This window comes from Ostrea edulis, chromosome 10 (genome assembly GCF_947568905.1).
Source record: "Ostrea edulis chromosome 10, xbOstEdul1.1, whole genome shotgun sequence".
Lineage (NCBI taxonomy): Eukaryota > Metazoa > Mollusca > Bivalvia > Ostreida > Ostreidae > Ostrea > Ostrea edulis.
Window position 1 is genome coordinate 2,423,475 of NC_079173.1, and position 65,122 is coordinate 2,488,596.

Sequence of the window (65,122 nt, forward strand, 5' to 3'; positions counted from 1 at the left end):
AGGTTATCAGACAGGTTTCATTATCTGACAGGTTTCATTATCTGTGTGTCATACTGTAACTAAGGTTATCTGACAGGTTTCATTATCTGACAGGTTTCATTTTCTGTGTGTCATACTGTAACTAAGGTTATCTGACAGGTTTCATTATCTGTATGTCATACTGTAACTAAGGTTATCTGACAGGTTTCATTATCTGTGTGTCATACTTTAACTCAGGTTATCTGACAGGTTTCACTATCTGTATGTCATACTGTAACTAAGGTTATCTGACAGGTTTCATTATCTGTGTGTCATACTGTAACTAAGGTTATCTGACAGGTTTCATTATCTGTATGTCATACTGTAACTAAGGTTATCTGACAGGTTTCATTATCTGACAGTTTTCATTATCTGTGTGGCATACTGTAACTAAGGTTATCTGACAGGTTTCATTATCTGACAGTTTTCATTATCTGTGTGGCATACTGTAACTAAGGTTATCTGACAGGTTTCATTATCTGTATGTCAAACTGTAGCTAAGGTTATCTGACAGGTTTCATTATCTGTGTGTCATACTGTAACTAAGGTTATCTGACAGGTTTCATTATCTGACAGGTTTCATTATCTGTGTGTCATACTGTAACTAAGATTATCTGACAGGTTTCATTATCTGTGTGTCGTACTGAAACTAAGGTTATCTGACAGGTTTCATTATCTGTGTGTCATACTGTAACTAAGGTTATCTGACAGGTTTCATTATCTGACAGGTTTCATTATCTGTGTGTCATACTGTAACTAAGGTTATTTGACAGGTTTCATTATCTGTATCATACTGTAACTAAGGTTATCTGACAGGTTTCATTATCTGACAGGTTTCATTATCTGTGTGTCATACTGTAACTAAGGTTATTTGACAGGTTTCATTATCTGTGTGTCATACTGTAACTAAGGTTATCTGACAGGTTTCATTATATGTGTGTCATACTGTAACTAAGGTTATCTGACAGGTTTCATTATCTGTGCGTCATACTGTAACTAAGGTTATCTGACAGGTTTCATTATCTGTGTGTCATACTGTAACTAAGGTTATCTGACAGGTTTCATTATCTGACAGGTTTCATTATCTGTATGTCATACTGTAACTAAGGTTATCTGACAGGTTTCATTATCTGTGTGTCGTACTGAAACTAAGGTTATCTGACAGGTTTCATTATCTGTGTGTCATACTATAACTAAGGTTATCTGACAGGTTTCATTATCGGTATGTCATACTGTAACTAAGGTTATCTGACAGGTTTCATTATCTGTATGTCATACTGTAACTAACGTTATCTGACAGGTTTCATTATCTGACAGTTTTCATTATCTGTGTGGCATACTGTAACTAAGGTTATCTGACATGTTTCATTATCTGTATGTCAAACTGTAACTAAGGTTATCTGACAGGTTTCATTATCTGTGTGTCATACTGTAACTAAGGTTATCTGACAGGTTTCATTATCTGACAGGTTTCATTATCTGTGTGTCATACTGTAACTAAGGTTATCTGACAGGTTTCATTATCTGTGTGTCGTACTGAAACTAAGGTTATCTGACAGGTTTCATTATCTGTGTGTCATACTGTAACTAAGGTTATCTGACAGGTTTCATTATCTGTGTGTCATAGTGTAACTAAGGTTATCTGACAGGTTTCATTATCTGACAGGTTTCATTATCTGTGTGTCATACTGTAACTAAGGTTATTTGACAGGTTTCATTATCTGTATCATACTGCAACTAAGGTTATCTGACAGGTTTCATTATCTGTGTCATACTGTAACTAAGGTTATCTGACAGGTTTCATTATCTGTGTGTCATACTGTAACTAAGGTTATCTGACAGGTTTCATTATCTGACAGGTTTCATTATCTGTGTGTCATACTGTAACTAAGGTTATCTGACAGGTTTCATTATCTGACAGGTTTCATTTTCTGTGTGTCATACTGTAACTAAGGTTATCTGACAGGTTTCATTATCTGTATGTCATACTGTAACTAAGGTTATCTGACAGGTTTCATTATCTGTGTGTCATACTGTAACTAAGGTTATCTGACAGGTTTCATTATCTGTGTGTCATACTGTAACTAAGGTTATCTGACAGGTTTCATTACCTGTATGTCATACTGTAACTAAGGTTATCTGACAGGTTTCATTATCTGAGAGGTTTCATTATCTGTGTGGCATACTGTAACTAAGGTTTTCTGACATGTTTCATTATCTGTATGTCAAACTGTAACTAAGGTTATCTGACAGGTTTCATTATCTGTGTGTCATACTGTAACTAAGGTTATCTGACAGGTTTCATTATCTGACAGGTTTCATTATCTGTATGTCATACTGTAACTAAGGTTATCTGACAGGTTTCATTATCTGTGTGTCGTACTGAAACTAAGGTTATCTGACAGGTTTCATTATCTGTATCATACTGTAACTAAGGTTATCTGACAGGTTTCATTATCGGTATGTCATACTGTAACTAAGGTTATCTGACAGGTTTCATTATCTGTGTGTCATACTGTAACTAAGGTTATCTGACAGGTTTCATTATCTGTATGTCATACTGTAACTAAGGTTATCTGACAGGTTTCATTATCTGTGTGTCATAGTGTAACTAAGGTTATCTGACAGGTTTCATTATCTGACAGGTTTCATTATCTGTGTGTCATACTGTAACTAAGGTTATTTGACAGGTTTCATTATCTGTATCATACTGTAACTAAGGTTATCTGACAGGTTTCATTATCTGACAGGTTTCATTATATGTGTGTCATACTGTAACTAAGGTTATTTGACAGGTTTCATTATCTGTGTGTCATACTGTAACTAAGGTTATCTGACAGGTTTCATTATCTGTGTGTCATACTGTAACTAAGGTTATCTGACAGGTTTCATTATCTGTGCGTCATACTGTAACTAAGGTTATCTGACAGGTTTCATTATCTGTGTGTCATACTGTAACTAAGGTTATCTGACAGGTTTCATTATCTGACAGGTTTCATTATCTGTATGTCATACTGTAACTAAGGTTATCTGACAGGTTTCATTATCTGTGTGTCGTACTGAAACTAAGGTTATCTGACAGGTTTCATTATCTGTGTGTCATACTATAACTAAGGTTATCTGACAGGTTTCATTATCGGTATGTCATACTGTAACTAAGGTTATCTGACAGGTTTCATTATCTGTGTGTCATACTGTAACTAAGGTTATCTGACAGGTTTCATTATCTGTATGTCATACTGTAACTAAGGTTATCTGACAGGTTTCATTATCTGTGTGTCATAGTGTAACTAAGGTTATCTGACAGGTTTCATTATCTGACAGGTTTCATTATCTGTGTGTCATACTGTAACTAAGGTTATTTGACAGGTTTCATTATCTGTATCATACTGTAACTAAGGTTTTCTGACAGGTTTCATTATCTGTGTCATACTGTAACTAAGGTTATCTGACAGGTTTCATTATCTGTGTGTCATACTGTAACTAAGGTTATCTGACAGGTTTCATTATCTGTGAGTCATACTGTAACTAAGGTTATCCGACAGGTTTCATTATCTGACAGGTTTCATTATCTGTGTGTCATACTGTAACTAAGGTTATCTGACAGGTTTCATTATCTGTGTGTCATACTGTAAGGTTATCTGACAGGTTTTATTATCTGTGTGTCATACTGTAATTAAGGTTATCTGACAGGTTTCATTATCTGTGTGTCATACTGTAACTAAGGTTATCTGACAGGTTTCATTATCTGTGTGTCATACTGTAACTAAGGATATCTGACAGGTTTCATTATCTGTGTGCCATACTGTAACTAAGGTTATCTGACAGGTTTCATTATCTGTGTGTCATACTGTAACTAAGGTTATCAGACAGGTTTCATTATCTGACAGGTTTCATTATCTGTGTGTCATACTGTAACTAAGGTTATCTGACAGGTTTCATTATCTGACAGGTTTCATTTTCTGTGTGTCATACTGTAACTAAGGTTATCTGACATGTTTCATTATCTGTATGTCATACTGTAACTAAGGTTATCTGACAGGTTTCATTATCTGTGTGTCATACTGTAACTAAGGTTATCTGACAGGTTTCATTATCTGTATGTCATACTGTAACTAAGGTTATCTGACAGGTTTCATTATCTGTGTGTCATACTGTAACTAAGGTTATCTGACAGGTTTCATTATCTGTATGTCATACTGTAACTAAGGTTATCTGACAGGTTTCATTATCTGACAGTTTTCATTATCTGTGTGGCATACTGTAACTAAGGTTATCTGACATGTTTCATTATCTGTATGTCAAACTGTAATTAAGGTTATCTGACAGGTTTCATTATCTGTGTGTCATACTGTAACTAACGTTATCTGACAGGTTTCATTCTCTGACAGTTTTCATTATCTGTGTGGCATACTGTAACTAAGGTTATCTGACATGTTTCATTATCTGTATGTCAAACTGTAACTAAGGTTATCTGAGAGGTTTCATTATCTGTGTGTCATACTGTAACTAAGGTTATCTGACAGGTTTCATTATCTGACAGGTTTCATTATCTGTGTGTCATACTGTAACTAAGGTTATCTGACAGGTTTCATTATCTGTGTGTCGTACTGAAACTAAGGTTATCTGACAGGTTTCATTATCTGTGTGTCATACTGTAACTAAGGTTATCTGACAGGTTTCATTATCTGTGTGTCATAGTGTAACTAAGGTTATCTGACAGGTTTCATTATCTGACAGGTTTCATTATCTGTGTGTCATACTGTAACTAAGGTTATTTGACAGGTTTCATTATCTGTATCATACTGTAACTAAGGTTATCTGACAGGTTTCATTATCTGTGTCATACTGTAACTAAGGTTATCTGACAGGTTTCATTATCTGTGTGTCATACTGTAACTAAGGTTATCTGACAGGTTTCATTATCTGTGAGTCATACTGTAACTAAGGTTATCCGACAGGTTTCATTATCTGACAGGTTTCATTATCTGTGTGTCATACTGTAACTAAGGTTATCTGACAGGTTTCATTATCTGTGTGTCATACTGTAAGGTTATCTGACAGGTTTTATTATCTGTGTGTCATACTGTAATTAAGGTTATCTGACAGGTTTCATTATCTGTGTGTCATACTGTAACTAAGGTTATCTGACAGGTTTCATTATCTGTGTGTCATACTGTAACTAAGGATATCTGACAGGTTTCATTATCTGTGTGCCATACTGTAACTAAGGTTATCTGACAGGTTTCATTATCTGTGTGTCATACTGTAACTAAGGTTATCAGACAGGTTTCATTATCTGACAGGTTTCATTATCTGTGTGTCATACTGTAACTAAGGTTATCTGACAGGTTTCATTATCTGACAGGTTTCATTTTCTGTGTGTCATACTGTAACTAAGGTTATCTGACAGGTTTCATTATCTGTATGTCATACTGTAACTAAGGTTATCTGACAGGTTTCATTATCTGTGTGTCATACTGTAACTAAGGTTATCTGACAGGTTTCACTATCTGTATGTCATACTGTAACTAAGGTTATCTGACAGGTTTCATTATCTGTGTGTCATACTGTAACTAAGGTTATCTGACAGGTTTCATTATCTGTATGTCATACTGTAACTAAGGTTATCTGACAGGTTTCATTATCTGACAGTTTTCATTATCTGTGTGGCATACTGTAAGGAAGGTTATCTGACAGGTTTCATTATCTGACAGGTTTCATTATCTGTGTGGCATACTGTAACTAAGGTTATCTGACATGTTTCATTATCTGTATGTCAAACTGTAACTAAGGTTATCTGACAGGTTTCATTATCTGTGTGTCATACTGTAACTAAGGTTATCTGACAGGTTTCATTATCTGACAGGTTTCATTATCTGTGTGTCATACTGTAACTAAGATTATCTGACAGGTTTCATTATCTGTGTGTCGTACTGAAACTAAGGTTATCTGACAGGTTTCATTATCTGTGTGTCATACTGTAACTAAGGTTATCTGACAGGTTTCATTATCTGTGTCATACTGTAACTAAGGTTATCTGACAGGTTTCATTATCTGTGTGTCATACTGTAACTAAGGTTATCTGACAGGTTTCATTATCTGTGAGTCATACTGTAACTAAGGTTATCCGACAGGTTTCATTATCTGACAGGTTTCATTATCTGTGTGTCATACTGTAACTAAGGTTATCTGACAGGTTTCATTATCTGTGTGTCATACTGTAAGGTTATCTGACAGGTTTTATTATCTGTGTGTCATACTGTAATTAAGGTTATCTGACAGGTTTCATTATCTGTGTGTCATACTGTAACTAAGGTTATCTGACAGGTTTCATTATCTGTGTGTCATACTGTAACTAAGGATATCTGACAGGTTTCATTATCTGTGTGCCATACTGTAACTAAGGTTATCTGACAGGTTTCATTATCTGTGTGTCATACTGTAACTAAGGTTATCAGACAGGTTTCATTATCTGACAGGTTTCATTATCTGTGTGTCATACTGTAACTAAGGTTATCAGACAGGTTTCATTATCTGACAGGTTTCATTATCTGTGTGTCATACTGTAACTAAGGTTATCTGACAGGTTTCATTATCTGACAGGTTTCATTTTCTGTGTGTCATACTGTAACTAAGGTTATCTGACAGGTTTCATTATCTGTATGTCATACTGTAACTAAGGTTATCTGACAGGTTTCATTATCTGTGTGTCATACTGTAACTAAGGTTATCTGACAGGTTTCACTATCTGTATGTCATACTGTAACTAAGGTTATCTGACAGGTTTCATTATCTGTGTGTCATACTGTAACTAAGGTTATCTGACAGGTTTCATTATCTGTATGTCATACTGTAACTAAGGTTATCTGACAGGTTTCATTATCTGACAGTTTTCATTATCTGTGTGGCATACTGTAACTAAGGTTATCTGACATGTTTCATTATCTGTATGTCAAACTGTAACTAAGGTTATCTGACAGGTTTCATTATCTGTGTGTCATACTGTAACTAAGGTTATCTGACAGGTTTCATTATCTGACAGGTTTCATTATCTGTGTGTCATACTGTAACTAAGGTTATCTGACAGGTTTCATTATCTGTGTGTCATACTGTAAGGTTATCTGACAGGTTTTATTATCTGTGTGTCATACTGTAATTAAGGTTATCTGACAGGTTTCATTATCTGTGTGTCATACTGTAACTAAGGTTATCTGACAGGTTTCATTATCTGTGTGTCATACTGTAACTAAGGATATCTGACAAGTTTCATTATCTGTGTGCCATACTGTAACTAAGGTTATCTGACAGGTTTCATTATCTGTGTGTCATACTGTAACTAAGGTTATCAGACAGGTTTCATTATCTGACAGGTTTCATTATCTGTGTGTCATACTGTGACTAAGGTTATCTGACAGGTTTCATTATCTGACAGGTTTCATTTTCTGTGTGTCATACTGTAACTAAGGTTATCTGACAGGTTTCATTATCTGTATGTCATACTGTAACTAAGGTTATCTGACAGGTTTCATTATCTGTGTGTCATACTGTAACTAAGGTTATCTGACATGTTTCACTATCTGTATGTCATACTGTAACTAAGGTTATCTGACAGGTTTCATTATCTGTGTGTCATACTGTAACTAAGGTTATCTGACAGGTTTCATTATCTGTATGTCATACTGTAACTAAGGTTATCTGACAGGTTTCATTATCTGACAGTTTTCATTATCTGTGTGGCATACTGTAACTAAGGTTATCTGACATGTTTCATTATCTGTATGTCAAACTGTAACTAAGGTTATCTGACAGGTTTCATTATCTGTGTGTCATACTGTAACTAAGGTTATCTGACAGGTTTCATTATCTGACAGGTTTCATTATCTGTGTGTCATACTGTAACTAAGATTATCTGACAGGTTTCATTATCTGTGTGTCGTACTGAAACTAAGGTTATCTGACAGGTTTCATTATCTGTGTGTCATACTGTAACTAAGGTTATCTGACAGGTTTCATTATCTGACAGGTTTCATTATCTGTGTGTCATACTGTAACTAAGGTTATTTGACAGGTTTCATTATCTGTATCATACTGTAACTAAGGTTATCTGACAGGTTTCATTATCTGACAGGTTTCATTATCTGTGTGTCATACTGTAACTAAGGTTATTTGACAGGTTTCATTATCTGTGTGTCATACTGTAACTAAGGTTATCTGACAGGTTTCATTATCTGTGTGTCATACTGTAACTAAGGTTATCTGACAGGTTTCATTATCTGTGCGTCATACTGTAACTAAGGTTATTTGACAGGTTTCATTATCTGTGTGTCATACTGTAACTAAGGTTATCTGACAGGTTTCATTATCTGACAGGTTTCATTATCTGTATGTCATACTGTAACTAAGGTTATCTGACAGGTTTCATTATCTGTGTGTCGTACTGAAACTAAGGTTATCTGACAGGTTTCATTATCTGTGTGTCATACTATAACTAAGGTTATCTGACAGGTTTCATTATCGGTATGTCATACTGTAACTAAGGTTATCTGACAGGTTTCATTATCTGTGTGTCATACTGTAACTAAGGTTATCTGACAGGTTTCATTATCTGTATGTCATACTGTAACTAAGGTTATCTGACAGGTTTCATTATCTGTGTGTCATAGTGTAACTAAGGTTATCTGACAGGTTTCATTATCTGACAGGTTTCATTATCTGTGTGTCATACTGTAGCTAAGGTTATTTGACAGGTTTCATTATCTGTATCATACTGTAACTAAGGTTTTCTGACAGGTTTCATTATCTGTGTCATACTGTAACTAAGGTTATCTGACAGGTTTCATTATCTGTGTGTCATACTGTAACTAAGGTTATCTGACAGGTTTCATTATCTGTGAGTCATACTGTAACTAAGGTTATCCGACAGGTTTCATTATCTGACAGGTTTCATTATCTGTGTGTCATACTGTAACTAAGGTTATCTGACAGGTTTCATTATCTGTGTGTCATACTGTAAGGTTATCTGACAGGTTTTATTATCTGTGTGTCATACTGTAATTAAGGTTATCTGACAGGTTTCATTATCTGTGTGTCATACTGTAACTAAGGTTATCTGACAGGTTTCATTATCTGTGTGTCATACTGTAACTAAGGATATCTGACAGGTTTCATTATCTGTGTGCCATACTGTAACTAAGGTTATCTGACAGGTTTCATTATCTGTGTGTCATACTGTAACTAAGGTTATCAGACAGGTTTCATTATCTGACAGGTTTCATTATCTGTGTGTCATACTGTAACTAAGGTTATCTGACAGGTTTCATTATCTGACAGGTTTCATTTTCTGTGTGTCATACTGTAACTAAGGTTATCTGACAGGTTTCATTATCTGTATGTCATACTGTAACTAAGGTTATCTGACAGGTTTCATTATCTGTGTGTCATACTGTAACTAAGGTTATCTGACAGGTTTCACTATCTGTATGTCATACTGTAACTAAGGTTATCTGACAGGTTTCATTATCTGTGTGTCATACTGTAACTAAGGTTATCTGACAGGTTTCATTATCTGTATGTCATACTGTAACTAAGGTTATCTGACAGGTTTCATTATCTGACAGTTTTCATTATCTGTGTGGCATACTGTAACTAAGGTTATCTGACATGTTTCATTATCTGTATGTCAAACTGTAACTAAGGTTATCTGACAGGTTTCATTATCTGTGTGTCATACTGTAACTAAGGTTATCTGACAGGTTTCATTATCTGACAGGTTTCATTATCTGTGTGTCATACTGTAACTAAGATTATCTGACAGGTTTCATTATCTGTGTGTCGTACTGAAACTAAGGTTATCTGACAGGTTTCATTATCTGTGTGTCATACTGTAACTAAGGTTATCTGACAGGTTTCATTATCTGACAGGTTTCATTATCTGTGTGTCATACTGTAACTAAGGTTATTTGACAGGTTTCATTATCTGTATCATACTATAACTAAGGTTATCTGACAGGTTTCATTATCTGACAGGTTTCATTATCTGTGTGTCATACTGTAACTAAGGTTATTTGACAGGTTTCATTATCTGTGTGTCATACTGTAACTAAGGTTATCTGACAGGTTTCATTATCTGTGTGTCATACTGTAACTAAGGTTATCTGACAGGTTTCACTATCTGTATGTCATACTGTAACTAAGGTTATCTGACAGGTTTCATTATCTGTGTGTCATACTGTAACTAAGGTTATCTGACAGGTTTCATTATCTGTATGTCATACTGTAACTAACGTTATCTGACAGGTTTCATTATCTGACAGTTTTCATTATCTGTGTGGCATACTGTAACTAAGGTTATCTGACATGTTTCATTATCTGTATGTCAAACTGTAACTAAGGTTATCTGACAGGTTTCATTATCTGTGTGTCATACTGTAACTAAGGTTATCTGACAGGTTTCATTATCTGACAGGTTTCATTATCTGTGTGTCATACTGTAACTAAGGTTATCTGACAGGTTTCATTATCTGTGTGTCGTACTGAAACTAAGGTTATCTGACAGGTTTCATTATCTGTGTGTCATAGTGTAACTAAGGTTATCTGACAGGTTTCATTATCTGACAGGTTTCATTATCTGTGTGTCATACTGTAACTAAGGTTATTTGACAGGTTTCATTATCTGTATCATACTGTAACTAAGGTTATCTGACAGGTTTCATTATCTGTGTCATACTGTAACTAAGGTTATCTGACAGGTTTCATTATCTGTGTGTCATACTGTAACTAAGGTTATCTGACAGGTTTCATTATCTGACAGGTTTCATTATCTGTGTGTCATACTGTAACTAAGGTTATCTGACAGGTTTCATTATCTGACAGGTTTCATTTTCTGTGTGTCATACTGTAACTAAGGTTATCTGACAGGTTTCATTATCTGTATGTCATACTGTAACTAAGGTTATCTGACAGGTTTCATTATCTGTGTGTCATACTGTAACTAAGGTTATCTGACAGGTTTCATTATCTGTGTGTCATACTGTAACTAAGGTTATCTGACAGGTTTCATTATCTGTATGTCATACTGTAACTAAGGTTATCTGACAGGTTTCATTATCTGTGTGTCATACTGTAACTAAGGTTATCTGACAGGTTTCATTATCTGTATGTCATACTGTAACTAAGGTTATCTGACAGGTTTCATTATCTGACAGGTTTCATTATCTGTGTGTCATACTGTAACTAAGGTTATCTGACAGGTTTCATTATCTGACAGGTTTCATTTTCTGTGTGTCATACTGTAACTAAGGTTATCTGACAGGTTTCATTATCTGTATGTCATACTGTAACTAAGGTTATCTGACAGGTTTCATTATCTGTGTGTCATACTGTAACTAAGGTTATCTGACAGGTTTCATTATCTGTGTGTCATACTGTAGCTAAGGTTATCTGACAGGTTTCATTATCTGTATGTCATAATGTAACTAAGGTTATCTGACAGGTTTCATTATCTGACAGGTTTCATTATCTGTGTGGCATACTGTAACTAAGGTTTTCTGACATGTTTCATTATCTGTATGTCAAACTGTAACTAAGGTTATCTGACAGGTTTCATTATCTGTGTGTCATACTGTAACTAAGGTTATCTGACAGGTTTCATTATCTGACAGGTTTCATTATCTGTATGTCATACTGTAACTAAGGTTATCTGACAGGTTTCATTATCTGTGTGTCGTACTGAAACTAAGGTTATCTGACAGGTTTCATTATCTGTGTGTCATACTATAACTAAGGTTATCTGACAGGTTTCATTATCGGTATGTCATACTGTAACTAAGGTTATCTGACAGGTTTCATTATCTGTGTGTCATACTGTAACTAAGGTTATCTGACAGGTTTCATTATCTGTATGTGATACTGTAACTAAGGTTATCTCACAGGTTTCATTATCTGTGTGTCATACTGTAACTAAGGTTATCTGACAGGTTTCATTATCTGACAGGTTTCATTATCTGTGTGTCATACTGTAACTAAGGTTATTTGACAGGTTTCATTATCTGTATGATACTGTAACTAAGGTTATCTGACAGGTTTCATTATCTGTGTCATACTGTAACTAAGGTTATCTGACAGGTTTCATTATCTGTGTGTCATACTGTAACTAAGGTTATCTGACAGGTTTCATTATCTGTGTGTCATACTGAAACTAAGGTTATCTGACAGGTTTCATAATCTGTGTGTCATGCTGTAACTAAGGTTATCTGACAGGTTTCATTATCTGTATGTCATACTGTAACTAAGGTTATCTGACAGGTTTCATTATCTGTGTTTCATACTGTAACTAAGGTTATCTGACAGGTTTCATTATCTGTATGTCATACTGTAACTAAGGTTATCTGACAGGTTTCATTATCTGACAGGTTTCATTATCTGTGTGTCATACTGTAACTAAGGTTATTTGACAGGTTTCATTATCTGTATCATACTGTAACTAAGGTTATCTGACAGGTTTCATTATCTGACAGGTTTCATTATCTGTGTGTCATACTGTAACTAAGGTTATTTGACAGGTTTCATTATCTGTGTGTCATACTGTAACTAAGGTTATCTGACAGGTTTCATTATCTGTGTGTCATACTGTAACTAAGGTTATCTGACAGGTTTCATTATCTGTGTGTCATACTGTAACTAAGGTTATGTGACAGGTTTCATTATCTGTGTGTCATACTGTAACTAAGGTTATCTGACAGGTTTCATTATCTGAGAGGTTTCATTATCTGTGTGTCATATTGTAACTAAGGTTATCTGACAGGTTTCATTATCTGTATGTCATACTGTAACTAAGGTTATCTAACAGGTTTCATTATCTGTGTCATACTGTAACTAAGGTTATCTGACAGGTTTCATTATCTGTGTGTCATACTGTAACTAAGGTTATCTGACAGGTTTCATTATCTGTGTGTCATACTGTAACTAAGGTTATCTGACAGGTTTCATTATCTGACAGGTTTCATTATCTGTGTGTCATACTGTAACTAAGGTTATATGTGTGTCATACTATAACTAAGGTTATCTGACAGGTTTCATTATCTATATGTCATACTGTAACTAAGGTTATCTGACAGGTTTCATTATATGTATGTCATACTGTAACTAAGGTTATCTGACAGGTTTCATTATCTGTATGTCATATTGTAACTAAGGTTATCTGACAGGTTTCATTATCTGTGTGTCATACTGTAACTAAGGTTATCTGACAGGTTTCATTATCTGTATGTCATACTATAACTAAGGTTATCTGACAGGTTTCATTATCTGTGTGTCATACTGTAACTAAGGTTATCTGACAGGTTTCATTATATGTGTGTCATACTGTAACTAAGGTTATCGGACAGGTTTCATTATCTGTGTGTCATACTGTAACTAAGGTTATCTGACAGGTTTCATTATCTGTGTGTCATACTGTAACTAAGGTTATATGTGTGTCATACTGTAACTAAGGTTATCTGACAGGTTTCATTATCTGTATGTCATACTGTAACTAAGGTTATCTGACAGGTTTCATTATCTGTATGTCATACTGTAACTAAGGTTATCTGACAGGTTTCATTATATGTATGTCATACTGTAACTAAGGTTATCTGACAGGTTTCATTATCTGTATGTCATATTGTAACTAAGGTTATCTGACAGGTTTCATTATCTGTGTGTCATACTGTAACTAAGGTTATCTGACAGGTTTCATTATCTGTATGTCATACTGTAACTAAGGTTATCTGACAGGTTTCATTATCTGTGTGTCATACTGTAACTAAGGTTATCTGACAGGTTTCATTATCTGTGTGTCATACTGTAACTAAGGTTATCGGACAGGTTTCATTATCTGTGTGTCATACTGTAACTAAGGTTATCGGACAGGTTTCATTATCTGTGTGTCATACTGTTACTAAGGTTATCTGACAGGTTTCATTATCTGTGTGTCATACTGTAACTAAGGTTATCTGACAGGTTTCATTATCTGTATGTCATACTGTAACTAAGGTTATCTGACAGGTTTCATTATCTGTGTCATACTGTAACTAAGGTTATCTGACAGGTTTCATTATCTGAAAGGTTTCATTATCTGTATGTCATACTGTAACTAAGGTTATCTGACAGGTTTCATTATCTGTATGTCATACTGTAACTAAGGTTATCTGACAGGTTTCATTATCTGTGTGTCATACTGTAATTAAAGTTATCTGACAGGTTTCATTATCTGTATGTCATACTGTCATTATCTGTGTGTCATACTGTAACTAAGGTTATCTGACAGGTTTCATTATCTGTGTGTCATACTGTAACTAAGGTTATCTGACGGGTTTCATTATTTGTGTGTCATACTGTAACTAAGGTTATCTGACAGGTTTCATTATCTGTGTGTCATACTGTTACTAAGGTTATCTGACAGGTTTCATTATCTGTGTCATACTGTAACTAAGGTTATCTGACAGGTTTCATTATCTGAAAGGTTTCATTATCTGTATGTCATACTGTAACTAAGGTTATCTGACAGGTTTCATTATCTGTGTGTCATACTGTAACTAAGGTTATCTGACAGGTTTCATTATCTGTATGTCATACTGTCATTATCTGTGTGTCATACTGTAACTAAGGTTATCTGACAGGTTTCATTATCTGTGTGTCATACTGTAACTAAGGTTATCTGACAGGTTTCATTATCTGTGTGTCATACTGTAACTAAGGTTATCTGACAGGTTTCATTATCTGTGTGTCATACTGTTACTAAGGTTATCTGACAGGTTTCATTATCTGTGTGTCATACTGTAACTAAGGTTATCTGACAGGTTTCATTATCTGTATGTCATACTGTCATTATCTGTGTCATACTGTAACTAAGGTTATCTGACAGGTTTCATTATCTGTGTGTCATACTGTAACTAAGGTTATCTGACGGGTTTCATTATTTGTGTGTCATACTGTAACTAAGGTTATCTGACAGGTTTCATTATCTGTGTGTCATACTGTTACTAAGGTTATCTGACAGGTTTCATTATCTGTGTCATACTGTAACTAAGGTTATCTGACAGGTTTCATTATCTGAAAGGTTTCATTATCTGTATGTCATACTGTAACTAAGGTTATCTGACAGGTTTCATTATCTGTATGTCATACTGTAACTAAGGTTATCTGACAGGTTTCATTATCTGTGTGTCATACTGTAACTAAGGTTATCTGACAGGTTCCATTATCTGTATGTCATACTGTCATTATCTGTGTGTCATACTGTAACTAAGGTTATCTGACAGGTTTCATTATCTGTGTGTCATACTGTAACTAAGGTTATCTGACAGGTTTCATTATCTGTATGTCATACTGTAACTAAGGTTATCTGACAGGTTTCATTATCTGTGTGTCATACTGTAACTAAGGTTATCTGACAGGTTTCATTATCTGTGTGTCATACTGTTACTAAGGTTATCTGACAGGTTTCATTATCTGTGTGTCATACTGTAACTAAGGTTATCTGACAGGTTTCATTATCTGTATGTCATACTGTCATTATCTGTGTGTCATACTGTAACTAAGGTTATCTGACAGGTTTCATTATCTGTGTGTCATACTGTAACTAAGGTTATCTGACGGGTTTCATTATTTGTGTGTCATACTGTAACTAAGGTTATCTGACAGGTTTCATTATCTGTGTGTCATACTGTTACTAAGGTTATCTGACAGGTTTCATTATCTGTGTCATACTGTAACTAAGGTTATCTGACAGGTTTCATTATCTGAAAGGTTTCATTATCTGTATGTCATACTGTAACTAAGGTTATCTGACAGGTTTCATTATCTGTATGTCATACTGTAACTAAGGTTATCTGACAGGTTTCATTATCTGTGTGTCATACTGTAACTAAGGGTATCTGACAGGTTTCATTATCTGTATGTCATACTGTCATTATCTGTGTGTCATACTGTAACTAAGGTTATCTGACAGGTTTCATTATCTGTGTGTCATACTGTAACTAAGGTTATCTGACAGGTTTCATTATCTGTGTGTCATACTGTAACTAAGGTTATCTGACAGGTTTCATTATCTGTGTGTCATACTGTTACTAAGGTTATCTGACAGGTTTCATTATCTGTGTGTCATACTGTAACTAAGGTTATCTGACAGGTTTCATTATCTGTATGTCATACTGTTACTAAGGTTATCTGACAGGTTTCAATCCTATTATTTCTATATTCATCATGTATTGTGATTTTTTTTTATCTGAAACCAATAAAAAACAACCCGTACACACCTGTAAATCTACAGTAAATTGTCCCAATTCTGAGATTAAATGAAACCCACAAGACAGAGGTCAGCCTTAGCCATTCAGTCTTCACTCAGTTCTATGGTCTTTATAATGATCTTATTTGTGAATACAATCTGTCGTCAGGTCGAGTGCCGTCTGACGCGTTTTATACCAATTATAAGGCTGTTCTTTACATAATGATTCCGTGGGGATCCAGCTCAGAATAGGTCCTCAGTACCCCCTTGCTTGTCGTAAGAGGTGACTAAATGGGGCGGCCATTTGGACGAAACCGCCAAAACCGAGGCCGTGTCACAGCAGGTGTGGCACGATAAAGATCCCTCCCTGCTCAAAGGACTTTTGCAACGAGTATAGGCCTCAATTTCGCAGCCTTTCACCGGCACTGGTGACGTCTCCATATGAGTGAAATATTCTCAAGAGGGACGTTAAACAATATAAAATTAATCAATCAATTTGGCCTATTTTTATAATCAGTCAAGACAGAAGTTTATCCACTGCAGCATCAGCTTTTCATGTGGTGGATACGTGTAGAAAAATAAAAAACAGAGTAAATCAGGAAGAATTTAATAACGAGTTACAAGTGGCAAATTTGATATGGTTCATTCGTAAACATTAAAAAAAACCAGTAAACTGTAAAACCAACAAAAAAAAAAAAAAAATTAAAAAAGAAAGAAATAAAATTCAACAAAACCAATGACCATACGTTGTAACATCCTCAAATTTCAAATGCATTTATAACAACAATTCAATAAATACATTACAATTCAAAGTTATTCTTATATCTACAGTCTTAAAACTAATTTAGTTTTTTTTCCCATTACAGGTAAGATTTTTATAAACTTTGGTACATATTCAAAGAGGCTTTAGCCGCCAAAGTCATGTCTGTTCAATATTACAAAAATAACTGAAATAGCAATAAAATTCGTCCCTGAAAAACCTTTTGGTTGTAGTTTTTCATTCAGTTGATTTTTATTGTTAGTAGTGTTCTATACAGTTGATTGTTATTGTAGTATTTTATACAGTTGATGTTTATTGTATTATTTTATACAGTTGATTGTTATTGTAGTATTTTATACAGTTGATTGTTATTGTATTAATTTATACAGTTGATTTTTAATGTTATCTTTCACACAGTTGATTTTGTTTATATTCAGAAATCTGATCCTGTTTTCCTGACACTGAGAGTAACATCTACGTTAAATAGTAATTCCTGCACAAAAGCAGATTTTGAAGCAAAAGCATGAAGTCGACTTTGGTGGGGGCAGATGTAGGTCTTATAGTATACAGTCCTTTAAAACATTTTTACAAAATTTTAAATAAACACATACTCTTTCAACTCTCAAAATTCAGTTTTCTTCATTTAAAAACCTATTATCTACATGTATAAGTTTATTTTCCCTTTCATTTAAAACATGCGATCCATAATTCAGATTGGATAGAGTGAAATTATCCGCACACAATTCAGATAATTTTATGATATTGGAGAGAGGGAAATTATCCGCACACAATTCAGATAATTTTATGATATTGGATAGAGTGAAATTATCCGCACACAATTCAGATAATTTTATGATATTGGAGAGAGGGAAATTATCCGCACACAATTCAGATAATTTTATGATATTGGAGAGAGTGAAATTATCCGCACACAATTCAGATAATTTCATGATATTGGATAGAGTGAAATTATCCGCACACAAAGTACATAGGGTCTATCGAGTCTATCAAACATTCTTCTTCAACTTCGAGGAAACACTTTAACAATATAAACTACGTACATGAATACACAAAGAACAAGTACCGGTATATAACTCATATATAATTATACAAAACACCCACCTCCCTTACAGCACAATAAGATAACAGCAGTGAAGCTAAATGATAACAAAACCTACAATACAAAACATGTAGCACGCTATCATTTCCAATGCCCATATTGTTCATTTTTATCACATTAAAACGCTCACTGAAGATTTAAAGTGTCATTTCCACAGCTGACAAGCGAGTACACGTTCAGTGAAGTCTCTTCATCTCTGCCAAGGAAGTTATAATTTGCAGTTACCCTACAAATGTGAAACAAGGAAGTTATAATTTGCAGTTACCCCACAGAAGTGAAAAAAGGAAGTTATAATTCGCAGTTACCCTACAGAAGTGAAAAAGGAAGTTATAATGCACAGTTACCCTACAGAAGAGAAAAAGAAAGTTATAATTTGCAGTTACCCCACAGAAGTGAAAAAGGAAGTTATAATTCGCAGTTACCCAACAGAAGTGAAAAAGGAAGTTATAATTCGCAGTTACCCTACAGAAGTGAAAAAGGAAGTTATAATGCACAGTTACCCTACAGAAGTGAAAAAGGAAGTTATAATTCGCAGTTACCCTACGAGGTAATGAGGAACTCCAGCACCTTTCTAATATCAACATCAGTGTACTTGTGAGTAGAATCAGAGTGTTTAACACCATCTTCTTTAATGTCTGATCACATGATAACAATGTCTGATCACATGATAACAATGTCTGATCACATGATAAGAATGACTGATCACATAATAAGAATGACTGATCACATGATAAGAATATTTTCGTGTTCTATTCAATTTCTTTAATTAAACAAGAGGCCCATGGGCCACATCGCTCACCTGAGTCACCTTGGTCCATATCAGAAGATTTTCCATATCTATTTGCATGTAAAACTGTAGTCCCTATTATGGCCCCAAACCTTCCCCTGGAGGCCATGGTTTTTGCAAACTTGAATCTACACTATGTCAGAAAGCTTTCATGTAAATGTGAACTTCTTCGGCCCAATGGTTCTTGAGAAGAAGATTTTTAAAGATTTTCTCTATATATTTGTATGTAAAACTTTGACCCCCTATTGTGGCCCCATTCCACCCCCGGGGGCCATGATCTTAACAATTTATAATCTGCACTACATCAGGAAGCTTTCATGTAAACCTCAGCTTTTCTGGCTCAGTGGTTCTTAAGAAGAAGATTTTAAAAGATTTTTCCTATAAATTTGTATGTAAAACTTTGATGCCCCCTTGAGGCCCCATCCAATCCCCCGGGGTCCATGATTTTAACAAACTTGAATCTGCACTATATAAAAAAAAAACCAACAACAAAACGAAAAAAAAAAAAAAAAAAAAAAAAAACTTTGACCCCCTATTGTGGCCCCATCCGATCCCCGGGGGCCATGATTTTAACAATTTAGAATCTTCATTATATAAGGAAGCTTTCATATAAATCTCAACTTTTCTGGCTCAGTGGTTCTTGAGAAGAAGATTTTTAAAGATTTTCCCTATATATTTGTATGTAAAACTTTGATCCCCTATTGTGGCCCCATCCGACCCCCGGGGGCCATAATTTTAACAATTTAAAATCTTCATTATATAAGGAAGCTTTCATATAAACCTCAGCTTTTCTGGCTCAGTGGTTCTTGGGAAGAAGATTTTTAAAGATTTTCCCTATATATTTGTATGTAAAACTTGTGATCCCCTATTGTGGCCCCATCCGACCCCCTGGGGCCATGATTTTAACAATTTAGAATCTTCATTATATAAGGAAGCTTTCATATAAATCTCAGCTTTTCTGGCTCAGTGGTTCTTGAGAAGAAGATTTTTAAAGATTTTCCCTATATATTTGTATGTAAAACTTTGATCCCCTATTGTGGCCCCATCCGACCCCCTGGGGCCATGATTTTAACAATTTAGAATCTGCATTATATAAGGAAGCTTTCATATAAATCTCAGCTTTTCTGGCTCAGTGGTTCCTGAGAAGAAGATTTTTAAAGATTTTCCCTATATATTTGTATGTAAAACTTTGATCCCCTATTGTGGCCCCATCCGACCCCCGGGGGCCATGATTTTAACAATTTAGAATCTTCATTATATAAGGAAGCTTTCATATAAATCTCAGCTTTTCTGGCTCAGTGGTTCTTGAGAAGAAGATTTTTCCTATAAATTTGTATGTAAAACTTTGATCCCCTATTGTGGCCCCATCTGACCCCCGGGGGCCATGATTTTAACAATTTAGAATCTGCATTATATAAGGAAGCTTTCATATAAATTTCATCTTTTCGGGCCCAGTGGTTCTTGAGAAGAAGATTTTTTAATGACCCTACCCTATTTTTACCTTTTCTTGATTATCTCCCCTTGGAAGGTGGCCTGGCCCTTTATTTTAACAATTTACAATTCCCTTTACCTTAGGATGTTTTGTGCCAACTTTGGTTTAAATTGGTCCAGTGGTTGTTGAGAAGAAGTTGAAAATGTGAAAAGTTTACAGACGGACAGACGGACGGACAGACGGACGGACGCCGGAATACGGGTGATCAGAAAAGCTCACTTGAGCTTTCAGCTCAGGTGAGCTAAAAAGCAGCTATCTATGACTTCAAAACAGCCTGGGTTTTTTTATGTCTGAAGTTTCTCCTTCAAAGCAGTTAATATTTCTGTGAGGAGCAAAGATCATGAAATCTACAATTTTAGTAGAGGTCTTCTGGCTCTACATGACTGTGTGTCGCTTTTCTTACCAATGTGCGGTTGCAGAAAAGATTTTTGAATTTTAGTTTGTCCTGCCTCTATGTACCCTGCTCTACATCACGATGTATTTAGTTTTTCTTACAGATGTGTGGTTGTAGAGTAGAAGATTTTTGAAAATTGATTGAATTTTGCCTGGCCTCGAAAGCAAAGAGGTCAGGAATCCTGACATTTACAGGATTTACAGGATTGTCCCCCTTGTCCCAAAGATGCTTCATACCAATTTCAAAAATAATTGGAATGGTAGTTAGGAAGAATATAAAAATATTGATCTGTTTATACTTGGCATATGTCACACGGCAGGCCATTACAATAGGTCACCTGACCCAAAAAGACACGTAGCATCAAATTGAAAAATTATTGTCGTGAAGTTCTTCACATATTAAAACATTTGTTTTGTATCAATCATAAAAAGTTTCATGGGTTTGAAAATGACTGCTTCTTACTGCTTCATAGATAATGTATGTCAAACAATGTGTATCAAAATATCTCCAAATCTCCAGGGGCTCGTGGGGATCCAGGTTAGAATAGGTCCTTGGTACCCATTGCTTGTCGTAAGAGGCGACTAAAATGGGCGGTCCTTTGGATAAGACCATTAAAACTGAGGCCAAGTGTCACAACAGGTGTGGCATAATAAAGATCCCTCCCTGCTCAAAGGCCATGAGCGCCTAGCATAGGTCTAAATTTTGCAGCCCTTCAGCAAAGGTGATGTCTCCATATGAGTGAAATATTCTCGAGTGGGACGTTAAACAAGATACAACTCAATCTCCAGGACTGGATTAAGATTATGTAATTTATCAATGTATATATTAAATGAACATCTACAGATAAATTAAAATCAAATGTTCATATTTCTTTTGTGGTGATTTATGAAATAGTTTCATCCAGCTGTCATTGATTGCATCTCAAATGATGGCTGGTTACTGCAGGCAGAAAACCATTATTCGAATGAGAAAATGTGGATCACTATATTACTAGAGTGAGATTGTTTCGATTGTTTTGATGTTTTCCGCCACAATCAACAGTTTTTCAGTTATCTGGTGGCACCCAGTTTTTATTGGTGGAAGAGAGAACCCAGATACAATGTACCTGGGAAGAGACCACCGACCTTCCGAAAGTAAACTGGGAAACTTTCTCACTTACCGGCGGGAGCGGGATTCGAACCCGCGTCGACAGGGATGAGAGGCCGTGTGATTTTGAGTGTGATGCTCTAACCACTCGGCCACAGAGGCCCCATACTAGAGTGAGACGATGCTGATCAATATCAAAACACAACTAAAGAAGGGGGGACTTTAATGGCCAAAATCGGCCACAATTAAAAAAAGCCATAACTTGCAGGTAGAAAGTTTACAATTTTCTCGTCCCAGTGTTATCAAATATTTAACATTAGGTAACTTGTTGATGATTTCCATGCTAAAGGGATAAGGATTACGTCCTAGTTGTCTAAAATAAGTAAATAAGCACATCATAAAAGTTGAAAAATTGGGGGGGGGGTGTGTCTTTGCAATACATTTCCTTTAACTGTCTAGAGAAGATTGAACCCTTTGCTTAGGTCAAAGGTCATAAAAACTTACGAAAAATACATGACTCTTCTGTGGTAAAATATGTATGGTTCCGCACAATCATTTCTGTAACAAAAATAACATGTTTACTATGCACAATCAATGCTAAAACAAAATAACATATAATATTATTTATTAATATATACATGTTGTTATTTTAGGTATCTAAAGCAAACATTTAAAACTAGCGTCCACAGATGATATGGAAGAAAACATGAACTATTTGCCTGAGGCCAGAGGATGAGAGCAATAATTCATGAGGTTTTTTCACATCACCAAGGAACAATATTTTTATATTCCTGAAATACATGAAAACAAGAGGCCCATGGGCCACATCATTCACCTGAGTCACCTTGGCTCATATTTAAAGATTTTCCCTATATATTCGCATGTAAAACTTTCACCCCTATTGTGACCCCAAACTACTCCCGGGGGCCATGATTTTTTTCAAAATTGAATCTGGACTAGATCAGGAAGCTTTCATGTGAATGAAAACTTTTCTGGCCAAGTGATTTTTCAGAAGATAAATAATGATTTTCCCTATATATTTGTATCTAAAAAATTTCCCCTATTGTCGCCTCATCTTCCCTCCGAGAGCCATGATTTTAACAAACTTGAATCTGCACTTATCCACTAAGTCAGGAAGCTTTAATGTAAATTTCAATTTTCCTGGCCTTGTACTTTTTGAGAAGAAGATTTTTAAAGATTTTCCCTATATATCTGTAGGTAGAATTTTGATCCCCCTTGTGGCCCCATCCTACCCCCGGGGGCCATGATTTCTACAAACTAAAATCTGCAATATGTCAGAATGTTTTCATGTAAATTTCAGCTTTTCTGGCCCAGTGGTTCTTGAGAAGAAGATTTTTAAATGACCCCACCTTTGTGATTATTTCCCCTTTGAAAGGGATATGTCCTTTCATTTGAACAAACTTGAAAGCCCTTCATCCAAGGATGCTTTTAGCCAAATTTGGTTGAAATTCGCCCAATGGTTCTGGAGAAGTCAAAAATGTAAAAAGTTTACAGACAGATGGACGGACAGACTGATGGACAGACGACGGATAACAGGCAATCAGAAAAGCTCAGGTGAGCTAAAAACTGTTTCAATGTTAAATTCATTTATGAACTTTTATAGAACTGCAATATTGTATGTTATATCACAATACTTTCATGTAATTTAGTTGAATCATTTGGAAAAATATTTTCACCCTCTGAGTACAGACACTACACCCTCTGAGTACAGACACTCGAGTACCGACACTACATCCTCTGAGTAAAGACACTACACACACTGAGTACAGACACTACATCCTCTGAGTAAAGACACTACACACTCTGAGTAAAGACACTACACACACTGAGTACAGACACTACATCCTCTGAGTACAGACACTACATCCTCTGAGTTCAGACACTACACACACTGGGTACAGACACTACATCCTCTGAGTACAGACACTCGAGTACAGGCATTACACTCTCTGAGTACAGACACTACACACACTGGGTACAGACACTACACACACTGAGTACAGACACTACACACACTGAGTACAGACACTACACACACTGAGTACAGACACTACACACACTGAGTACAGACACCACACACACTGAGTACAGACACTGGAGTACAGACACTACACACACTGAGTACAGACAATACATCCTCTGAGTACAAACACTGGAGTACAGACACTACACACACTGAGTACAGACACTGGAGTACAGACACTACACACACTGAGTACAGACAATACATCCTCTGAGTTCAGACACTACACACACTGAGTACAGACACTGGAGTACAGACACTACACACACTGAGTACAGACACTGGAGTACAGACACTACACACACTGAGTACAGACAATACATCCTCTGAGTACAAACACTGGAGTACAGACACTACACACACTGAGTACAGACACTGGAGTACAGACACTACACACACTGAGTACAGACACTACACTCTCTGAGTACAGACACTACACACACTGAGTACAGACAATACACACACTGAGTACAGACACTACACACACTGAGTACAGACAATACATCCTCTGAGTTCAGACACTACACACACTGAGTACAGACACTACACACACTGAGTACAGACAATACATCCTCTGAGTTCAGACACTACACACACTGAGTACAGACACTGGAGTACAGACACTACACACACTGAGTACAGACAATACATCCTCTGAGTTCAGACACTACACACACTGAGTACAGACAATACATCCTCTGAGTTCAGACACTACACACACTGAGTACAGACACTACACACACTGAGTACAGACAATACACACACTGAGTTCAGACACTACACACACTGAGTACAGACACTGGAGTACAGACACTACACACACTGAGTACAGACACTGGAGTACAAACACTACACACACTGAGTACAGACAATACACACACTGAGTACAGACACTACACACACTGAGTACAGACACTACACACACTGAGTACAGACAATACACACACTGAGTTCAGACACTACACACACTGAGTACAGACACTACACACACTGAGTACAGACACTACACTCTCTGAGTACAGACACTACACACACTGAGTACAGACAATACATCCTCTGAGTACAGACACTACACACACTGAGTACAGACATTACACACACTGAGTACAGACACTACATCCTCTGAGTACAAACACTACACACACTGAGTACAGACACTACACACACTGAGTACAGACAATACATCCTCTGAGTTCAGACACTACACACACTGAGTACAGACACTACACACACTGAGTACAGACAATACACACACTGAGTACAGACAATACATCCTCTGAGTTCAGACACTACACACACTGAGTACAGACACTACACACACTGAGTACAGACACTACACACACTGAGTACAGACACTACACACACTGAGTACAGACACTGAGTACAGACACTACACACACTGAGTACAGACACTACACACTCTGAGTACAGACAATACACACACTGAGTACAGACAATACACACACTGAGTACAGACACTACACACACTGAGTACAGACACTACACACACTGAGTATAGACACTACACACACTGAGTACAGACAATACACACACTGAGTACAAACACTACACACACTGAGTACAGACACTACACACACTGAGTACAGACACTACACACACTGAGTACAGACAATACACACACTGAGTATAGACACTACACACACTGAGTACAGACACTACACACACTGAGTACAGACACTACACACACTGAGTACAGACAATACATCCTCTGAGTTCAGACACTACACACACTGAGTACAGACACTATATCCTCTGAGTACAGACAATACACACACTGAGTACAAACACTACACACACTGAGTACAGACAATACACACACTGAGTACAGACACTACACACACTGAGTACAGACACTACACACACTGAGTACAGACAATACACACACTGAGTTCAGACACTACACACACTGAGTACAGACACTACACACACTGAGTACAGACAATACATCCTCTGAGTACAGACAATACACACACTGAGTACAAACACTACACACACTGAGTACAGACAATACACACACTGAGTTCAGACACTACACACACTGAGTTCAGACACTACACACACTGAGTACAGACACTGGAGTACAGACACTACACACACTGAGTACAAACACTACACACACTGAGTACAGACACTACACACACTGAGTACAGACACTACATCCTCTGAGTACAGACACTACACACACTGAGTACAGACACTACACACACTGAGTACAGACAATACATCCTCTGAGTTCAGACACTACACACACTGAGTACAGACACTACACACACTGAGTACAGACACTACACACACTGAGTACAGACACTGAGTACAGACACTACACACACTGAGTACAGACACTACACACACTGAGTATAGACACTACATCCTCTGAGTACAAACACTACACACACTGAGTACAGACACTACACACACTGAGTACAGACACTATATCCTCTGAGTACAGACAATACACACACTGAGTACAAACACTACACACACTGAGTACAGACAATACACACACTGAGTACAGACAATACACACACTGAGTTCAGACACTACACACACTGAGTACAGACACTGGAGTACAGACACTACACACACTGAGTACAGACAATACACACACTGAGTACAGACACTGAGTACAGACACTACACACACTGAGTACAGACAATACATCCTCTGAGTTCAGACACTACACACACTGAGTACAGACAATACATCCTCTGAGTTCAGACACTACACACACTGAGTACAGACAATACATCCTCTGAGTTCAGACACTACACACACTGAGTACAGACACTACACACACTGAGTACAGACAATACACACACTGAGTTCAGACACTACACACACTGAGTACAGACACTGGAGTACAGACACTACACACACTGAGTACAGACACTACACACACTGAGTACAGACACTGAGTACAGACACTACACACACTGAGTACAGACACTGAGTACAGACACTACACACACTGAGTACAGACACTACACACACTGAGTACAGACACCAAACCCTCTGAGCACAGACTAGTTCTGTGTCTGTCTCTCTGTCTGTCTGTCTGTCTCTTTGTCTGTCTCTCTGTCTGCAAGAACTTACACTAGTTCTGTGTCTGTCTGTCTGTCTGTAAGAACTTACACTAGTTCTGTGTCTGTCTGTCTGTCTGTAAGAACTTACACTAGTTCTGTGTCTGTCTGTCTCTCTGTCTCTCTGTCTGTAAGAACTTACACTAGTTCTGTGTCTGTCTGTCTGTCTGTAAGAACTTACACTAGTTCTGTGTCTGTCTGTCTGTCTGTAAGAACTTACACTAGTTCTGTGTCTCTCTGTCTGTAAGAACTTACACTAGTTCTGTGTCTGTCTGTCTGTCTGTAAGAACTTACACTAGTTCTGTGTCTGTCTGTCTGTCTGTAAGAACTCACACTAGTTCTGTGTCTCTCTGTCTGTAAGAACTTACACTAGTTCTGTGTCTGTCTGTCTGTCTCTCTGTCTGTAAGAACTTACACTAGTTCTGTGTCTGTCTGTCTGTCTGTCTGTCTATAAGAACTTACACTAGTTCTGTGTCTGTCTCTGTCTGTCTGTCTGTCTGTAAGAACTTACACTAGTTCTGTGTCTGTCTGTCTGTCTGTAAGAACTTACACTAGTTCTGTGTCTGTCTGTCTGTCTGTAGGAACTTGCACTAGTTCTGTGTCTGTCTGTCTGTCTGTAAGAACTTACACTAGTTCTGTGTCTGTCTGTCTGTCTCTCTGTCTGTCTGTCTGTAAGAACTTACACTAGTTCTGTGTCTGTCTGTCTGCCTGTAGGAACTTACACTAGTTCTGTGTCTTTCTGTCTCTCTGTCTGTCTCTCTGTCTGTAAGAACTTACACTAGTTCTGTGTCTGTCTGTCTGTAAGAACTTACACTAGTTCTGTGTCTTTCTGTCTCTCTGTCTCTCTCTCTGTCTGTCTGTCTGTCTGTATCTCTGTCTGTAGGAACTTACACTAGTTCTGTGTCTGTCTGTCTGTCTCTCTGTAAGAACTTACACTAGTCTGTGTCTGTCTGTCTCTCTGTCTGTCTGTAAGAACTTACACTAGTTCTCTGTCTGTCTGTCTATTTATAGCAGTAAGAACTTACACTAGTTCTGCCAGCCCATTTTTCTTGTTGAACTCTATACCGATCGGGATGGAGAACGAAGTCTGGGACCGGACGTCCACATTCTTCTGCACTGACACCTTCGATGTATTCAGAACTTTCTCTGAGAACACAACAGACATGGTTGCATCCAGCATTTTCACCGCAAAATAATTAGAATTTGTTACATTGAAAGGATTCTGAAAGGAAAAAAAGTTCATTGAAATTTATATCACCTTTATCATACGAATACATTTACACTCAATCGACACTGCTCTTGTTTGTTATACAGTTAATACAGTCATACAAATAGATTTACACTCAATCGACACTGCTCTTGTTTGTTATACAGTTAATACAGGCATACGAATACATTTACACTCAATCGACACTGCTCTTGTTTGTTATACAGTTAATACGTGTGAACAAAATTAAATATCAATTTGATGTTGCAGACTTATTTAATTTCATGTCGAATTGAATTTGTTTATTTTTGTGTCTGGGGAATAAACAAACGAAATTAAATCTAACACAAATTTTTAATTCCAGGAAATTTTAATGTCGGAAATATTGGACTCTGTTATTCGTAGTCTATTTATAGATTGACATGTTTCACCACACCGTAATCACATTCCTTATGAGAAGATGTACCTGCACTCATTACAAAACTGCACAGGTGCAAATAAGATCAATATAATTAAGAATGATTATTATCAAAACAGTACAGCTTTTATAATTTAAGATAATAAGTATTGGTGTTAACACAACAAAGCGCTTGTAGATCTCCCAATTTGTATCGATGGGCAAAATGCAAAATCAGGTAGATCTCCCGATTTCAGCTAACTGATCATGCCACCCCATGAAACCCCACTGATTAATGTCACTTATAAGACACCCACAGATCCACCAGGAGCCTTCAGTGATTATATAATGTCATTTATAAGACACCCACATATCCACCAGTAGCCTTCAGTGATCCAACACCTGGGCCGTATATCACTCCATTAATCAATTTGTTACAGTACAGTCACGTGGATGACTTTATTCCATACAGCTGGGGGTGGGGGGATTTTGGATGATTGGTTGATTGATTGATTGATGGTTTGCTATTTTCTGTCACACTCAACAATTTTTCAGTTATATAGTGGCACCCAGTTTTTATTGGTGGAAGAGAAAACCCAGATACAATGTACCTTGGAAGACACCACCAACCTTCTGAAAGTAAACTGGGAAACTTTCTCACTTACCGGCGCGAGCGGGATTCGAACCCGCACCGAGCAGAGGTGAGAGGCCGTGTGATTTTGAGCACTACGCCACAAAGACCCTGGGGGATTTTTGGTTTATTTATTGATTAAATATGGACATTTTGTAGCAGGTTGGGGAAATCCTTGTCCTGATTTGCCCTATGAACACAAACCTTGTCTTTACCAGTATGTCCGATTTCTTTACAAATATACTCATATAATCTGCCCCAGTATTAAAGACATTCCTTAATTATTTCTCTGAAAATCCTCTTCTCTCTTAAGATATCAATCAAAATTAATATATAATACTGAATAGGATCCTAATCACAGTATTGTCTCCGTTATAAATGATAATTAACTCACCGCAATAAAAAAAACTGACAAGCATAAAATTATTCTCTCTGTTGTGAATGATAACTCACCACAATAAAAAAACTGACAAACATTCTCTGTCGTAAATGATGATTAACTTACCACAATAAAAAAACTGAGAAAAATTCTCTGTCGTAAATGATGATTAACTTACCACAATAAAAAAACTGAGAAAAATTCTCTGTCGTAAATGATGATTAACTTACCACAATAAAAAAACTGACAAAAATTCTCTGTCGTAAATGATGATTAACTTACCACAATAAAAAAACTGACAAACATATTCTCTCTGTCGTAAATGATGATTAACTTACCACAATAAAACAAGAGGCCCAAGGGCCTAGAATCGCTCTTCTGATCAATTGTACAACCCCACCATTTCTATTCTTAGCCTCTTAGTATTCTAAATCTTTAGTTAAATCCTAAGAATTCAAAAAAAGTAGGTCAATGTGACCTACTTTTTGGTTTACACATTTTGAGAACCCAAGAAATATCAACTGACAAAGTTTGATGATTTTAAGCCAATTAGTATCTGAATATTGAAATATAGCTGTCAAATTCCAATCGTAGGTCATGGTGACCTACTTTTTGGTCAGCGAACTCCGAACATGCAAGACCCATCAACTGACAAAGTTTGATGACTGTAGGTCAAATAGTATCTGAAATATATAAATATAGATCATCAAATTCCAAAAGTAGGTCAAGGTGACCTACTTTTTCATCAACACCCTTCAAACATGCAAGACCCAAAAACTGACAAAGTTTGATGACTGTATGTCAAATAGTATCTGAATTATATAAATATAGCCGTCCAATTCCAAAAGTAGGTCAAGGTGACCTACTTTTTGGTCAACACCCTTTGAACATGCAAGACGCATCAACTGACAAAGTTTGATGACTGTAGGTCAAATAGTATATGAAATATATAAATATAGGTGTCCAATTCCAAAAGCAGGTCAAGTTGACCTACTTTTTGGTCGAAACCCTTCGAACATGCAAGACCCATCAACTGACAAAGTTTGATGACTGTAGGTCAAATAGTATCTGAAATATATAAATATAACTGTCATATGCCAAAAGAAGGTCACAGTGACCTACTTTTTGGTCGATACACTCCGAAGACTCAAGATGCATCAACTGACAAAGTCTGATGATTGTAGGTCAAATAGTGTCTGAAATATAGTAATTTAGCTGTCAAATACCAAAAGTAGGTCACGGTGACCTACTTTTTGGTCGACACAAACCGAAGACCGAAGACGCATCAACTGACAAAGTTTGATGATCCTAGGTTTTACAGTGCCCAAAATATGCATCTAAAATTGAAAATGTGAAATTTGAATATTTGCAAAATTCAAAAAGTAGGTCACTGTGACCTACTTTTTTATAAATATGTTTCAAGGCCTCAAGATGCATCAACTTACAAGATTTGATGATTCTAAACCTCTCGGTATTTGAAATAACAACTTAAAATATATCTATAAATGATAAGCCATAAAATTCAGAAAGTAGGTCACGGTGACCTATTTTTCAGTTGACGCATTTCAAGGTCCCATGATCCACCAACTGACAAGTTTTGATGATCATAGGCTTCAAAGTGTCCAAGATATGCATCAAAATTAATTTTAAAATAAATACCTGCAAAATTCAAAAAGTAGGTCACCGTGACCTACTTTTGAGACAACTTGACACAAGGTCCTAAGATGCATCAACTGTCAAAATTTGATGATCCTAGTCCTTATAATGACTAAAACATCTAAGATTTAAGGAATTTAAAAAAAATTTAAATTTAGGTCAACTTTGAAGTGACCTTGAGACCACGACCTTTGCCCCAGGGTAATGCCTTGAACAATTTTTAATCTACAACATATCCTCATCCTTATGTGTAAGTTTGGTGATAATCTGCCCTGTGGTTCTTGAGAAGAAGATTTTTTAGCAACCACTACTTTTGTTTGTATTTTCCTGATTATCTCCCCTTGTTCAAGGGTCACATCCCTCTATTTAGTATGTATGAAAGCCCTTGGGCCAATGATACCCTGTTAACAAATTTGAAAAAAATTGGCCTAGGGGTTCTTGAGTTATAGCCCTTTTTCTAAAAAGTTTACGCACACCGCACACCGCACAAATGGCCATAGCATTAGCTCTTTGAGCCTTTGGCTCAGAAGAGCTAAAAACTGACAAACATATTCTCTCTGTCGTAAATGATGATTAACTTACCACAATAAAGAAACTGACAAACATATTCTCTCTGTCGTAAATGATGATTAACTTACCACAATAAAGAAACTGACAAACATATTCTCTCTGTGGTAAATGATGATTAACTTACCACAATAAAGAAACTGACAAACATATTCTCTCTGTCGATGGTTAAGTTGTGTGGAAGAAGTAATTTCATGTTGCTGCTGAGTTTAACATCTCGGGGAAACATGAAGAATATCAGCAAACCCGCTGTCACAAGACATACCGCTATAGCCACAGACACATACAGGCACCTGTCAATGAGAAAAAAAAATCATACAGGCACCTGTCAATGAGAAAAAAAAACAGCTGTCACAAGACATACCGCTATAGTCACAGACACATACAGGCACCTGTCAATGAGAAAAAAATCATACAGGCACCTGTCAATGAGGAAAAAACCAGCTGTCATAAGACATACCGCTATAGCCACAGACACATACAGGCACCTGTCAATGGAAAAAAAACCCACAAACCACCTGTCAGAAGACATACCGCTACAGTCACAGATACATACAGGCACCTGTCAATGAGAAAAAAAAATCCTACAGACACCTGTCAATGAGAAAAAAATCATACAGGCACCTGTCAATGAGAAAAAACACAAACCCGCTGTCACAAGACATACCGCTATAGCCACAGACACATACAGGCACCTGTCAATGAGAAAAAAATCATACAGGCACCTGTCAATGAGAAAAAAATCATACAGGCACCTGTCAATGAGAAAAAAATCATACAGGCACCTGTCAATGAATAAAAATCATACAGGCACCTGTCAATGAGAAAAAACCCAGCTGTCACAAGACATACCGCTATAGTCACAGACACATACAGGCACCTGTCAATGGAAAAAAAAACACAAACCACCTGTCACAAGACATACCGCTACAGTCACAGATACATACAGGCACCTGTCAATGAGAAAAAAATCATACAGGCACCTGTCAATGAGGAAAAAATCATACAGGCACCTGTCAACAAAGAAAAAACATTTTTATTTTATGATTAAAAAAATCTTTCAAATCTAAATATCTCGTGTGGAAAAAAAACTCTCGTGTCAGATCTTCAATATTTACATCAATCAATGTATTCACAGCCATGAATCTTCACAGAGACTTTTCTCGTTCTCATTTCTTAATACAGACACTGTCAACTGATCTTCCAACTCAAAGTTGATACTCAAAATTTATACTCAAAGCTTATACTCAAAAGTTTATACTCAAAATTTATATTCAAAGTTTATACTCAAAAGTTTATACTCAAAGTTTATACTCAAAAGTTTATACTCAAAGTTTATACTCAAAGTTTATACTCAAAAGTTTATACTCAAAGTTTATACTCACGTCCGTCGGGGTTTCAGTCTATCGTCTCTGACTGGGATTAAAGCTACGAGTTCGTTCTCTTGTTCTACAAAATATTACAAAAACCCCATTAACTCGAAATACAATACACATACATGTACAGTCAACCTCATTATCTCAAACTCGAGATGTATTATGCATACAGTCAACCTCATTATCTCAAACTCGAGATGTATTACGCATACAGTCAACCTCATTATCTCAAACTCGAGATGTATTACGCATACAGTCAACCTCATTATCTCAAACTCGATATGTATTACGCATACAGTCAACCTCATTATCTCAAACTCGAGATGTATTATGCATACAGTCAACCTCATTATCTCAAACTCGAGATGTATTACGCATACAGTCAACCTCATTATCTCAAACTCGAGATGTATTACGCATACAGTCAACCTCATTATCTCAAACTCGATATGTATTATGCATACAGTCAACCTCATTATCTCAAACTCGATATGTATTACTCATACAGTCAACCTCATTACCTCAAACTCGAGATGTATTATGCATACAGTCAACCTCATTATCTCAAACTCGAGATGTATTATGCATACAGTCAACCTCATTATCTCAAACTCGAGATGTATTACGCATACAGTCAACCTCATTATCTCAAACTCGATATGTATTACGCATACAGTCAACCTCATTATCTCAAACTCGAGATGTATTATGCATACAGTCAACCTCATTATCTCAAACTCGAGATGTATTACGCATACAGTCAACCTCATTATCTCAAACTCGAGATGTATTACGCATACAGTTAACCTCATTATCTCAAACTCGAGATGTATTACGCATACAGTCAACCTCATTATCTCAAACTCGAGATAAATCAGACATTAAAACAAACCTCATTATTTGTGAACTGGAGATATACATGTATTATACGTTACTATAGCTTGAAAATACGAATGTATTTTTAATTGCTGGGATAATATTTAGGAATCCATTTCAAAATGAAGGATTAAATTATCTCCCCTTCCCCCCTCATGCATAGCTCTTATCCTTAGATGAATTTGGCTCCAGGTTTTGGCACTCTAGTTTTCCTTTTATCGCTTACAAGTTTATCGTTAATTCAAATTTCCAAAATTTCGGCTTGAGCATCATTGAAGAGACATTATTTGTTGAAATGCACATCTGGTGCATCAAAATTGGTAACGTATAAGTTTTACATTATACATAATCAACCTCATTATCACAAACTTGAGGTGTATTACATATACAAACCTCATTATTATCTCAAACTCCATGCAGACATATTACCCATACAAACAAACCTCATTAACTCGATCTCGATGGTGCCTACAAATGAGAGGCTCATACATGTAGGCCTTGTCAGTCACTTGTGCTTTATTCTAAAAGCATCACCATGCTGGTAATATTAGAGCTAAGAAATTATACTAAGAATTCCAATATTAAGCTGGAGTATAGGACAAAGATATGCATTTAAAACACAAAGCCCATCCTGATGAAAGACTTTTCATAACATATATCATATAAACACTATATACTATAAGACTATTTTGGAACCACCTAAGAGTTAGAACAATGAGGTTGTGAAATTTGCAATTTTGGCACAATCCTTTCTGGTTTTCCCAAATATGCATTTATATTTTAGACAGCATCAGCAAAATCAAAGTACAAGTCTTTCAACTGCTAAACACAATTTAAATATCTATAATAATTATGGCCTCACTCTGGAATCATTAAAACCCTATCCCTGAGATATGAAATTTACAATTTACGTAAAGGACTTCCATACAGCTCCTTGTAAATATCCATTTAGTTTCAATTTAGTAGCAATAGCATTAAAGAACTTCGATATGTTATTTCAATGTTTTACACATAAACACTATATGAAGTTTGGCCCTGCCCTGGGGTCAGAAATTCTACCCCGGGGATCATGAAATTTATAATTTTGATAGAGGCCCTCCTTCTCCACATCACCATGCATTTTATTTTAGTTTTTCTTACAGATGTGCAGTTCTAGGGAAGATTTTTGAAAATTGGTCAATTTTCGGCAGTTTTTGCCCCATCCCTCAGGCCCCAGGAGTCCTGAAATTTACATTTATGTCCCCTTGTCCCAAAGATGCTTCATACCAAGTTTGAAAAGAATTGGACTGGTAGTTATCAAGAAGTTCAGGATGTTCAATTGCTAACGCACAACAGCGGATGCTCACTGATCACAATAGAACACCGGAGTCATTCAGATGACCTAAACGTACCTTTAAGTTATACACGGGTTCAAAATATTGAGGTTAAAATACATAAAGAAAATGTAGGTGGGATTTCAAACTGACTTTGACATATCCATGGTATTTGATATATCGAGTTCGAGACACAGAAGTTCAACAATTTACGATTTGTATCTTATTAAAATCAATTTCTATATATGGTTATGAATTCTGTTATACTTCCATTTCATGGCAGCACAACAACATCAATGATGTATATTTCCATGCAACATAGTTCAAAACAAAGCAGTAAATAGTGATGGGAATTATACAAAATCAAAGTACTGAAAGTACAAAGCATTTAGTGAATCCTAAAATCTACAAGAAATAATATGGCTATTTGCTTAAGCAACATTAAAAGGATGAAATATTTAGCATCTCACTAGATAACAGCACCTCACTAAATAACAATGGTCCAGAAGCATCCGTGATGAATTGAAAATCAACTGATGCTAATACCAAGAGCATTATAATATAGCATTGTCGTTACATTGTAACACTCTATAGAAAACAAATTGAACAGAATGCCATGAAAGCTTTCAGATTTCCAGTAGGTCAGAGGTCATACCATGAACTCAATAATTAGTACCTTTGGGTATAGATCCATTCCCTCGACAGGTTGGACAGGGGACTTTTCCGCGCATTAACTCCACATAACCGTCCGTCCGAATCACAGCTGATGGATTCCGAAGGGGCTGTCCTGCTGTGTCAGTCTGTCCAACAAATAAACAAACCATCAAATAAATAAACAAACCATCAAATAAATAAACAAACCATCAAATAAATAAATAAACAAACCATCAAATAAATAAACAAACCATCAAATGAATAAATAAACAAACCATCAATTAAATAAACAAACCATCAAATAAATAAATAAACAAACCATCAAATAAATAAATAAACCATCAAATAAATAAATAAACAAACCATCAAATAAATAAATCATCAAATAAATAAATAAACAAACCATCAAATAAATAAATAAACAAACCATCAACTTGTTTTTGTTCTGCTTCCATAATTGTTTTTGTAAGAATAATCCAGGGTTGCAAATAGTAGTCCAAAGTTTAGAATAAAAAATGACAATAACATGCTGTTTTATTTCAATATTATTCCATTTCCAGTTTAAATTGATTCAAACTCTCATCCACCATCCCTTCATTCTCACTTTCACTCTCATTCCTCCCCTTTACACCGTCGTTATGTAAACTCTCATTCTCTTCTGCAATATTCTCTTTTTCGTAACCTTAATTCTGAATGCAAGGATAAGAGCAATATTTTACCTTTAATTTTGTGTTATGTAAACAAAGACTCGTGTCTTTTTATGTTTACAAACAAACTAGTGAAATGCTACTTTTGTAATTTAAAACATCTTGACAAATTTAACTTCTAAATTACACATTTTACCTAATGTATACTTGAAATGTGATATTTAAAACAAATAATAAACTCTCTATAATGAAGTTTTGTCATGGTATAGAATCTTAAATTCTTTTGGTGAAATCTTTTAAACATATTAGACTGCAGATTTTGATCATTTAAAGTGAAAAATAAAACTTGTGGAAAAATTGTGAATCAGTCCTTTTAATGGCCGGAAATAAAATCTTTGTGTTTTTCAAAGGGGTTAGACTCCCCTTCAATGAAATTCCATCCCATGGGGATCCGGGTTAGAATTGGTCCATAGTATCCCTAGCTTATCGTAACAGGTGACTAAATGGGGCGGTCCTTCGAATGAGATCGCAAAAACCAAGGTCTCATATCACAGCAGGTGTGGCACAATAAAGATCCCTCACGAGCGCCCAGCATAGGTCTAAATTTTGCAGTCCTTCACCGGCAATGGTGACGTCTCCATATGAGTGAAAAATTCTCCTGAGGGACATTAAACGATATAAAATCAATGAATTTCCACATGTTAACTTTCCCATAACCATCATGAATATCACATAAACTTCCTTCAAAATTGATAACACGTTTTATCGATAAAGAAACAGTGAAAACGAAAGTGCATTTAATAGCTGAGGATTCCATAAAAGTTCCGGCAAACTTTAACTCACCATGTAGGCTAGATGAAAGGATTTTTAAGGAGGAATATTACACCAGGAAATTTTCATACAGATGAAAAGTGGAGGATATGTACAACAAAATTTCGAAATTGAAAACTTTAAAATGTACTTCATTCCGTCAATAAACATGATAAATGCAGTTTTATTAGAAAGTGATCAGAAAAAAATTAAAAGCCCCTACTGGACTTGAACCCACAATCGACAGTTCAGTAGTTGACACCCTAATCTACTGAGGCCAAAATAAAACTATTGTTTGTTTCCCCTCGCCCGACCGAGTCTGAGAAAGTCACAATGACCCAAGAGTTATTATTACGTTATTCTGGCAAAGTTTTTCTTTTATCTCCAGAAAATTTCAACATCGTTACAGGTACAGATCGGGTACCTGTAAAATGTGAAACGAAATCTGCCGAAACAAAACCTAACGAAATGAAACAGATTGTAGAACCGAACTTTGTAATCATAATAATAAAAATGGTATCTCAGGTCCCCCCGTGAAAGTTTCCACATATAAATGAAATTGTTCCTGTGAAAGTTACCACATATAAATGAAATTGTTCCTGTGAAAGTTACTACATATAAACGAAATTCTTTTCCCTATTGATGTGGTCTTTCAGGTTGACTGATACATAAGCGGTCCATCGGTTAGCATCAAACAATTGTTCGAAGAAGCTGGTGTCTGAGAAAGTTGAAAGCAGGAAGAAACTTAATCTATATTTTATCTCTAACTGCTGAGGTGCGAGACTATATATACTTTCAATAACAGAAAAAAAAATTGCAATTTGGCAAGATATATAATTATATACATGTATTATTCAAAATTATTATTGATATGCAGTAAGCCTAAAGATAACTTTCTATATTTGGGATGTTGCTAAAACGGGGAATTGAAAACAGAACGGAAAATATTTAATGTAAAATCAAGAGGCTTAAGAACAAGGGAAGCAGAAATTACAAAGAGAACGGGAAGACATAGTATTATTCAGAATCCACCATTTGATATACTACATACAAATACACAATATCCACATGTATACATAGATTTCTATTTAAAGCAAAAAATACTGAAACATGTATTTATAATGTGATCCAATGTACAGTTACACATGTACAATATATCTATGTTCAGTATAGTTACACATGTACAATATATCTATGTTCAGTATAGTTATACATGTACAATATATCTATGTTCAGTATAGTTATACATGTACAATATATCTATGTTCAGTAGTTATACATGTACAATATATCTATGTTCAGTATAGTTATACATGTACAATATATCTATGTTCAGTATAGTTACACATGTACAATATATCTATGTTCAGTATAGTTATACATGTACAATATATCTATGTTCAGTATAGTTATACATGTACAATATATCTATGTTCAGTATAGTTATACATGTACAATATATCTATGTTCAGTAGTTATACATGTACAATATATCTATGTTCAGTATAGTTATACATGTACAATATATCTATGTTCATTATAGTTACACATGTACAATATATCTATGTTCAGTATAGTTATACATGTACAATATATCTATGTTCAGTAGTTATACATGTACAATATATCTATGTTCAGTAGTTATACATGTACAATATATCTATGTTCAGTAGTTATACATGTACAATATATCTATGTTCAGTATAGTTATACATGTATAATATATCTATGTTCAGTAGTTATACATGTACAATATATCTATGTTCAGTATAGTTATATATGTACAATATATCTATGTTCAGTAGTTATACATGTACAATATATCTATGTTCAGTATAGTTATATATGTACAATATATCTATGTTCAGTATAGTTATACATGTACAATATATATATGTTCAGTAGTTATACATGTACAATATATCTATGTTCAGTATAGTTATACATGTATAATATATCTATGTTCAGTAGTTATACATGTACAATATATCTATGTTCAGTATAGTTATACATGTACAATATATCTATGTTCAGTATAGTTATACATGTACAATATATCTATGTTCAGTATAGTTACACATGTACAATATATCTATGTTCAGTAGTTATACATGTACAATATATCTATGTTCAGTATAGTTATACATGTATAATATATCTATGTTCAGTAGTTATACATGTACAATATATCTATGTTCAGTATAGTTATACATGTACAATATATCTATGTTCAGTAGTTATACATGTACAATATATCTATGTTCAGTATAGTTATACATGTATAATATATCTATGTTCAGTATAGTTATACATGTACAATATATCTATGTTCAGTATAGTTATACATGTACAATATATCTATGTTCAGTATAGTTACACATGTACAATATATCTATGTTCAGTAGTTATACATGTACAATATATCTATGTTCAGTATAGTTATACATGTACAATATATCTATGTTCAGTAGTTATACATGTACAATATATCTATGTTCAGTATAGTTATACATGTACAATATATCTATGTTCAGTATAGTTATACATGTACAATATATCTATGTTCAGTATAGTTATACATGTACAATATATCTATGTTCAGTATAGTTATACATGTACAATATATCTATGTTCAGTAGTTATACATGTACAATATATCTATGTTCAGTAGTTATACATGTACAATATATCTATGTTCAGTATAGTTATACATGTACAATATATCTATGTTCAGTATAGTTATACATGTACAATATATCTATGTTCAGTATAGTTATACATGTACAATATATCTATGTTCAGTAGTTATACATGTACAATATATCTATGTTCAGTATAGTTATACATGTACAATATATCTATGTTCAGTATAGTTATACATGTACAATATATCTATGTTCAGTAGTTATACATGTACAATATATCTATGTTCAGTAGTTATACATGTACAATATATCTATGTTCAGTATAGTTATACATGTACAATATATCTATGTTCAGTATAGTTATACATGTACAATATATCTATGTTCAGTAGTTACACATGTACAATATATCTATGTTCAGTAGTTACACATGTACAATATATCTATGTTCAGTATAGTTATACATGTACAATATATCTATGTTCAGTATAGTTACACATGTACAATATATCTATGTTCAGTATAGTTATACATGTACAATATATCTATGTTCAGTATAGTTACACATGTACAATATATCTATGTTCAGTATAGTTACACATGTACAATATATCTATGTTCAGTAGTTATACATGTACAATATATCTATGTTCAGTATAGTTATACATGTACAATATATCTATGTTCAGTAGTTATACATGTACAATATATCTATGTTCAGTATAGTTATACATGTACAATATATCTATGTTCAGTATAGTTATACATGTACAATATATCTATGTTCAGTATAGTTATACATGTACAATATATCTATGTTCAGTATAGTTACACATGTACAATATATCTATGTTCAGTAGTTATACATGTACAATATATCTATGTTCAGTATAGTTATACATGTACAATATATCTATGTTCAGTAGTTATACATGTACAATATATCTATGTTCAGTATAGTTATACATGTACAATATATCTATGTTCAGTATAGTTATACATGTACAATATATCTATGTTCAGTAGTTATACATGTACAATATATCTATGTTCAGTATAGTTATACATGTACAATATATCTATGTTCAGTAGTTATACATGTACAATATATCTATGTTCAGTAGTTATACATGTACAATATATCTATGTTCAGTATAGTTATACATGTACAATATATCTATGTTCAGTAGTTATACATGTACAATATATCTATGTTCAGTAGTTATACATGTACAATATATCTATGTTCAGTATAGTTATACATGTACAATATATCTATGTTCAGTATAGTTATACATGTACAATATATCTATGTTCAGTAGTTATACATGTACAATATATCTATGTTCAGTATAGTTATACATGTACAATATATCTATGTTCAGTAGTTATACATGTACAATATATCTATGTTCAGTAGTTATACATGTACAATATATCTATGTTCAGTAGTTATACATGTACAATATATCTATGTTTAGTAGTTATACATGTACAATATATCTATGTTCAGTAGTTATACATGTACAATATATCTATGTTCAGTATAGTTATACATGTACAATATATCTATGTTCAGTAGTTATACATGTACAATATATCTATGTTCAGTAGTTATACATGTACAATATATCTATGTTCAGTATAGTTATACATGTACAATATATCTATGTTCAGTAGTTACACATGTACAATATATCTATGTTCAGTATAGTTATACATGTACAATATATCTATGTTCAGTAGTTATACATGTACAATATATCTATGTTCAGTATAGTTATACATGTACAATATATCTATGTTCAGTATAGTTACACATGTACAATATATCTATGTTCAGTATAGTTATACATGTACAATATATCTATGTTCAGTATAGTTATACATGTACAATATATCTATGTTCAGTAGTTACACATGTACAATATATCTATGTTCAGTATAGTTATACATGTACAATATATCTATGTTCAGTAGTTATACATGTACAATATATCTATGTTCAGTATAGTTATACATGTACAATATATCTATGTTCAGTATAGTTACACATGTACAATATATCTATGTTCAGTATAGTTATACATGTACAATATATCTATGTTCAGTATAGTTATACATGTACAATATATCTATGTTCATTAGTTATACATGTACAATATATCTATGTTCAGTATAGTTATACATGTACAATATATCTATGTTCAGTAGTTATACATGTACAATATATCTATGTTCAGTATAGTTACACATGTACAATATATCTATGTTCAGTATAGTTATACATGTACAATATATCTATGTTCAGTATAGTTATACATGTACAATATATCTATGTTCAGTAGTTATACATGTACAATATATCTATGTTCAGTATAGTTATACATGTACAATATATCTATGTTCAGTAGTTATACATGTACAATATATCTATGTTCAGTATAGTTATACATGTACAATATATCTATGTTCAGTATAGTTATACATGTACAATATATCTATGTTCAGTATAGTTATACATGTACAATATATCTATGTTCAGTAGTTACACATGTACAATATATCTATGTTCAGTATAGTTACACATGTACAATATATCTATGTTCAGTATAGTTATACATGTACAATATATCTATGTTCAGTATAGTTACACATGTACAATATATCTATGTTCAGTATAGTTATACATGTACAATATATCTATGTTCAGTAGTTATACATGTACAATATATCTATGTTCAGTATAGTTACACATGTACAATATATCTATGTTCAGTATAGTTACACATGTACAATATATCTATGTTCAGTAGTTATACATGTACAATATATCTATGTTCAGTATAGTTACACATGTACAATATATCTATGTTCAGTATAGTTATACATGTACAATATATCTATGTTCAGTAGTTACACATGTACAATATATCTATGTTCAGTATAGTTACACATGTACAATATATCTATGTTCAGTATAGTTATACATGTACAATATATCTATGTTCAGTAGTTATACATGTACAATATATCTATGTTCAGTATAGTTACACATGTACAATATATCTATGTTCAGTATAGTTATACATGTACAATATATCTATGTTCAGTAGTTATACATGTACAATATATCTATGTTCAGTATAGTTATACATGTACAATATATCTATGTTCAGTATAGTTATACATGTACAATATATCTATGTTCAGTATAGTTATACATGTACAATATATCTATGTTCAGTAGTTATACATGTACAATATATCTATGTTCAGTATAGTTATACATGTACAATATATCTATGTTCAGTAGTTATACATGTACAATATATCTATGTTCAGTATAGTTATACATGTACAATATATCTATGTTCAGTAGTTATACATGTATAATATATCTATGTTCAGTATAGTTATACATGTACAATATATCTATGTTCAGTATAGTTACACATGTACAATATATCTATGTTCAGTAGTTATACATGTACAATATATCTATGTTCAGTAGTTATACATGTACAATATATCTATGTTCAGTATAGTTACACATGTACAATATATCTATGTTCAGTATAGTTATACATGTACAATATATCTATGTTCAGTAGTTATACATGTACAATATATCTATGTTCAGTAGTTATACATGTACAATATATCTATGTTCAGTATAGTTATACATGTACAATATATCTATGTTCAGTAGTTATACATGTACAATATATCTATGTTCAGTATAGTTACACATGTACAATATATCTATGTTCAGTATAGTTATACATGTACAATATATCTATGTTCAGTAGTTACACATGTACAATATATCTATGTTCAGTAGTTAGATAAGGAGTGATGGCCACAATATCGACACCTTCCTCTAAATGCTAAACATGGCAATCAAAGAAGAACTTCATGCAAGAACCGACTTCACGAGTTTGACGAGGAAACGTGAAATGATGCGCTTCGTGACGTTTTGGTATTGGGCTTTGTAATGGTCATGGGAATTTAAAACTAAGTAAAATTCTGCTGGCTAAAAAAAAAGGCTTTTTACCTACCTACCGACTGACCCTCCTCAGAAACTTAGGGTCGGGAGAGGGAAAACAAACTTATCTTTAAATGTGGCCTGATCTCAGAAAAGTAATGAAGGATAAAAGAAACAAATATTGCTGTCTAACCTGTTCATTTGTTAAATACATTTATACACTAACGTACTGTTTTAATCAGTACTTTAAACACTAACATGTTGTTCTATTGAGTACTTTAAACACTAACCTGTTGTTCCGTGGAGTACTTTAAATACTAATATGTTGTTCCGTGGAGTACTTTAAACACTACCCTGTGTTTTCTGTGGAGTATATAAACACTAACCTGTTGTTCCGTGGAGTGTTCTTCCTCATTCAAGGTCTTGGTTATCGTCCCATACTGAAGTTTATCATTATCATTGCTTGTCTCTAGCAGCTTTCCACATTCCCCAGACATGGTAGATTGTCCTCCAGCACTGCCAGATCACCGTGACAACAGCTTCTGTTGATAAAATGTATAAAATAAAATCTATCTCCCTGTCTGTCTATACAACTCCTATTGATAAAATGTATAAAATAAAATATATCTGTCTGTCTGTCTATACAACTCCTGTTGATAAAATGTATAAAATAAAATCTATCTCCCTGTCTGTCTGTCTGTGTATACAACTTCTCCTATTGATAAAACGTAAATTGTATCTATCTATCTCTGTCTATTTGTGTGTGTGTGTGTAACATGAGATGCTTTATGCCACCGTACATCACAAAGCGTAGAATTAAGCAGATACCCCGACACCTACATGTATCACACGGCTCCGTGTTTTAACATTTTATAATTCGTAGTGGTAATGAAAACAAATTACCATCTGTTCAGTATAAGATTTCATGCATCGCCAAGTGTATGATTTAGTATAAAGATACATGAATATAGGCACCTATATATATAAACAAATCAATAGGACTATTATACTTATAAACAGGGTCAAGTGTATGATAGTATAAACATACATGTAGATAAGTACCTATATATAATAAATTCTTTATTTAGACAGGATAGCACAATTAGTACAAATGACTAGTTTACACTGTGGTCCTGTATAAAACATATTCACAGACAGATAAATGAGAGAATAGAAAAATAAATGAGAGAATAGAAAAATAGATAACATAATATAAAATATATACATAAAATGCACACACGATATCACTGGGGGGAAAATAAACATATACATCATATCTATATATCACCTTATTTGAGCAGTAATACTGCACACACACACACACACACACACACACACACACACACACACACACATATATATGATATACACACACAAATCCATGAGAATATTATTATGTACTTAACAACAACACTCAATCAATAGGACTTAACGGTTTTACCAGGTCAAAATTTTGGACCCACTCTGGAAATTAACCAAAACCCTAACACCTGGGATAATGAAATTAACAGTTTGGTAAAGGACTATCTATTCTTTCTCCATATGAATATCTATTTAGTGGAAAGAAGTAGGTACAGTTTCTAAAGTCATCTGGCCCAAAATATTGATGATTTCACTTGGAGCTCAAACCCTGGCATTCAAATAAGGAATAGATTAGCAAACCCAAAATTCGCTCAGTTTGATCAGCAAAATGATTTGTCTCATATGACGTGAGCTTGAAGTTGGCATAGAATTGCGAAAATGCCATTTTCAATGAAAATATCCACAAATTCAGGTGGCTTTCAGAAAACAAACAGCGCATGCGTCGAGCAAATTCATATTCAAGTATGTTTTTCATCTTAAAATAATACACTATACATATCAGTTTCATTTTGCTCGACAAATGTGCACATCTTTTCCTGAGCAATAATCTGTACGACATTTGACAGTTTTCAGGTTTATTTTGAGAAAAAGGCAGGAAATGTCTTATTCATGATGTCATAATGCTATCCATTTAGGAATATCATTCTGATTTTGTTGACATAGCAGGTCTCGAAATTAACATATGCCCGTCAGTCTGTGACTGGTTAAAAGTCTGGCGGACTGACCGACATTTGTTTTAGTCAGTCTGATGGGACTGGTTAATTTTCTAAAGCATCATTTTGGAAAATATACTTATGAAATTTTATACACACATTTGGCATGCTCCGATCTGTAGATCTATATTAGGCGAATCCGATTCGTAAATATAAATCCCACATTTAAGTGTTACAATATTGTCGGAAGCATATTGAGTTGAATTTCATTTAACCGAAATATGTTTAATTAATTTTGGAAAACTCTGTTGGACTGGTAAATTTTTCTGCGGACTGGTTGAAATTATACCCCATTAGTCCGGCTGGACTGGTGACATAAAAAAGTTAGCTTCAAGTCCTGCATAGTATACCTGGCATATATTTTACTTTCTTAAAACGCTGATTAAGGTTGATGAAACGCTGATTAAGACACATTTTATAGAGAAAATTTTTGGGCCATTTTATGTATACAATTGTACCTTGTTCTTTATTATCAATAGCTTTAAAGAAGGTTTACACTTACATACATACATACACTACAATTAGTTTGGCCATGTCCTGCAGTCAGAGCCTCTATCCTCGGGATCGTGAAATTTACAATGTTATTAGAAGCTTTCTTGCTCTACATCACAACGCATTTAGTTTTTCTTCAGAAGAGAAGAAGATTTTTTAAAATATTGATTGGTCAATGAATGGCAGTTTTTACCCCACCCATAAGGCACTGAGGGGTTGGGGGTGGGTGGTGCAGAAGCCCTGGAATTACATCTCACACCACCCTAGGTAATTAGAATGAACGGCATGCTAAGTTAACCCTGCTATATTTCATGTTCATCTCATAAAATACTGACAACTATATATACTTAACATATTATAAAATACTGACAACTGTATATACTTAACATATTATAAAATACTGACAACTATATATACTTAACATATTATAAAATACTGACAACTATATATACTTAACATATTATAAAATACTGACAACTATATATACTTAACGTACTATAAAATACTGACAACTATATACACACTTAATGTACTATAAAATACTGACAACTGTATATACTTAACATATTATAAAATACTGACAACTATATATACTTAACATATTATAAAATACTGACAACTATATATACTTAACATACTATAAAATACTGACAACTATATACACTTAATGCATTATAAAATACTGACAACTATATATACTTAATGTACTATAAAATACTGACAACTATATACACTTAACGCACTATACTAAAATACTGACAACTATATATACTTAACATATTATAAAATACTGACAACTATATATACTTAACATATTATAAAATACTGACAACTATATATACTTAATGTACTATAAAATACTGACAACTATATACACTTAACGCACTATACTAAAATACTGACAACTATATATACTTAACGTACTATAAAATACTGACAACTATACACACTTAATGTACTATAAAATACTGACAACTATATACACTTAACGCACTATAATAAAATACTGACAACTATATACACTTAACGCACTATAATAAAATACTGACAACTATATACACTTAACGTACTATAAAATACTGACAACTATATACACTTAATGTACTATAATAAAATACTGACAACTATATACACTTAATGTACTATAAAATACTGACAACTGTATACACTTTGGGAAATGACGTATCACTTTTGTGTTGTTTTTTTACAAATTCCTGGCATATTTAATAATAATTCAAAGATAGGTCATGCACTGTATCATTTTGCAATAAAAATTATCGATTATATAATTCTGGTTCCATATATCACCAGGAGGATAAATCGTTGAAATGTCTTACGGTTTGATGGCAAAGCAAAAGGTATTGGTACGAGTATTTTCCAAAGTCATTCGGACATGTACGGACAGTTGTCAAAGCATTTTAACATTTGTTACGTGACTATAGACATTCGATCTGCCCATTCAGTCAATGCAGGAAACATAACGCTACTGATGTAAAAAGCGCATAGTGACGTTATATTTAGCATCAGCTTTTAGGAAATTTACAAATATTGGATACCTGGTACAATGGAGGGGTGATTATATGATTGAGAAAATATCGTTTACATGCTTTTACGGATTTTACGTAACATATCAGAATGACTTGAACTTGTGTAGACGAGATTCAAAACCCTCCCACCTCTACCCAATGAACAAATAATTTTTTCCAAAACATGTGATTTCCCCGCTGATCTCCTTCTTAAGTCATTCTGAATAGTCAGTTTCAACTTGCTGTAATTCTAAAGATATTAATGGTTCTCCATTTCTGTTTTCATTGGATAGAAAGGGGGGGGGGGGTAAGATAAAGATACAGGCTATAAGTAAGTAAGTAAATTTTATTTAAAGTCGGCATTGTATACAATAGCAACAAATAACAGCAGCTCTACAGAGCTCTTAAACCGACTATTCAGCTACAATGAGCAGCTATCCACACTTAAAGTGCCTGTTGGCAGGGCTTTCAAAAGTAGCCGGTAGCCGGTGGATTTCCGCCGCCTATAGTAACATTAGGTGCCGGCTACTTTAGTGACAAAAATGTATGTCCAATGAAAAAAACTTTTATAAAACTTTAAACATCTTCCAAACTTTAGTAGACTCAGAAATTGCGGCCGTTAGGATGTAAAAACGTGTTTACTTGCGCTAAATTTAGTTCAGGTAAATACCGACACCTGATTGGTCGTCTGTTGGTGTAGAAAATAATACGTCAATTGCAATAGTCGGAAAGCCTCGGATTTACCCTATTCGTGACAACACAGACGAGAAGTTCCGAAAGATAACAACAAGTCCTGAACGTAAAAATCAATGATGTTGACGGAATGAAGAGAACAAATACCCTGTTCAGTTTCGGCTTTAAAAAGGCCAGAAGTAAAAGTGACACAAGTATAATATCAATCAACAATTTTAAAGTGAAAACAGCATTTAATCAGGAAAGATTTCAGACTTGCTATTCTTTTTAATTTGCAAATGCCCATGTGGTATTAAATAAAAACGAAAGTAGAATTTTTCAGCACAAATTCGCTATGTTACCAACAAATCTGTAGCTGTTAACTTGAATTTGTGGAAAAATAAACTTATAGGTCATTTAAATGTTACTTATTAATTTGTAATAAAGATTGTTTGGGTTTTATTTAAATAATATTGGGGTGAGCAAAAGCAAAAGGTCCCAATGGGTTTCATGTCAGTCTTGGGAGAAAAATATTACTCCCAGTGTCAGTTAACAGACTTTAAGGGACCAAATGAAAATAGAAATATAGAGTTGTGTTAATGGTGAAGAATATTCTTTAAATATTGGGAGTGTAACTCTTATTTGCAATTCAATAAAAAAATGATTAAATACATGTAAACTTTTTTATAACATACAATGTATCCGTTAAAAAAGGAAACGAAAGCTGACAATACAGGTAATTAGAACAACTATAAATATAATATATATTGATGCTTTATTATATAAAACTGGTGTTGGTTGTGATCTATATTCTTCTTACATTTTACTTTAATCTGCTTACTCTTGGGTGGCAGAGATTCAAGCAAAGACACTTAAAAATTAATTGATACAGCATTGCAAAAAATAATTACATGTAGTTATCTTGATGCACTTTATTTTTCATTTTGCATCAAAATTAGTACTTTGCAATGTTGAATTTTTTAAGTCTTTGCATGAACAAAAAATTTCACATATGAAACAATAAATTCATGGCAAAAGTAAAAATTTCAGGCAAAAAAATGACAATTTCAAAACTGCATTTAAGTGCCAGGAAACCGCCAGAATGCAGGATTTTGCGTCATTTACCCCAGACCCCCGGCCGTAAGGTCGACGAGCATAGCTCGGCGTGCGATACGGCTGCGCCGTTCGCATTGGATCGCCTTCTACTTTTTCATTTCAGCCTCCTACTTTTAAATTTGTTGAAAGCCCTGTGTGGGTACGGGATCTCCACAAATCTTCTACAGCTCTATAGATCTACAGTTCCCCAACATTACTGGCACAAACCATACAAATGTTAATACACTTTATACATGTAGGTTCGATAAAATACTTGCTTTTACAACAACAGTATTGCGTAACAGGTACACCAGATGTGGTCATTAGATGTTCATCACATGTGACTGTGTCGCACTCCGCCATTTTGTTTTCAGGGTCTTGCAAACCTAAACATGAAGTCATTACTTACTGTGTTATATCAACCTGGTCCTCTACTTAGTCGCTCTGTTCAAGTTCATATTCTATACAAAAGTTACTGCACCCCAAGCTTGTTGACATCACGTGACCAAAAATAAAAATAAAGATAAATCGTTCTTAGATGTTTCGGATTTATTTCGTTGTCTATTTTACAGTTACAGAAAGCATAGACCTATGCAGAAAATTATGGTGGGAAAAGCTATGTAGGATTGTATGCATGTATATACCGAACTTTTAATTCTATATAAAACTACCATTTTCCACAGTACGCCCCAATAAAATCAGTAGCCTGAAAACTCAACATTTTAATCGCGTATATTCAATAGGAATTATAAAGATCGACATGATTTTGCATGAAAAGGGTTTACCATTTGCCGCAGACTACGGAAGCGTATTAGTGCCACGTTTTTTATTTTTATTCTTTAATTTTGACACTTTAATCTGTAAAATTTACACTTTAAACTGTAAAATTTACACTTTAAACTGTAAAGTTTACACTTTAATCTGTAAATTTTACACTTTAATCTGTAAATTTTACACTTTAATCTGTAAAATTCACACTTTAATCTGTAAATTTTACAGTTTAATCTGTAAATTTTACACATTAATCTGTAAAATTCACACTTTAATCTGTAAATTTTACACTTTAATCTGTAAATTTTACACTTTAATCTGTAAAATTTACGTTTTTCTATATAACATCATTTGAGAAAAAATAACCAGTGTGGTCTCTCTCTCTCTCTCTCTCTCTCTCTCTCTCTCTCTCTCTCTCATATCGCTTGACTCATCTAACTTGTTCAGATTACGTACAAAAGCGATTTTTAATATTAATTTTTGTGCGTGAGGGCGCAATATACTATAAAACTGTTGATATGGCAAGGAAAGTAAGGTATCCATTTAAAAAAAAACCCAGGAATATCAGTAAAACTAATGGATGCTCCCCGAATTGCATCTCACCAATGAAATACTTCATATGGCGCATGACTTGCATAATGATCAACAGCTGTTAGAATGAAGGGTTTTAATATATCTATAAGTATGTGCCGAGTGACCTTAACCTTTACAAAATGACCCCGAGGAATGACCTTCGTCTGACAGGTCATTTGCCTATCACTTGTTTGTGTGAGATATGACCAATAGCTGTTCCAAAACTATTAAAATAAGGAACCTTTTTCCCCTTATATAAGATGTATGCCCTGTTTAAAATACTCCCCAATTAAATTATCTTGGTCCATTACCTAACAGTACACAAGCAATGGTCATGATGTAAAACACAGTCTGATTATCGTATAAATTTTACAGATTAAAGTGTAAATTTTACAGATTAAAGTGTAAAATTTACAGATTAAAGTGTAAAATTTACAGATTAAAGTGTAAATTTTACAGATTAAAGTGTAAAATTTACAGATTAAAGTGTAAAATTTACAGATTAAAGTGCAAAATTTACAGATTAAAGTGTAAATTTTACAGATTAAAGTGTAAAATATAAAATATAAAAAGTAAAAACGTGGCACTAATACGCTTCCGTAGTAGACACTGGGGTTCACTAATAAGTAGCCTTTGACGTCTGTTTGTGTCAAATAAACGTAAAACTACCCTACATGTGTACAAAGTATAACAGTTATCCATAGATTACAGGCTATTGGTATTCTATACACTTTATTTCGTATTTCAAAAGTTACATTCGATTTCTGTACTATTTGATTTCAGAAATTGTGATACAGAAATTGTGATACAAAAATTGAAACATTGAAAGATATTTTATCCAAATAAAGTGAAATTTTCTGCGCTTTATATTAAATATTTCTTCACTAAGAACAGTTATGTTCATTTAAAAGTTCATTGCTATTTCTGTGCTTTATATGAAATATTTCGAATGCAATGTGTATCATGTATGATCCTCTTAAATGTACGTTAAATAACTGTATCCCATTTCCGTTCTCAATGACCGTGTAGCGTGTGACAGCGAGGCGAGAATTCCATCGTCATCGAAACTTGCTTTTTTAAGACTTGCCTAGATGGTCGAGCTCGCTGGTTAAATCTCCTGCTAGGAGATTTGGTTCCGCAGGTCGTGAGTTCAACACCGGGTAGGGGCGGAAGTGGGTATCCAAATAAAGTGAAATTTTCTGTGCTTTATATATATATATATATCTACATAAAAATCTACTGACGAGCCCGCAGGGCGAAAGCGCTATAGATAAAAGTTTGAGTATTGGATTTTATTTTTTGACTTTATTCTACCCCGATACCAAGAAAAAAGAATTTATTGAATACCCACCAAAATTAATTGAAACAGCTATACAAAAGGTTAAAGAAACTCCCATCACAGAATTGCGAACTACTAAACAACATGAAGAAACCAACAACAAAATTCCTTTCGTTCTTACACACAACCCGAGAAATCACAACATATTCAAAACAGCAAAGCAGTTATTCCCTATTCTTCAACAATCAGAAACATTAAATGACCTCATTCAACCCACGGATATACTCCACAGCAGACGTCAACCACCAAAATTTGAAAAACATTCTCACTAAAGCCAAATTTACATCAAACCCCGAAAAACCAGCAGTCTTCAAATGCGAGGATCCACGATGCGGTACTTGCCAATTTATACAAACCGGCCACTCCATAACTTTCAAAAACGGAATGAACTTCAAAGTAAATTCAACTATGACGTGTAAATCTAAAAATCTACTTTATTGTATGACGTGCCCTACATGTGGAGAAAATTATATAGGACAAACAGGAACCAAATTGGCTGACCGTGTTCGTGTACATAAACAACAGATCAGAGATCCTACAATAAGAAACGCACCGTGTAGCGGCCACTTTGATTCGTACGGGGAAGGCAGTTTTTATATTTTCCCATTTTACAAAGTAAAAGAGGAAAATGAACAATTACGCAAAGCCAAGGAAAACTATTTCATAAAACTGTTTAAGCCGAAACTAAACTGTTAATATTTTTACTTCATGTTATTTAACATGTATATTTTACATAGAATGTCTCCTTTAATGTACAGGAATTTAGAGGCGCTTAAAACTTATAGACGGAACTGTTTAAAATATGTCTGTATTTTTTAAAAGTGCCTAACATTAACATTGTATAATGTTCTGACGTCACAATCATGACTGCATTATGTTTAACGTTGCCCACATAACGTCAGAGGATGACGTCATAATGGAACTTGTTTACATTGTTTAAAAATCTACTGACGAGCCCGCAGGGCGAAAGCGCTATAGATAAAAGTTTGAGCATTGGATTTTATTTTATTTTTACTTTATTCTACCCCGATACCAAGAAAAAATAATTTATTGAATATATATATATATATATATATATATATCTATATCTATATAATCCAAACAGAAAGAGTTGATATTACACAGTCAAAATAATTCAATAAAAAAAAGCAGGAAAATGTACAGTTCCAAAGCGCTTTCTGGATTTTACCATCCATCCTCAATGTAATTATTAATTTGTATTCACCAGAGGATGGATGTTAAAATCCAGAAAGCGCTAGTGATTTAAATATATTTTGGAACTGTACATTTTCCTGCTTTTTTATTGAATTATATATATATATATGTATATATATATATATATATATATATATATATATGTATATATATATATATATATATATATATATATATATATATATATATATACATATATATATATATATATGTACTCTCCCCGTTCCTCTCCTCCGAAAATAGAATATTTGCTTAACTAATTTGAAATATAAAGAAAAAAGACAATCTAGGACTGTTGTGTTTATTACCAGTTAGCAACGCCGCACTTGTTTTATTCAACAAAATAATATACTGTAACTGAATACAATAAAGGTATTCAGTAAATGAGGGTGTGGGTGGGTAGGGAAAACCAAAGACACAAGTAATACTTAACCAAAGTTATAACGAACAATGCATTACTCGAACAAAACCTATTAGCTATGGGATATTCTAAACCACAGGCAATTGCATATATAGTAAATTTGACCCCAAGTGATGCAATTGTTTGTTTTAAACGAATATTGAGTTCATCATAAGAACACATGTCGCGGTATACGAAGCTTATTAATGATGTCCACATCCTCCATATAGTCTAATAGATTGTTTCTGTCCCTGAAATCACGTTCCCTCCGGATAAGCTACCTATCTCTAAGCACAACCTAGTTAAGTATAGACTTAAGACAAGTATCTGGATGTCTTAAGATTTCTTACAGTCTAGATTATCGTAAGATATGACAGTTTTATGAAACAGCTATGATGATTCGATATATCTCAGTGAACTCGAAATAAAAGACACCACAGAGTCGTCCACTTCTGCTTCATACTTATACATTTTATTGAAAGCAGATGCTAACGGCAAACTAACAACTCAACTGTATGACAAACGGGATGATTTCTGCTTTTCCATCGTCAACTTATGTAGCGGTGTTCCGTTGTCACCTGCATATGGTGTTTGGTTTAAACATATTTTATTGCATATATAATAAACAACAGGTTGAACACACATTCTTACAACTTACAAGGTTCTCACCTTAGATTAATTGATAACAATTGTCATAAAACATATGTATAGACAAAATAAACACATGTACATATAGCACAAACTGAATTCCTATCATGATAATCTGCATGATTGCAGTATAAATTTGTGAACAGCATTAAAACTTTTGCTGTTAATTTCATACCCCAAATTGTCACTGCCCCAAAGCAAAATCGCGTGTATCAGTAATATATAATTCTTGTATTTAAAAAAGTTCGTTAAACATAACATTTCTTAATACTGAAAATCTTTTCCAAACAAAGAAAAATGATATGCATCTTCTCTTATACCACAATGATAGTTTGGAGAATTGACAATGTTTTTTCGGTGTAAATCATAGTTAAGCAAACAGTTATGTCTTAATTTAGTATGAATTATATTTACATGTGCTATTCTTTTGCCAAGAAGACAATGTTGAGGCACTATTGAACGTGTTGATATTAGAAATGTTTCGACGGAACTGACAGATAGAGGTTGCTTTCTTTGCTTCGTTTGATAAAGAGTTCCATTTGCGAATGGCATCTGAAAAAATTGATTTATTATATGTTTCTTGCTTAGTTCTAGGAGGTATATAGTCATATTCATAACGAGTATTGTAGTGCGATGTATCCTTTCGAAAATTGTCAGTGATGACGCCTAAATATTGTGATACAAGATTGAAGTGAATTTTATACATTGTCATTAATTTTACGATTTTCCGTCTTTTACATAGTGGTCCCCAACCCGTTTCTAAATAATTATAATGATTCTTTGGATGCAAGAATTGGCAGTCCCGTTACAATTCTAGCTGCATGGAGCTGTACTTTTTCTAACTTTTCAATTTCTGCAGAAGAACATCCATCCCATACGACTGAAGCATATTCTAGTATAGGAATAACAAAAGTCATATACAATTTAGATGATTTGTTCCTACATAAAGTGAATTTGAGTTTCCTTAGAAATCCTAGCTTTTTATAAGCATTGTTTACGATATCATTGATATACACCGAGCAATTTAAATCATTAGACAAAGTGAGACCAAGATGTGTGTGGGGAAGAAATGATTTCTAATTGACAATTTTGAAAAAGCAGTCTTGGAATTTCATTATGCTTTGCCTTGGTAAAAAATAAAACTTTAGTTTTATTAGGATTAAATTTCAAAAGCCAGTTATTTGACCATTCTTCAAGAATTTTGAGATCGTGGTTCATAACATTTTCTATTTATATATTACATGTATTCTTATCAATATATTCAACATGGGATGCTTACTCCTCCCAGGCACCTGACCCCACCTCTGGTGTGTCCAGGGGTCCGTGTTTGCCCAACTATCTACTTTGTATTGCTTATAGGAGTTATGAGATTGATCACTGTTCGTTATCTTCACCTTGCATTTGCATATTGAATTGAATTATCATCTGCATACAATCTACAAAACGATAACATATTTTGATGCTACCCGGTACATCATTAACATAAATTAAAAACAAAAGCGGTCCCAGTACAGATCCTTGAGGCACTCCAGCATTAATAGTTAAACTTCATATGGTTTTGTGTCTCTCAGATGATTCGGTGCGCAGGAGCTTGTTCTGCGTGTGGTCGGTTTTAGGATCGGGGCGGGCTGCTGGCAGGCGGATTGATGGTGCGGGGGTTTCGGTAGTATCGTTTGAAGTCAGCATTTTGCAAATTATGTGGTCGTTTTTAACCATTACAACCTATCATTGGGTCGTGTGCTGTCTGACGTGTTTCATTGTTAGACCGTTCTTGGCTGATTTTGGCTACGGGTGGTTCCGTTTACCTGATCTAAATACAGGGCTCACTGCGGGTGTGACCGGTCAACAGGGGATGCTTACTTCTCCTAGGCACCTGATCCCACCTATGGTATATCCAGGGTCCGTGTTTGCCCACTTTGAGATTGATCACTGTTCGTTATCCTCACCTTTCATTTTGAGTACTTTCTTTGTAAAACATTAATAACTTGTCTAGAGAATAAAAAAATGTGAAGATAGCGAACAGTAATCAGCCTCATAATTGATACACAACACACGCCTTGACGCTAGTGTCAATTTGTTTCATTTCACTGGCCGTATAAAATGTCAATTTTGCATCAGCACAGGTAACAATTATGCAGATTAGTTTCCTCAGATATGGCCACATAAAAGTTTTATTCCCTATACTGGCCACATCCTATACCCTCCACGGTCATTATTTGAATAAACCGGAATCTACACTACCTGAAAATGCTTGCAAATTAACGTGAAACATCATTGGTCTTCGGATCTTGAGAAGGTATTTTTCCGTATATTTACTATGTAAAACCTTGTTTCCCTATTGAGGCCCCATCCAACACTCCTAGGCCATGATTTAAACAAACGTGAAGGATAATAGCATATTAGACTAATATTATACTAATCTTGGCACTGTTGCTTCCGTTTTAAAAACTGCAAACAATACTATATTCTAACACAATGTCCCAGGTTTTGAACTTTGATTTCCTTGTAGTATCCCGTATTTCGCCTACTCACACCTCCGATCTGTAAAACAGTCACTTACTGTTCTACAAACGTCATGTACATTTTTTCTACGATCTTCTGGAGAGCTGTACTCGGGTACGTATTACTCACCATTCAAAAGTTATGAGCAAGGTTAAAGTTTTGGTAAAAGTTTGAAAATGTGGGTCAAACGTTAAGATTGATTGATTGAATATTGTTTTATGTCCCTCTCGAGAATATTTCACTCATATGGAGACGTCACCACTGCCGGTGAAGGGCTGCAAAATTTCGGCCTATGCTCGGCGCTTATGGCCTTTGAGCAGGGAGGGATCTTTATCGTGCTGCACCTGCTGTAACACGGGACCTTGGTTTTTGCGGTCTCATCCCAAGGACCGCCCCATTTAATCGCCTATTACGACAATCAAGGGGTACTGAGGACCTATTCTAACCCGGATCCCCACGGGATTCAAACGACCATGGCCATACATCATGGGATCAAATGAAAGCCATTGTTATAAGTAATCTATAAACTCAAGGGGGAGGGGGTGGATCCAGGGAGTCCGAACCCCCAACCCCCCCCCCCCGCCCCACTTTTATTTTGCGGACCAAAAAATTAAAGTTATTCAATTCTAATGAAACTTTGAGTCTAAATGATATGAAAGGTGGATACTTGCTTCGTTCAAATTTATCAACATCAGTATATCATTTAATTCTAGGTAAATATGACGAAACACTGATATATATAAATTACGATATTTTCGTCAGATACAAGTATCACTTAAGAATTCTTAAAAAGTATATGTAACATAAAAGTTTTGTTTAAGAAGAAGATGATTTGACAATGAAGAAGAAGTACCAGGAAATGCTCAGAATGCAGGATTCTGCGCCATTTACCACAGAGGTTCCGGACCCCTGGCCTATGGGAGAAACATTTCAATCAGCTTTTAAAATGAGATCTTCGTATAGCGATAACAATGAGTAGGACTTACGAAACAAGTAGTCAATAAACAGTAATAAATCTGTCTCCAGATCTCACTAGGATGTTTTGTACACGAGCAAAAATGTACATGAGATGCAGGGGCGGATCCAGGAATTGCGGTTACGGGGGGCGCCACTTTATGAGACAGTGGGTCCAGGGCGAAGCCCTGGTGGGGGGCCAGGAGGCGAAGCCCCCGGAAGCTCCTGGATTTTACAGATTTTATGGGGCTTGAAATATTTCTCCTATTTTGTCATTTGTACTATTTTCTATCATTTTTATAAGGTGAAATTAATAAAATGACACAAATTTTAAGGTTTTTTGGAAAAAAATTTAAGTTCTCCCAATAAAGTAATCAAGAAATCTAAAGATTTTGTCATTTATTTCTCTTGGAGTGGAAGAAATTATTGCTTCTTTTATCGTTTAGTACATTTTCCAAAACACGATACCGCGATTTACCTTAAATTTGAAATTTTTAGGGGGGGGGGGGGGGCACCCCTCTAACTCCACCACTGGGATGGGGATGCAGATTGTGAAAAGTAGTTAAAAGATCAAGTGCTAGACACAATTGACAATTTCCTGGATCCGCCTGTGAAACTAATTATGAAATCTGTTTACCTTCTAAGTAATGTAATTAAACACGGACTTCTGGAGAGATCTAACCGGATGGATATCTAAATAATGTAATTAAACACGGACTTCTGGAGAACTTTAACCAGGTAGATATCTAAGTACTGTAATTAATCACGGACGTTTGGAGAACTTTAACAAGGTGGATATCACCGCCGTAATTTTATCCTCTGTAGACCAATTAAACTCCTATTGTAAATCTGACATTAGAGAAATTTTTAAATCAAATTTTATTTTTGAAACGCGTTGAATTATTGACTTTGGGAATGTTAGTGGTGCTGACGGTATTTATTTGTTTACATCCCTCACATTGTGTTTTTATTTGTTTACATCCCTCACATTGTGTTTTTATTTGTTTACATCCCTCACATTGAGATGTCACCGGCTGTAGAGGAAGTTCTTCTAATGAAGACCCGGGTTCATAACAGTGAAGCTGTTCTTACGTGTCAACGCCCATCATCACTTCAGATATCAAGGTCTTATCCAAAAACCCCGCGACTCACTTCTAGTTGTCTCGTGTTATAAAAAAAACCCCACGACTCTCACTTCTCAGGGGCGGATCCAGGAATTGCGGTTACGGGGATCGCCACTTTATGAGGCAGGGGGGGGGGGGGTCAGGGGCCGCCTTGAGGCCCCTAGTGGGTCCAGGACGAAGCCTGGTGGGGGCCCAGGCGGCGAAACCCCCGGTAGCTCCTGGATTTTACAGATTTTATAGGGCTTGAAATATGTCTCCTATCTTAAGTCATTTGTACTATTTCCTATCTTTTTTAAATTAGTAAATTGACGATAATTTTAAGGGTTTTTGGAAAAAAGTAAGTTCTCCCAATAAAGTAATTCAAGAAATCAAATGATTTTATCATTTATTTCTTCGGGAGTGAAAAAAAAATATTGCTTCTTCTATCGACTACATTTTTCTAAAGATATCACGATTTACCTCAAATTGGAAAATTGGTGTCCCGTGTTATGTCCGAGAGAGAGAAAAAAACAACAACACTTTTTAAAAAGACGACTGTATTAAAGTTAATTCGAAACTAAGATAAAGTTTGACAACTCTCACTTAGAATTAGATTTACTAAATTCAAAAAGTTGTGATTTTCACAGATATATAAAGATGATTACTTAGTATCATAAAAACATCAGTCTGAATTCACGGAGGCTTTAACAAACAAACAAACAAACAAACATTACCACTTTACCACTCCCCGATGCTATATGAATAAGAAATCACTTTATAGTTTGTTACGCATGTAAGGTGATGAACTACAAAACGTAATAAATTGCATAACAGCGAATGCATAAATCCTCACGCCTTCCATTTTAATTACTCCCCCACCCCCACCCCACACCCCATACCACACACTACACACATAACCAACAAACTAGACAGTGATTCCTTATATCTATATCTAAAATGAAAATAAAAACATAAAATCGAAATATCACCAAAAAAAAAAAATATATATATATATAAAAAATAACGCTGCCTAATAGAAATGTATTTCCATGTTAATTTCCCTACTTCCTGTTCACTGACCTTTCATTTTCACGGAGTGCACATGTAACATTCCATGTTAATTTCCCTAGTTACCGCCCACTGACCTTTCAATTACACGGAGTGCGCATGTAACATTCCATGTTAATTTCCTTACTTCCTGTTCACTGAATTTTCAATTTGCATGAACTGAGAAATTTACACCCAGTTGCAAGTCGTGGGGATATCAACACACTGGAGCTACACAGGTCTTGATTGTCACAGAAAAACCAGGAAATGTAAATATATATAGATGTGTGTATGTGTGCACATGAACACTTGATGTAAATGCGCAGACTCGATAACGCGAGCTGACTGAACAAAACGTGTCATTCTCGTATTGTTACATACAGCGCACGTAATTTGTCTGCCGAATATAGTGTTCGATTTGGAATCTAGTCTGTAAAGATGATTGACAGAAAAGTGTACACGCTGTGTATATGAGAGATGTGTTATGACGTCATGAGGTGAGCAACTTTCAAAAAAGTCCCTTCAACATCCGGGGATTTTTTTCTCTTCGAACTGGTATGTGTATCATATCTATAGGAGCAGTACCGCATAAGCCATACACTAACGACAAAGACATCAATATATGACGTCACTTAAATCATACAATAACGACAAAGACATCAATATATGACGTCACTTAAATCATACAATAACGACAAAGACATCAATATATGACGTCACTTAAATCATACACCAACGACAAAGACATCAATATATGACGTCACTTAAATCATACAATAACGACAAAGACATCAATATATGACGTCACTTAAATCATACACTGACGAAAAAGACATCAATATATGACGTCACTTAAAACATACAATAACGACAAAGACATCAATATATGACGTCACTTAAAACATACACCAACGACAAAGACATCAATATATGACGTCACTTAAATCATACAATAACGACAAAGACATCAATATATGACGTCACTTAAATCATACACTGACGAAAAAGACATCAATATATGACGTCACTTAAAACATACAATAACGACAAAGACATCAATATATGACGTCACTTAAAACATACAATAACGACAAAGACATCAATATATGACGTCAATTTTGCTTCCAGAGAGCGCGACTGCACGTGGATTTCGTCCTTTGGAATATGGTGAATATGGACCCTTCAATAACGCGAGCCGACTGAACAAAACTTTGTCAAATTCTGCATTGTTACACTGGGCTCGTGTTAATTAGAATCCGTTAATTACCTGTAACACTAGTGTCGTGTTAATTATGGAATCCGTTAATTACTATATTGTTATACTGATGTCGTGTTAATTATAGAATCCGTTAATTACTGTATTGTTACACTGGTGTCGTGTTAATTATAGAATCCATTAATTACTATATTGTTATACTGATGTCGTGTTAATTATACAATCCGTTAATTACTGTATTGTTACACTGGTGTCGTGTTAATTATAGAATCCGTTAATTACTATATTGTTATACTGGTGTCGTGTTAATTATAAAATCCGTTAATTACTGCATCGTTACACTGGTGTCGTGTTAATTATAGAATCCGTTAATTACTGTATTGTAACACTGGTGTCGTGTTAATTATAGAATCCGTTAATTACTGTATTGTTACACTGGTGTCGTGTTAATTATAGAATCCATTAATTACTGTATTGTTACACTGGTGTCGTGTTAATTATAGAATCCGTTAATTACTGTATTGTTATACTGGTGTCGTGTTAATTATAAAATCCGTTAATTACTGTATTGTTATACTGGTGTCGTGTTAATTATAGAATCCATTAATTACTGTATTGTTACACTGGTGTCGTGTTAATTATAAAATCCGTTAATTACTGTATTGTTATACTGGTGTCGTGTTAATTATAGAATCCGTTAATTACTGTATTGTTACACTGGTGTCGTGTTAATTATAGAATCCATTAATTACTGCATTGTTACACTGGTGTCGTGTTAATTATAGAATCCGTTAATTACTGCATCGTTACACTGGTGTCGTGTTAATTATAAAATCCGTTAATTACTGCATCGTTTCACTGGTGTCGTGTTAATTATAGAATCCGTTAATTAATGTATTGTTACACTGGTGTCGTGTTAATTATAAAATCCGTTAATTACTATATTGTTACACTGGTGTCGTGTTAATTATAAAATCCGTTAATTACTGTATTGTTACACTGGTGTCGTGTTAATTATAAAATCAGTTAATTACTATATATTGTTACGCTGGACTTGTGTGGTTTAGAAGCCATTTACTACCGTCATTCGTTAATTTATTCCACCTTTCATTCATTTATTATACCTTTCAATCGTTTATTCTATCTTTCATTTATTTATTCCTTTTTCATTCATTTATTTCATCTTTAATTAATTTATTCCTTCATTAATTTATTCAATAATTTTTCCATGTTTCATCCATTTATTCTATTATTCATTCATTCATACTTATATTCATTCATTTAATCTTTCATTCATTTATTCATTCATTTATTCGATCTTTCATTCATTTATTCTATATTTCTTTTATTGGGTTGCTTTCGATATAAACATCCAACACGAAAAGCCAAACAATGATATATCGCATAAGGTATTGTCTACGTCATTCGAAACAAGATTTCAAATTTTATCCTACAAATAAAACGCCAATTTCATTTTAGAAAAAAAAAATCGATTTTCAAATCTATTTGTAGAACTGTTTTATCATGCTTTGTTGACTGTTGATAATTTTATCACTGACTCTGGGAACCTGGGTAAATCGATAGACGGAATCTTCACCTGTTCCTAAATCAACAGGTGGATAAAAAATGATCAAACCATCAGAGACCACACTATACATGTGCATGCACGATCACTGGACCTACCTAAACATAAAAAAAATATACACGTGCATCCATGATTATTGGAACTACCTTAACATAAAAAAAGAATCTAGATTGATGGACACATGTTGAATTTCATCTTATTCCAAAAACTGCACCAAATGATGACTGTATACATGTATATAGTTTATATACTGACAGACTCGGACATGGGGTATATCTTATACTGTAATGTTATAGTTTAAAGCTGACAACCACGGGTTGTCATTCAGAAAATTTCGGTAAAAATTGTGTAATTTATATATCTACAGTGTTTGTTTATACAGAAATACTGTCAGAAATAATGCACGGTACGAATAGTGAATAAGTCATTGCGGATGAATTTTACAACATTGTCATAAAATTCCGTTGGAGGTCGAATTGTTTTGCTGTGGGGTTTATTTTTCTCATTTTTAACACACCGTAGCGTTTTAATCACGGTCTAGAATTAAGAGAACAGACTGTGTGTCCTCACTGCCAACTGATGCCCCTTTAGAATAGAATATACGTTAGAATATATTAAGTTCGTTGAATCTATTGTTTAAAAAAAATTGCAATGAATTATTTTCGGAAAGAAATGTATTCTACGTCATGAAAATGCAAAATAAATAGATAATAAAATACATAAATAAATAGATAATGAGATACATAAATAAATAGATAATAAAATAAATAGATAAATAAATAAGATACATAAATAAATAAATGAATAAGTAAATGAATGAATTGCACCGCAGAGAATTAAGGTAGTTAATAGACCTCACATTTCTTTCCGTTTTGAATTCTACATTGGTGTGGATCAGAGTCTCAGCGAGGTTTGTCTAGATCCATGTAGAGAACACACAACTGACGGGAATCGCAGAGAACTAAAAGTAACTATATAATTATCTTTGAGGTGACCTGTTTGTGTACAACTTAGTTATGTAGATCCAGGATTAACTTTTAAAATAAATTTTACACTTTAAGCAGAGTAGAGTAAGTAATGATCATTAAATGAAGGGCAAACAATTAACTCGCCATGTGCTTCCGGTGAACGTGCACACACCCCCCTCCCCTTCCCCTGCTAGTTCAGTAGATCCGGTCAATAAACAAGTTTTTTTTATGAATCGTCAGTAATCTTTTACCGGTGGAAGAAGTAATTTTACCGATGTAAATTAAAACGCATTGTCAAATGAGATAAATATCGGTAAGTTGGAGAGTTTTACCGGTGTAAATTAAAACGCATTGTCAAATGAAATAAATCTCGGTAAGTTAGAGTTTTACTGGTGTAAATTAAAACGCGTTGTCAAATGAAATAAATCTCTGTAAGTTGGAGTTTTACCGGTGTAATTAAAACGCGTTGTCAAATGAGATAAATCTCTGTAAGTTAGATGAGGTTAGCAATAGAGCGTTGACTTATACTCTACCTGTGTATGCGCCGTCACGTTGATCCTGTGCTCTCGATAAAGTCTTCATGTTGGTCTGAAGGGCGCGCAGGAAACGCGTTATATATCAAAAGTTTGTAAAGGTGAGAACACACACCTGTACCTTAATTTTACAGGGGGGAACCCAGAGGGGACTAGCCCTTATATTTCTTGTTAAAACAATGGTTTATAGAAT

The 65,122-nt window shown here is 34.5% G+C and overlaps 1 protein-coding gene across 1 annotated transcript; it reads right to left on the reverse strand.

The window, feature by feature from the left end:
- Positions 1-16,876: 16,876 nt before the first annotated feature.
- On the reverse strand, positions 16,877-50,601 carry LOC125666549 (transmembrane protein 106B-like). Its single transcript, XM_048899714.2, has 8 exons — positions 50,485-50,601; positions 44,602-44,757; positions 36,148-36,271; positions 33,292-33,355; positions 32,034-32,199; positions 28,095-28,291; positions 22,429-22,482; positions 16,877-18,391 (listed from the first exon to the last, which is right to left on the reverse strand). The coding sequence occupies exons 2-8, from the start codon at positions 44,710-44,712 to the stop codon at positions 18,292-18,294; spliced, it is 816 nt and encodes a 271-aa protein (XP_048755671.2). The 5' UTR covers positions 44,713-44,757; positions 50,485-50,601; the 3' UTR covers positions 16,877-18,291.
- Between the last annotated feature and the right edge of the window lie 14,521 nt (positions 50,602-65,122).

Coding starts and splice junctions, on each gene's coding strand:
- LOC125666549 (XM_048899714.2), bottom strand. CDS start 44,712: ATGTCTGGGGAATGTGGAAAGCTGCTAGAGACAAGCAATGATAATGAT. Junction 32,200..33,291: donor AGACTGAAACCCCGACGGAC/GTGAGTATAAAC, acceptor TCTCATTGACAG/GTGCCTGTATGTGTCTGTGG. Junction 28,292..32,033: donor TTGTCAGTTTCTTTATTGTG/GTAAGTTAATCA, acceptor TTTTCCTTTCAG/AATCCTTTCAATGTAACAAA.